The 72089-nt window shown below is 42.7% G+C and overlaps 1 protein-coding gene across 1 annotated transcript; it reads right to left on the bottom strand.

Moving 5' to 3' along the window:
* Nucleotides 1-35477: 35477 nt before the first annotated feature.
* On the bottom strand, nt 35478-67147 carry LOC146347016 (opsin-5-like). Its single transcript, XM_084851459.1, has 5 exons — nt 67060-67147; nt 65729-65891; nt 62406-62533; nt 58130-58464; nt 35478-36095 (listed from the first exon to the last, which is right to left on the bottom strand). Exons 1-5 carry the CDS (start codon nt 67145-67147, stop codon nt 35478-35480), a joined length of 1332 nt encoding a protein of 443 aa, XP_084707585.1.
* Nucleotides 67148-72089: the final 4942 nt, after the last annotated feature.

Raw genomic sequence — 72089 nt, 5'->3', positions numbered from 1 at the left:
TCTCCAGATGTTGTACTGTAACTCCCATCATCCCTCACCATTGGTTTTGCTGGCTTGGGCTGATGGGAGCTGCAGTCCAACAACATCTGGAGGGACACATGTTCCCCCTTCCCTGCCATAGCTCAAAATAATTGTGTGAATTCTCAACACAGAGGGGCTGTTCACACAACACGGCAACCCATACTCAGTGGTTGAGTGTGGGTTGTTGTACTGTGGATTGTTTGTTGAACCATGGGTTAGTGTGTTGTCTGAACCAAGGACATTTTCCTCAAGGCGGCTTGTTAACTATTCAATGTGGCTTGTTAACCATCCTGAACAATCCAACAACAAACCATGGGTTCTCAAGGTGGCCTGTTCAAGAAAACTAAGTCACACTGCATGGTTAACAATCCACCCTGTGAAAAATGTCCTGGATTCAGCAAACACGCTAGCCCACAGTTCAACAAACAACCTACAGTTCAACAACAATCCATACTCAACCACTGAGTGTGGGTTAGTGTGTTGTGTGAACCCAGTCAGAGACTACAACTCTGGGATGTGTCTCTAACTCATGTTACTAATGTAATAGAGACACTGATGCAATCCCAGTGAGGTACCAAATTCCAGCCCATTATTATAGTTTTGGTTTCTTATACTTATAAGGCTTGTGCATTCATCCAGACTTCCCTGGGATTGTATAGCTTCTTGTAATGTCATTTTACCAATATAAAGTATGAAAAAAAATGCACATACTGAAAGTAATCATGCAATGTTATGAGCACACACTGTCACTTTTCCAGCAAGGATACTGGTATACACACTCCTCAGTGGGAAAAGATGTTCCACCAGAGGCTAGATCCACCTGGTGTCACTTCTCCTGCCTTTCCTTTTGCCTGCCCAAAGGTATGTTTCTTCACTTTTAGAAAGGGGATCAGAGGATCAGGAAACAATGCCATGGGAGCTGGTGGGAAATCATCTCTTCTGTACAAGGGGGAGAAGAAAAGAGATGCTAGCAATTAAGGTATACGTTTCAGTGATGTCCAAGAGTTTCCATGTTCTGCAAAACACCAGGACAGTGATGTTATCATCTGGGACTGCCTTCAGAGAACCGGGGGGGGGGGGAGTCACAATATAATGGATGTACATCTCAGCTAGGAATGTCAGAGAATTTCGCCACGAATCTCGGGGAGGCCGAATGCCAGCGCATTCGGCCCCCTGAAATCGGTGGTGAAACGGTCTGCCCCCGCCGCCCCCCCCGGGACGGGACTTACCTTGGGTGAATCTCCCTGGTGGCGGTGGCAGCGGCGGCGGCGGTGCGGCGGCGGCAGCTGCGGCGGCCGGTCTTCTGACCGGCTGCCACTGCCGCCATTTCCAATTTTTTTTAAAAAAAAGATGTGATAGGCTATGTAAACATTTACGTAGCCTATCACGGCTAGATTTTTAAAAAATACCGTGATAGGCTACGTAAATGTTTACATAGCCTATCACGGCTGAGTTAAAAACAAACAAACAACCCGTGCGTATGCAAATGGTGGCGCCCATGGGCGCCGCCATTTGCGTTCCTTATTTTGGCACGTCTAGTCTACGTAAACATTTACGTAGACTACGGCAAAAATAAGGGGAACGCAAATAGCGTAGCGTCTATGCACAATTTTTTTTTTTTAACTCAGCCATGATAGGCTACGTAAACATTTACGTAACCTATCACGGCTGACTGCAGGGATGGAAACGGCGGCGGCTATGGCCGCCGCCATTTGCAGACCCAGCCGGCCAGAATTTCGGGGGGGGAAGGGACGGGGCGCCTCCCCCCCGGCCAGAATTTCAGGGGGGAGGGATGGGACGCCTCCCCCCCGGCCAGAATTTCGGGGGGAGGGATGGAGCTCCTCCCCCCCACCGCGAATCAAATTTCGTAAAAGGTAAGTGACTTTCGTACATCCCTAATCTCAGCCCAAACAGTTGCAAGGTGTTCAGAATGTGTATTGCCTGAATTTTGGTGGGTTACAAGCTGACAATCCTTTCTGCAAATCATTCCAAAATATTTCCCCTAATTTAAAAGGTAATATAGCCCCGAAATAAACCTATTAATCACCTGTCCTGAAGTTCTATCTTGATAGTGCTCAGACCTGGTCTTACTGTTAACTGTCTCTCTGCCAAGATTTTGAACTTATCCTGTTTGTCAGGATATCATGCATGACCTTAGAATGTTTAGATTCAGTCTAGGCTGTCTCCATCCCAATGTCAGTGAACAGTAAACTACCGCAACTAAGTAACCATGAGGGTGACTGTCCAGTAATTTTGATGGTTTTTAAAAATCTCATAGCATAAGCCGAAGAAGAGTTGTGTGTAACCTGAACGTTTGCATCCAGTGGTCATTTATTTTTTAAATGAAAACACCGGTTGAACCACTGAAAGGTTCCATCTGTCTTGTTATATGCATTGCTGAAATGTGGTTCTACAAAGACAATGGGCAGTATCCAATGGGACACAAGCACAAATGTAAATTACATTGTGCTAGTTTAAACTACCCTAGCATAATGCCCATAGTGTTAACTGGTGCTTCTCTTCAGGATAACCATTTGATCTTACATCTTGATATGAATATTCATCTTTACTTTTTTTCCTTCATTTCTGTTCCAGTTTTCTATATAAAATATACTTAGAGCACAATCCTATGCACGTTAGACAGAAAAAGTCCTATAACTCCTACACTGGGAGTTGTAGGACTTTTTTCTGTCTAAACATGGATAGGATTGCACCCTTAGAGTAGTATACAGTAAAATAAGTAATCATATAAGCAATACACAATCTTTATAAAAGCAAACTGCAGTACAATAAAACAGCCTTATCAAGGACTAAGGCAGAAAATAGCAGAAAATTACCCTTTAAATATCTGCTGAAATAAACATGCTTTCAAAACCATCTAGGCATGGGATGAGAGGGAGTCATCAGAACTCCCCAGGGAATGCATCCTCCCAGATTTTGAGAGAATACTTGTTATAGCTTCTGTGGAATTGCAAAGAAGGCTACTGAGAAATTTCTAACTCACCTCCCCCAAAGCAATAAAAATGTCTTGTTATGAAATGTCAAGTGAAAAGTGATCGGAAAAGGTTCATAAGGCATAATTAAGAATTTAGAGAATAGAGTAAGTAAGAAATGCTGGTTATATGAACAGGAAGACTCACAAAGAAACAACCAGGGTGGTGTCTCCGTGAGCTATTTACTCTAAACTGGCTGCATTTGGAGGTCATTCGTGACCATCCTGGAGCTTATCAGAGAAAAACCAGATTTCCTGAAACTGCTTAAAGTCCAATTCTTTTCCTTAACTCGGGTTCTCTGAGTGAGGAGCACGGGGCCGTTTGCGAGCGGAGATGGGTTAAAGAAGACGCAGACAACAAGCTTGGGTTGAAAATTGGGCCACATTTATTGAAATAGCTGCAAAGGGGTAACTAGGACGGGCATCTAACTGTGTCAGCGGCTAGCTGGCACTTCTTGGGCGAAAACATACCCAGTCTGAGGGGTGGCGGTGATCTCGCCATCCCTCCGGACTGCCCCTTCTGGGGGAGGTAAACCTTCCGGTGTCACCCCCAACCCGGTGCCACGAAACACCTGGGTGAGTGAGTAGGGTTGGTCTCCCAGGCAACCCTTATCCCCCCGCCGAGCCGCACAACCTGTTCAGGGGGCCCTCAGGCGTCACCTGTCACCATAAGGTGCCTCTGCATGCACACCATCCCTACTTTCCTGTTTTGCCCGTCCTAGCCGCCAACTGGAATGTGACCGATGATAAAGACCATATTCCCTTACAGGACACACTCGACCCGCAAAACAGTGTGACGTAGGCAAAAAAGACGCACAGTAATAGGCCAATCGAACTGTGAGCCAAAAAATTCCTACATGATTCCCAAAGGGCAACCGGTAATAAACCCACACTGCTTAGGGGAGGGTGGGAGGGAGCTGCGTTGAGCCAGAGAACTGAGTTTGAGAAGGGGGCTGAGTTTAAGGCAACTCAGCCTGCCCTTCCTTGCATGGTAGTGCCACTGGGGTGCGCCAATCAAAGGCCCCTGCGTCATGTCACCCCACCCGCCCGCAATGGCCCCCCCCTTTTAGCCAGACAAGCTGGCGCCGGGTGAGGGCATTTCACGTTGCCTGCGAGGCAGCATGGAAGTGGGGGAAAGTTGGTTCTTTAAAAAACAAAAATGTTTTTTAAAAAAACAAAAATGAGAAATAGATCCAAATATTTTTCCCTTATTAATTCTTGTTAGTTCAAAACCAGAATTGGACCCATCTAAGAACAATTTTTGTGTACCCTTTGTACTGGAACTTGTGGATTTGCCTATGAGCAACGCCTGGGGAGTGGTAACTCAAGTGAGGTCCTTCTTGGTTGTGGCACCCTCGTTATGGAACTTCCTGCCTTTGGAGATGTGTTAGGCATCTTCAGTTCAGTTTTGCCAACTAAGACACACCTCTTCACCCAGGCCTGCAAGTCCTTTTAATGTTCTTGAGGAGACCTTTGCGTCTTCTGTTTTGTTGAAACTGTCTACTGTATTTATTATCTAGCAACTGGCGAGATTTTTCAGGGTTTTAGTATTAGTATTAGTAATAGTATTGTTTTATTGTTTTGTATTTTTATTTTTATTTGTAAACCACTTTGTGATTTATTATGAAGAGCAGTATATAATTTCAATAAATAAAAAGATGATCATGCTCAGCAAAGTCAACATTCATAATAGCATTCCTAGGTTGTGGCACCACCACTGAAAAGCCCCTGTCCCTAGAATCTATCTGTCACATTTCCAGTGGTTACAGGCTGGAGATCAGGTCTTCCAACACCAGTCTTAAGTCTTGGGCAGGTTTATATGAGTAAAGGCAGTCCTTGAGGCAATCTGCTCCAGGGCTGTTAAGGACTTTACATGTCAACATCAGCACTTTTTACATGGAGCACAGAAACAAATAGGTAGCCAATGTCATGGGGCAGTATTCAGGGGGTGCAACCACTAGCATAAATTACATTGTACTAGCATAAACTATTCTAGCACAATGGCAATAGCATTATATGGGATGCCAATTTCCCTGGGAAAGGTAATGCAAATTACAAAATCATGATCAGAGTATACAAAGTATGCACATTCTCCACTGTTTCTTGGAGACTATGCATATTGTCTGGAGAATGTGCATATTGCCTGAAGAATGTGCAAAATGCACTCAAGATATGCACATTCCCCAAGGCCTGTTGGGGATTATGCACAATGGCCAGAGAAGATGCAAAATGCACTCAAGATATGCACGTTCCCCAAGATCTGTTGAGGAGTATGCACAATGGCTGGAGAATGTGAAAATGCAGTCAAGATATGCACATTTCCCAAATCCTGTTGGGGATTATGCATAATGGTCAGAGAATGTGCACATCCTATTTATGAACAGATTATATGCACATTCTCCATGAAGTGCTATGAATGTGCACAATGGCTGGTTGATATGCACCTTAATCATTCAACTCACATTAGCCCCAAGATACATATAACTATCAATAGTTAAACTGATTGTTTCAGAAGTCCAGTGACTTTTCAAAAACTGTTAGAACTTGAGATGAGTCCATGAACACTTACATTATTCAAGAATGTCTACAACATCATACATCAGAGAACAAAAGCTGGCAAATCAAATATCAAAATACACACAAAAAATACACAAAAGATGAAAACACCCATAAAGGAGGACCAAAAAAGATGTTCATGGGGTAGTAACATCTGTCTGTTACAGCAGAAATGAAAACAAGTTGCAGCAAAAACAAAAAAAGACTAACAGGTTTACTGTGACATAAGCTTTCATGGACTAGAGTCCACTCCCTCAAATATGTAATCCTCAATTGACGGGTGTGTGTGTGAGCGTGCATTATACATGGGGGGAAATTAAATGGTGCAGCCAAATGGCAATGAAATGCGGGAGGCAACAAAGCATAAAAACCATTCACAACTGTAGTAATTGATGGCGACACAGTCCTAGCTTTGCTATGCTAATTAACACATGAAGTTGGAGAGCAAAGCTTTGTCTCAGTTCAAACCTGAACGATGGAATGAAATGTTATTGATAAGTTTCAATTCAGCAGCTAGAGTGTCTCTCTGAAGTTCCTTTGCTGGCATATGGCAACTTTCAAGTGTTGTGTGATGGGAATTTGGCATGTTCTCTCCTCATGGTTTTTGAACGTTGCCATTTCTGTCACATTTCTGTCCGTTTATTCTTTTGCATAGAGACAGGCCTCATTGTCCTCTGTAGAAAGCAGACAGGCGTGTTTGCAGATGAAGCGCATATCAGATCAGGCTGTGACCAGGTGAATGAGCACCTGATAGTGTAGCTGATGCTATTAGATCCTGTACTCATGTTGCCTGAGTGGATATGGAGACAGAGAGGGCAGCTGGGCTTGTTGCAGGGTTTGGTCCCAGCATTAATGTGTCTCCATATCACCTGCATTTGGGATCCGGCACCTCACCTCCTCTCCTCCCTCTGTAGCAGAGTTGAGAGCAAGTCAAAAGCAGCATCAGCAGCCACAGTGCCTGCTTGACTGGGCCATTACCAGGAGCCTGCTACTCAGCTGAGACCTCAGGAGAAATCGCAGCTGCAACTGGAAGGAAGGAGAGGAATGGAGCAGCTCTTTAGCCCCCAAATCCAAAGGCATCAACTCTGCTGAGGGGAGGCTGTGGGACGAGCCCTATAGCTCGGTGGTGGAGCCCCTGCTTGGCATGCAGAAGGTCCCAGGTTCGATCCCCGGCATCTCCAGGTAGGGCAGGAAAAACTCCTGACTGGAACCCTGGAAAACCAGTGCCACTTAGTGTCAACAATACTGGGCTAAATGGACCCACTAAGTTAGCTGGAGGAGGATACCAATCCAGAGAAGGAGAAAGAAACAGCAAACAGGCATGGGGGAGAATCTTGGAGACTAACCTGTGGTTGAAGGGACATGGAACTAATCAGGCAGTACAAGCACAGAGGGTCCCTGCCTTAAAGGGACAGCAGCTCTTTTTCATACAAAGAGAACAGGCCAGTGAAAATAACTGGATTCCTGAATAAACCCTGCTTGATGTTCAGCTTTTCTTTAAAGATCAGATAGGGAGATAGACAGTTTTGACATACCCCTACCAGCAAAGGGTGCCACACTCCCCTACTCCTCACCAAATGGCTGATCAGTGCAATTGCCAAATGGAGCTATGTGGATGCGGCTCCATTGTGTTGGGACCTGTCTTTGTGCTGCATTCATTTCGGATTCTCCCCTTTTGTTGAGCCCTAAAGATGTGCAAAATAGAACATACACAAATGGTATAAATCAACACTACCCTCTATAAATCTAGCAAGACTATAAAATCAACACATGGCCAATCAGATTAGGTCCATCAGAACAATCATGACTACTGGAATTTAGGAACAAGGTAGTTTCCTTGCCGTTGGCACAATTCAAGTAACTACAGCCTCTTTAACTGTCACAGTTAATTGTGCCCATGTTTTTACAGAGATAAATGCATGCCATATCTTATCTGGCTTTCACTGCCAGCTGCCCTGGCTCCTCAAATACGAATATGAATATGTATATATAGCTTTTTGCAAACTTATCTCAGTTGACTATCTGGCTAACATTAGTAACAAGTTCAAAACAAAGCCACATGAGGCCACACTTTCACACTGAGTGCATCTCTCCAAGAAAAGAGAGGCAAGGATAATGAACATCTTCTTGCTGCAAATGAACGTAGGCACGCTCCAACCGAATTCAATTTGCATGATCTCTCCTGTCCTTTACTAAAGATAAACAAGAAATAGAGCAGCCTTGAGAATACAAGGCAGTTTTAAGCGTGACAATCATAAGACTTTTCCTGACTGAAAGGCTCTCAGAAGCGCATGTCAGGACCTGATCTAAAGTCTAGAAAAACCAGTGGAAAACCACTGACTTTTCTAAAGTCTAGAAAAACCAGTATTTCCCATTGCCCTTTCTCAAATGTGGGTGATACCCTATCTCATGTATCATCTCAGTTCTTAAGGTTCAAAGAAGCTGGGGAAGATGTACACATATGTGTGTTTATGTAATCCCATCAAACAACCAGCAATTGTGTCAGGTTCATCTTCCTAACCTCTATGATATACCAGCTCTCATTACAATATTTTGTAACCTCCTGCCAGTTGATGTAATATATATGATGCTGTTGGACTAAGGCTGTAATCCTATACCCACTTACCTGGGCATAAGCACCATTGAACTCAATTAGATTTCTCAGACATAGGATTGCACTGTAGATGTTATGTGACTGGATCCATCTTTCTGATATGATTGCTAGTATTGTCCATGACCCTATCCTCATGCCAAATCAACAGAGATCTTATTCAGATTGCTATGAATGCAGGGTATTAAGTCAAGGTGGCAATTTTAATATTTTTTTTAAGTTATGAAGTGTTTCTCCTATCTGATAAGTATTCTACTATTTTTGTTCAGGCATTTTAAAAGATGATTGAAACCATATTGTTTCTACATTTTCCTAAAAAAGGAAAGATATTTCCAGTGTTGTAACTCAGGCAACATTTTATTAGGCATGACTAATAATATACATCATAATTACTTGGGATTCCAATTGCCTAATACTACCCAGCTTTCAGAACAACCATAATGAAAATTGACACACTCTTTTGTTTGGTTCTACTAAGCACAGATTTAAGGGAGAATGGTGTATTTACATAGAAATAAATTAAAACCCCACATATTATTACTGTCCTGCTAAGATGGAGTAGGTCAGTCATCCTCAATCTGGTGGCCAGAGGAATTGTTGGATAGCAACTCCATAACTGCATTATACTGTGCCCATCTTTTGGCACAAATAAATCCTGGCAAACTAACAGAAAACACCAGAAACAGTGAGAACTTTTATTGGTAGCAAATCAGGTTTCATAGAAGAGTTTCCTAGCTCTCACAGAAAAAAATTTAATGGGTGTGACTTTCAAGAAATCATACAGCTGATGACAATTAGCTATAAGCTCAATATTTAATTCAAAGAACACTCAGAAGCTAGTAATTCTAACCATATCAGAGATCAATGCAACTTGGTTTCCCCATTGCAATTTATACGGGTCAGAATACAGGGCAAAGGGTTCAAATGATTCCAGGCATAAACCATCCCAGGCATCAAAGACAAGCTTTCTAGAAAAGAAAAGAAAAACCTTTAAAAATCCATACATGCAGAGATTTAGTCCAACCTTGAAATCTTTGTTGGTACCTCCACATTACATGGGCCAAGGCCTATCAAATCCAAGAGTCGAAACATAAGGTTCAAGAGTATGTCTAGTAAGTCCAAAGTGAACCCCCACATGCAGAGATTTTGATGACCATAACTTCCACTTTGGTATCTGTATGCTACATGGGTCAAGGCATAGAATAATCCAAGAGTCATGATCAGTCCAAGCCAGCAGGCCCTCTGGGCTATCAAAGATGAAGATTCATAATAAACATAAGATATAATAAACAAGGATTCTGGGTCTATGAAAAGTATAACAATACTTTCCATGGCAGATTCTTAATGTTCCACAAATCAAACAGACAATTCAGGTGAAACAGACTAAAGTCCAGGTGAGAAGTGTTTCTCTCAGCTCAAATGGAGCAAAGTCCCAAATTTAAAGGGTTACAGGCAGTACATGACGGACATTAAAAGATGGACATTAAAGATGATGTTCCCAGCAAAGGCTCCCAGCCTGAGCATCCACTTAAAAGCAAGGGTGGGCTGCGATAACACACTTCCCAACAATCTAACTGACGGTGGGGGTGGCCCATTAACACAACCTTCACCAAACAGGATGTTTCTATTCTGCCCTCTTGAAATGATGTCTCAGCCTGTGTGTGACACCTCTGGAAACCTCCACCCTTCTGCTAGTTTCTCATGGAGAGGCTGTTAGCTGTCTTAACTATAGGCATGACATTCAAGGTCGACCACTAGCAGCTGGATTTTGCCATTACATGAATAACTAGGCAGAGCCAAACTCTTGGGCCCTGGGCTGCTCACTACTGAGCTGGGCTCCAAACCCTTTTGGACCACGTCTGATCAGATTCTGACTGTAAATTATAGAGCCCACTGTTGTGCTGGAGCTGGGCCCCAGTATGCGTGGGAATGCTGGGCGTTGTCAGCCAGTACACCTTGGAGGCCACCAGGTTGGGGAAGACTGGGCTGGGTGATTAAATTGGAGAGAAAATATATACTGAGGCAAGTGTAACATGGCCAGGCATAACAAGTAGCCTTGGGGCACAGCCTCCTCCTTGCAGCTCTGATTATCCAAGATATTACTGTTCAATTCAATAACCATTAACTGGAGAAAGGAAGCATCACAACCTTCTCTTGCCTAATGGATATGCATACCAGATCCAGGGCTGGGGTGAATGGATACAATTGGAAAGAGGAGCTTGCCAGACCTTAATAGAAGAGCCCTGGCGGATCAGGCCAAAGTCAGACCAGGCATCCTGCTTCCCTCAGTGACCCATCGGATTTCTCTGGGAAGCCTACAAGCATGACATGACAGCAATATCTCTCTCCTGCCATCCCCGCCCCCCGCCCTGATCAACCAGTATTCAGAAGTACATTGCCTCTGAGGACATCACAACTGATAGACATTTGGCTGCTTCCAGTGGAGGCTGGTGGCTCCGATGTCAGTGGGGTCATAAATCTGCTCTGGGTTTCAGTCAGAACTAGTCAGAACCTTAAAGGAGCTATCTAAGGTGCTGAACCCATTTTGAGGGATAGGGCTCAGCACTTTGGATAGCTCCTTTAGAATTCTGACAGGTTCTGGCTGAAACCCAGAGCAGATTCACTGTCCCACTGATGCAGAAGCCGCCCACTTCCACTGGGCGCTTCCCTGATTCCTTTCTCCATCTCTATATCAACTTCTGAGGTCACAGGGGCTCAAAATATGTTCCTAGTACTAAATTCCATTTCCAGCCCAGTATGGAGTTTATTCCTGTTCAGCATTGTTTGTAAGACTCTGTCTTTGTGCCTTCTTCAACATATATAGCAAAACCACCTGCACTATGCCCATCCCAGTCAGAGCAGCCTTCCCCAACCGGATGCCTTCCAGATGTGTTGGACTGCAACTCCCATTGGCCACACTGACTGGGAATGATGAGAGTTGCAGTCCAAAACAGCTGGAAGGCACCAGGTTGGGGAAGGCTGATGCAGAGTTTATGTCTACTGTATCCCCCTGATTATGTCCATTTCACCAGGTTTCTGATATGCCCACCAGAGATATGTTCTCATTTGGCACTGAGCACTCCAGCTCCCTGCCCCCTTCATCTTGGCTTGGGGGCTTCAAGGATTAGTATATAAAACTCATTGTTGTACCTCTCTGCAAATGTCTCTAGCTTGAGCATTTTGCCCTATGGTTCTTTGGCCTCTTTGACCAGCTGTGCACTCTTTGCCACGTTTTGCCCTATCCCAATTTGGATAACCTGGAATAATTACACCAGGGCTGGGGAACCCTTTTTCATGCTGAAAGGCCACATTCTCAGGGGAATTTCTCAGGAACCACATATGAGGGGTGGGCAGGGCTAGGTCAGTAGTGGGCAGAGTGAAGCCAGAGCTGGCAGCGGGCCACCATTTTCTCTCAGCCACCCCCTCTCTCTTCCTCCCCTTCTTCCCTACAGAAACCCCCTTTCATGTGACATTAGGCTAGGAATAAAGGTCCCCCCCAGCCTCATTTCTATACAGAAGGAAATTGGGGGAGGGCTATACATACTGCAGTTCCCCTTGAAACCGCCCCCCCCCCCAGACATCAATTAGAAAAAAAGATCCCATTCATGTGAATGGGAGCTGTTTTTGTAAGTCTAATTGCTGCATACAGTCTAACTGCTATAAGTCTGATTAGTGCATGTGCAGGCCAGACCCAAAACTAAAGTATCATGACTGAAGGTACCTCACCTCTGAGTTACACCTTCTTCTCTTAGGGATGAGTTGCCCTGAAACAGATGCTCCACAGCTCCTGTCAGCTTTCCCCCCCCCCAACGTCAATTTAAAAGCTGCTGTGTGACCAAAGAGGCTGGTTTCACTGCCATTCAAATTGAGTCTGCCCCTTTTCTACAGGTTAGCTTTCAAGAATTTTGTGCATGCATGTATAAAGCAGCCTGAATGTCTACAGTCTGCATGTGCAGAATGGGGTTGATGCCAGAAAAACTAGTTTGGGGACCAAAGCAGAGTAATGACCATGTTAAAGGAGCAAAAATTTCATGCTATATAGGACCCTAATATACTGCGACTGAAAGCTGGGAGACAAAATGGGAGAAGTGGGAACCTCTACCCCTCACTTCCCCTTGGAGTCATTCCTGGTGCAAAATCACATTTCACTTTCTGAGACGCAAAGAAGAACATCTGGGGGAAGTGGTGCTCAGTCTGGAACGCAGCTGAGCATTGTACATGTACACTGGAGGAGCCTGGCAACGTCTTGTGCTCATCCTTTGCAGAGCTGCCTTTTTTTTGTCAGCACTTGAATATGGCTGATTTCATGTACCTTGAAACTGGAAACAAAGAACAAGGGTCATCAGGTGCTTGCAAAAGAGAGGGAATAAAATGCCTATGTGAATCATGAAGTGCCTTTCAAACCCCTCCCTGCTTTGAGTAGATCAGAGTGTGCATTCGGTAGCTGGTGGATAAATTGATTTAATTAGATTTCCATCCAAGCTACCTGCATCTCCAGAAAAAAAGCATTTCCTCATGCTGGGCATTTCAAAATGATAATGAATCAATCATTAATGGTGAGGCAGCATTCTCTAAAATATTTATATCTTCCATTACCTTCAGCATTTAAGAGGTATCTTTCCATGACCTGGAAAGGTAGCATGATCCAGACACAAAATGCAGTGTCATGTTTCCAAAACGAGACTTTGGAAAGAATCCATCCCACCAGTCTGCTGTCTGATCTTTTTTAAATGGATCATGGAATTGTGCAATGTCGGACTAACTCGTACAGCATCAGCGTACAACAACTTTTGTTGGGGACCACGTGGTGGATTGAAAGTGCCAAGAGCTTCAATGTAAGCAGGATCCAAAGTGCCACTCAAGGAGTTTTGGACATGCAGTGGGCCATCTGAGGCTTGCCTTTCCAAATACAGCCCCTACCACAGGGCCCAACAAGTTGTGCCCAAAAATTCAGGGAAGAGAAGTTTTTGATGCACTATAAGCACCAAAACAAAATGATTTGTGCCAACTTCATTTTCTTTTTGGCGCTTAGTTAAAACATTTCTTTTTGCCCAAGCATTTTAACATTTTAGAATTTTACAACTCAAAAAATTTAAATTTAATTGATTGTTATACGATTTATATGAGAGCCAGTGTAGTGTAGTGGTGAGAGTGACGGACTGGGAGCCGGGAGATCCGGGTTCTAGTCCCCACTTGGCCATGGAAGCTCACTGGGTGACTTTGGGCCAGTCACAGACTCTCAGCCCAACCCACCTCACAGGGTTGTTGTTGTGAGGATACAACGGTGAGGAGGAGGATAATGTAAGCCGCCTTGAGTTCCTTGCGAGAGGGAGAAAGGCGGGGTATAAATGCAATAAATAAATAAAATAAATAAAATGGTGTTTTTTGTTGTTGGTGGTTTCGTTTGTTTTTAATGTTGTGTGCACTGACTTGGGATCCTTTGTGGATGAAGGCAGGTTGATACCGTTTAGAAACAAATACATAAATAAAAGCAGGGAATGCCTGATCTGTCTTGTGCTGTGCATGTTTACTCAGAAGTAGGTTCCCCTGAGTTCAGTGGCATTTGCTCTCTAGTAAGTGTATTGCACCTTAAGGTTTTCTTTGGCTCCCAGCCAGTGTTGTTAACTGTGCTTTCCTATATTCGCAGACAGGAAAGAATAAACGTGAGCAAGTATGGGAGGGGACAGTGTTGGAAGGCTCTGATCTGCCTCTCCAATACTCATCAAATCCCCAGGTGTAACACCTCATGCAGTAGCTCTTCAAGGCTGCAGAAGCAGCAGGCGACTGTCAAGTGTCATTTCAGAAAAGGCACGTCGTAGCCCAAGCGTTTGGGTGGTGGCATGCGTGTCTTTTCTGTCAAAAGAGATGCTACACTTTTCCTGACACAGAGGTTAGTCTCTCTGGTGGAAAAAGTGTGAAGCATCTCTTGAGTTGCCAGACTATCAATGCTAGACCACAAGGTCTGTCACAATCATCGTTTTATTTATTCTGTCTTTATCTATGATTCTATTATGTCCTCAAGGCGACACAGCAGTCTAGTTCAAAACTCACTAGTGTGGCTTCAAGAAACAACATCCAGGTGACCTTGAAGCTGTAGAATGATAACCTTCTCTTAATTAACAAACAAAAGAATTAACAACATGTTGTTGTTGTTGTTGTCGTTGTTGTTTTAAAGAAAAGGGATTAGTGACTATAGATCTGAAGCTATCTGGCATTCCAAATATGAAGCTTCTACATGTCTACTCAGAAGTAAGATGGACAAGGCTCAGAAGTAAGCAGGACTGAATCACTCAGCAATTTCCTTTTGTGCCCTGTCCTGCAGAGCCTTCTCCTGCTTACTTCTGAGCAGATATATTATTATTGTCGTTGTTGTTGTTGTTGTTATTATTATTATTGCTGCTGCTGCTACTACTTCTACTACTATTACCACCATTGTTGCTGTTGTTGTTATTCTTATATATGCAGAGGCATGGCCTGTTTATTTATTATTTTATTTATTTACAACATTTATATACCACTCCACATCAAAAGATTTTGGAGCAGTGAACAATAAAGATAAAACACCATGTTAAAACATTAAAACATTTTGAAAGAAACAAATTCTGAATTTAATAAGCTGCAGCTGGTCACTCAATGAAGGCCTCTTGAAATAACAATGTGTTCAGGAGGTTCTGAAAGCAACACAACATTGGCGCTTGCCTGAACTCCAAAGGCAGAGAATTCCACAGGAAGGGGGCCACCACACTGAAGGCTCTTTTCCTGATGGACTCCAGCCAGGCCATGGGTTCATGTGGAAACACCAGGGACATGCCCTCTGATGACCTCAGTGACCAGGCAGGTTGGTAAAGGAGAAGGTGCTCTCTCAGGTATCCTGGTCCCAAGTCATTTAGGGCTTTGACACTGGTACTAATACCTTAAACCTGGCCTAGTAGTGAATAGGCAGCCAATGCAGTTCTCTCAGCAAAGGAGTAACATGCTGAAAAGGGGCAGCTCCCGACAATAGCTGAGCTGCTGCATTCTGCACTAGCTCTGGCTTCCAGACAAGCCCTAAGGGCAGCCCCACATAGAGCACATTGCAGTAATCCAGTCTTGAGGTTACTAATGCCTGTACCACTGTGGCCAAGCTATCCCTGTCCAGGAAAGGCCATAGCTGGCAAACCAGCTGAAGCTGGTAAAAGGCACTCCGAGCCGCTGTGGCCACTTTGGCCTCCAGAGACAATGATGGATCTAGGAGTACTCCCAGACTACGAATGTGATCTTTCAGAGGAAGTTCAACCCCATCCAGAACAAGCAAAGAGCCTATCCCCCAGACCTGGGAACCACTCACCCACAGGGCTTCTGTCTTGCCAGGATTCAGCTTCAGTTTATTGGCCCCCATCCAGCCCATTACTGAGTCTAGGCACTGATCCAGGACTTGCACAGCCTCTTCTGATTCATATGTCACAGGGAGATAAAGCTGCGTGTCATCAGCATACTGATGGCATTTAGCTCCGAATCCCCTAATGACCGAACCCAGCGGCTTCATATGGAAATTAAATAACACTGGGGACAAGATGGTACTCTGCGTAGCTCAATTGCCAAGGGGCCAAGGAAAAGTCACCCAATGTTACTTTCTGAAATCAGCCCCGTAGGTAGGACTGGAGCCACTGTAACACAGTGCCTCCGATACCCGCTGTCAGGAGGTCGCCCCTGCTGCCTTCTGAAATCCTCAGGTAGCCAGAATCAACACGCAGACAATAGGGCTGTTTTCCAAGGCTTTATTTCCTTTCAACCTAATGATGCTTACAGATGCTAATTGCTTGATCCTATGAGTGAGACTTAAGAGACCTGCCTACTTGGGGGTTCTAGCCTTAAGAATCAGTTGATCTCCATTTGGAGGGGAAGGCAGGAAACCTCTGAACTTATGGGCTAGGAGGAGAGAGTCCACCCCTTTCCTGTAGGGCATCGGGGCACCGCTGTTGCCATCATGCCAAGCAGGCTGAGTGCCTCCTCTCAGTGCCTGCCATTTCCCACTTGATGCTGCGCCGGCGCCTAGCATCCAGAAACTGCTGTTGCACCTCCCTCTCCCTGCCAGGGTCACTATCACTCTCAGGAATGTGTACCGGGAGGGGATCTCCCCCCGGCTGCACCTCTGAACAGCACGCGGGTTCCTCTCCCATGGTTTCTATCTCTTCCTCAGAATCAGAATTGCTTTGGGGCTCTCTGGGCTCTGATCCAACCCTGACACCCATCCCACAGAGTTGATCCAGGAGGATACCATGGTCAATGGTATCAAAAGCCAATAAGAAGTTGAGCAGAATTAACAGGGTTGCACTCCCCCTGTCCTTCTCTCAAAAAAGGGCAACCAAGGCTGATTCAGTCCTGTAACCAGATCAAAACCCAGACTGGAGCAGGTCTAGATCATCAGTATTCTGCAAGAGTGCCTGCAGTTGCTCCACCACAACCCTCTCAAGTACCTTCCCTAGGAAAAGGGTATTTGTGACTGGGCAGTAGTTGTCTAATATCATTGCGTCCAGCGTGGGCCTCTTCAGGAGTGGTCGCACTACTGCCTCCTTAAGGGATCAGGGGCTACCCCTTCCCAGAGTGAAGCATTCACCACACCCTGGACCCACCCAGTCATAACCCCCTCAGCTAGCGGGGCAGGGATCAAGATGGCACATGGTTAGTCACATTGCTGCAAGCACCTTGTCCACATCATGAAGCCACAGTAATTGGAACTGATTCCACAAAATCAAGCAGATGGTGGCATCAGAAACCTTGACTGGAACTGCATTAACAACAGTGTCAAGTTTGCTATGAAGACAAGCGATTTTGTCCTCAAAGCGTGATACAAAAAGGTCACAGCGAGTCCTCGACAGGGACCCATTTGCTGGGGAGGGCATTAACAGCCCCTAGACCACCTGGAAGAGTTCCACAGGATGGCTGCCCAAAGACACAATGGTGGCAGCAAAGAAGGCTGATTTAGCTGCCCACGCTGCCACACAATAGGCACGATTATGTGCTCTAGAACACGCTCAGTCATCTCTGCTTTGAGTCTTATGCCATTTGCACTCTAGCTAACATCCAACGTGTTTCATTAATCAGAGCTCCCTAATAGACCAAGGAGCGGAGTGGGCTCTACAGTGCTGGAGAGGGCACTCAGGTGCAATCAAGTCAATGGCCCTCTGCATCTCACTGTTCCACAGTGGGACTAGGGCCTCAGCTGGATCACCAGCTCTCTCCACTGGAAAATCCCCAAGAGCATTCAGAAATCCATTGGATTACATCAGTCTCCTGGGGCAGACCATCCGAATGGGTCCCCCACCCCTGCAGGAGGGAAGTAACACCGTAAGTTCAAACCTCACCAGGAAATGGTCTGACCATAACAATGGGGTTACATGCCCTCCCCATCTTCAGACCACTCACCTCACAACTTGGAGCAAACGCCAAATCAAGGGTATGCCCCCCTTCATGTGCTGGACTCATGACCATCTAAGACAGCCCCATGATTGTCATGGAGGCCATGAAGTCCTGAGCTGGAGCTCTAGAGACAGCCTCAGCATGGAAGTTGAAGTCACCCAGAACCACCTTCCTGGGTTCCTCCAACACCATACTTAAGACTGCCTCTGCCAGCTCAGTCAGTGTCAGGGTTGTTTCTGAGTGCAGGGAGTGGGATAGCAGTTCAGATTCTGAAGGAGAACCATCAGACATGGGGGAGGTGTTTTCCCAGGCTAGTCCAGATATGAGTAGGCCTGCTTCTCAGGTTACAAATGTACAGATGGCTGAGCTTGAGGGCCCCTCCTCACCCACCCCACCCCACCCCCTCCCAACCCCATGAGAGGCAGCGAGAGGCAGAGATTGACCTAATAGATGCCAGGTGCAGGCGCAGAGCAGAGAGAGAGAAGGCAGGGGCAGAACTTAGACGGTCTACCCGATCGGCCTTGCATGAGAAGCTGTGCTTAGAGGCCTCACGAGAAGAGACAGACCTCTCCCCCCCCCTTAAGTTAGGCTAGCGAGACTGCCTCCCTCTTCAAATGGCGGGCAACTCTCGTAAAATCCATTTGGATCCCCTGAAGGCATTCTTTGTAGATGGAGAGTTTTTCTGAGGATTTGCATCTGTATGACCCTGTGAAGTAATGGATGAAAAGCTGTAGACTGAAGCCTCTCATCTGTGTATGTTTGGGCATTGAAGTGAAGTGGGGGCTAAGGGAATTGTGACAGTCAGGGAGGATGCTGGGCAGCAGGGTGGGCTGTACACTAGCGGCATCCCCAATCTGTCTTTATGGCCCAACAGCAGATGCAGCCCCTCAACGCCTGCTCCAAGGTAGAGTAGTTTCCTGTAGTAGTTTGACAGAGATGGAGGTTCTATGAACCATAGCAACCCCCCACCCCTGGCCTTCCAACCTATGTTGGTGCTGCACCAAGTACCCAGGTGGGCAGAGCTGAATCAGGTCAACCCCACCCAGCTCACCCACCCAAGTCTCAGTAGTACATGTCAGGTCGGCCTTCTCATCCACAATTCAGTAATGAATGAGTGAGGACTTATTGCAGACTGACCTGGCATTAAATAGCAGCACCACAAGACAGAAAGGCTCAGTGGATGAGCTACCAGGCATATGAGAGCTAGAGGAGGTGGATAGAAGGGGAACAGTATATAAACACCTGTGGCCCATTCTACTTTGATGTCCCAACCCCCTCCTCCTGCCATATCTCCTTCTGCCCCAAGTCACTGGAATAGTGATGCCCCCTCCATGGGTCCCTGTTTACTTATAAGCAGACATGCTGCTCATGCTTACTTATAAGCAGACATGCTTCCTACTATAAATTGGTAATAATGGAATGGGGTGGGGGGATTCTTCAGCCCTGCCCACTTTTGCCTGTGGCTCGATCCACCATTGGAATGAGAGCATCTCCAAAATGAAATCTGGCCCTTGGTCCAAAAAATGTTCCCCATCCCTGATCTGCTGACTCTATACTTGTTAGACAGGATGGTCTCACAGACATTAAAAAGCAATCTTCTCTTAAATGGGAAGGACACATTTAATAAAAAAGGGATTTATTGTTTGTTTCCTATGTACTTACCTGCATTTGGCAAAGTTTATTCAAAATGTTCTTCTATAGATAAAATATCTTTTGCTCATTTCTGTTTTAATGAGATTTTGTTTTTGCTTTTGGGCAGAAGAAAACTTTGTACAGGTGTCTTTCTGTTAAATGACCACTGTAATTTGTAATGTTTGCAAATGTGATTTATTTTCATTATATCGTTTTTGTTCATTTTACTGTTTGCAGTGCTCCATGACTAATAGCAACAAAACTGAACTGCACAGTAACCTATTTCCTCTGGTAATAGTCCACTGGAAAGAACATAAGCCATGCTTGATCAAACCAAGGGTCCATCTCATTCAGCAGTCTGTTCACACAGTGGCCAACCAGCTGCCTACGGGAAACTCACAAGAAGGATATGAGTGCAACAGTACCCTCCCTCCCATGTTCCCCAGAAACTGGTGTACATAGGCATACTGCCTCTAATACTGGAGGTAGGATATAGCCATCAGGACTAGTAGCCATTGACAGCCTCTTCCTCCTTCTCCTCCAGGAACAGTCTTTTGAAGGAAGCCCCACTTAGAGCATGTTCCAGTAGTCCAAATAGGATGTAACTAAAGCATGTGTGACCATGGCCAGATCAGACATCTTTAGGTTACTTGTCCTTTGCTAAGCCTCCCATGGTAGCCATTTTATGGTGGCACCCAGGACAGTTTCTCAAATGGCCAAATGCGGCTACAGCTCAAAAAAGTTGCCTACCCCTATTTTAGATCAGGTTCTAAGGGTAAGAATAAATAACTCTGGATAAATGCAACTCTAAATTTTTAAGAATGTGGTTGTATTAAATACTGACATGTATGGGCTACTATTATGACATGTGCAATAACATTTCTACTTGCTCCTCATTACTTAGGAAATGGAGTTCTAGACTTTCATGAACTTCCCTTGTTATTCTAGTGATTGCCTAACTGAGCCATTAACAGAGAAAGAAATATCTTTGGTGGTTCTTCAAACAGTGTTCTCCTAGCAACCCTAGAATATGTCTACATTATGCTGACATCCTCCCCATATTCCTTTGAGGCATATTTCAGGTACCAAACATTTTCACTTTGACCATATTCTCTTACAGCAAGTACCCTTCTTCAGTTTACACAGACACACACATGAATGTAATTGTGGCATTCATCCTGATCTGTGGGATCTGCAGATACATTACATGGTATACCCATGATAACTGCAATAATTTTTTTAAGTCATTATCTACTCTTTTCAAGCAGTTGTCTGAACAAGGAGAGGCAAACTGTGTTAAACCTATCATACACTTGCTGTGACTTCACCTTATTGTATAAACTTGGAAAGCAAAAGTTAAATTTCACAGATATGTGTGTAAAATGTCGTTACATATGGGGGTGGAGGAGAAGATGACTGAATAAGACCAAGAAAAACCTTGTTTATTCCTAGTGCAAGCAATTCCAGTTTCAGTGTTGTTAAAAAGATGGCAGTACATATTGTAACTGCAAGATGTTGCCATAAGATCTCATATATTGTAAGAAAAAAAATCTCAAGGCAATAAACTGAACAAACTCAAATGTAATATGAACGCAGTATAAGAATGTCCAGATTGCAAGTTTCTGTTGATTTTTCCTGCACATATTAGGGTACTTTGTTAAAAAGTGCACATAAGGCTTTGAAATGTGCAGATCTGGTTGGGATATCAGGCAAATCATCTAAAATGTTTGTATCTACATTATTATAGTGTAGCAGCTAACAGTGTAAGCTCCAAGCCATGAAGTGTCCAGTCCAAATCTTCAGTTCATCATGAAATCATTCAGTAGCCTTAGACTGCAAGCCTAAACACACCTCCCTGGGAATAAGCCCCATTGAATACAGTGTGGATTACTTCTGAGTAAACATGCATAGCCTTGCATTGTTAAAAAGTCACTATTCTCTTAGCATCATCCTAGAAATTTCGAGATTATAACATAATGCATGAAATAACGTATCTGCTACACTGCACATGAACATCAATATATAAATCCTATTATTAATAATGCATCTATATCTACGGGGTAACATATGTGCAATGTACCATTCTCCAATTGCCTTTATGAAGGAGAGATACTTGTGGCACCCTAGTCTCTTCTCTATAACCCATAGGCCTAGCAAAAGAGCTCCCGGATCTGATACAAGGGGTATTTCATTTCATTTTGCCAAAATGTTCAAGGGCTCCTGTGGTCACACTGAATTCAGTGATTATGACTTATTCATAAGGGATGAGAAACAACTGTAAATCTGCCATTGTGGTTATTTGAAGCCTTTGCTGAAGTGGAGCCCTGGCACAAACATACATATTTCTCATGTTCTAAGTGTTTGTGTTACAAAGCAAACACGATCTTTACATGGGTTTTGAATAATAGGGGTTCTGGTTTTTATCTGTGAAATTGTAATATTTCGTGATGTTACAAAGTGCTCTAAATCAGTTCAGAAGAATGATAGAATATTATCTAATTGATAAGCATTCTCTAATTTCATGTTCAAATGGAAGGTCCACTTGTCAGTTCCTTAAAAGAAATGTTGGCACAATACCAGCATATCATAGACGAGGCAATGCAATTATACTTGAACCAAAACATACACATCATACAGAGGCAAGAAAAAAATTGTGAGCCCCTTAGGATTGTCACATATTTCCAACCTAAAATGTTATTAGATCTTAATCTAACCCCATAAACCTAGATAAAGAAAAATAGATAACCTGATTAAACAAATGACACACAAACATGATGCTTTGTCGACATTTATTCATCCACAACTGATTCGGCATTCAATATCCCTGTGTGAAAAAGTATGTGAACCTTTAGATTCAGTACCTGGTGGCACCCCCTTGAGCAGCAATGATGTCAGGGTAGTGTTTCCTGTAACTGTTGGTCAGTTTCTCACATCGGTTTTGAGGAACGTGGCCCATTCCTCCTTACAGAACTGCTTCAGCTGAGTACATTTGAGGGCTTCCTTGCATGAACCTCTCGCTTCAGGTCTTGCCACAACATTTACATGGGGTTTAGGTCCGGACTTTGACTAGGCCATTCCAAAACATGACATTTCTTCTTCCACACAGCCATTCTTTTGTGGATCTGCTTGTATGTTTAGAATCATTGTCTTGACCCACTTTCTGTCCAGCTTCAGCTCACAGACAGATGGCGTGACATTCTTCTCTAGAATCTTCTGATACACTGCAGAATTCATGGTTGTGTCAATGATGGCAAGCCATCCAGATCCTGAGGCAGCAAAGCAGGCCCAAACCATCATATTACCACCATCATGCTTGATGGTTAGGATGAGGTTCTTCTGTTCAAATGAACTGTTTGTTTTCCGCCAAACATAACATTTCTCATTGAGGTTCACTGTCCAGAGAATGTTGTTCCAGATGTCCTAGGCATCATCTATGTGAACTTTAGCAAACTTCAGATGGGCAGCAATGTTCTTTTTAGAGAGCAGTGGTTTCCTCCTGGCTATCCTCCCATGAATACCATTCTTGTTCAATCTTTTTCTGATCATTGAGTCATAAACACCCACATTAGCCAAGGCGAGAGTGGCCTGCAGATCCTTGGATGTTACTCAGGTTCTTTTTGACTTCCTGGATGATGCAAATTCTTGGAGAGATTTTGGTAGGATGACCGCTCCTGGGTAGAGTGACTGTGATCTTGAACCTTCTCCATTTGTAGACTATCTGTTTGACAGTGGATTGGTGGAGGCCCAAATCCTTAGAAATGGTTTTGCAACCCTTTCTTGACTGATGAGCAGCAAGAGCTACTTTTCTGAGATCCTCAGCGATGTCCTTTGATCATGGCATGATGTGTATGGTGAAGACCAAACTCACAAAGTTTCTGATCCTTTTATAAGGTGGGGCCTCCCAAATGCACCCTTGAAGATCTACCTAATTACTTAAGCACCTGATTCTAATTATTCCCTTTAACTGAGCTGATGCAACTCGGAGTTCACTTACTTTTGCACATACCCTATCTCTTAAGTACTCATTGCTTTACATTGTTTTATTTCACAAGACATGGAATTGGTGGATATAACCCTACTGGATGTTTAGAAAAGGCTGGTTTTGATTCACAAAGCTATCACAGTAAAACTATGGAATTTCCATGATTATCATTAGGGTTAGCAGACTTTTTCTTGCCACTATATGTGGTTTTATGAGACTAAAAGTAGGAATGCACAACATTCACATCTGTCATAAGTTCAGAGAATAGTTTGCCATGTCTTGTACATCTCATCAATATTTCTCTCACATGGTTCATAATTGTAAGCATCTGTAATTGCATTATTGTTTTTCTAACCAACAGCAGGCTAGCAGCTGAACATTTAGGGTGCAATCTTATGCATGTTTAGACCCCCCCAAAAAGTCCTACAACTCCCAGCATTCTTCAACCAGCATGGCTGGCTGGGGAAAGCTGGGAGCTGTAGGACTTTTTTCTGACTAAACATGCATAGGATTGTGCTCTTAGACGCTTAGATGTACTAGTGTAAATCCTGTGTCACCATGGGGGCTAGTAGTCTGAGAATGACTGGATAAAAATATGTTTGCCTGTTTCCCTTGTGACTGGAAAAACCTCACACATTTAAAATAAATATACTATGAATAAACCAGCAAAGGTGAAAACAAACAAACAAAAATGTTCTTTTAAAAAATATAATTTACCATTTCTTGAAGTTTGAGGTTGAAAACATGTGATGTCAGATCAGGCACTGTTTGGGGCAGAGCAAATAAACCATCACTGATCCATAGAGGAATAGAAGACTTAAACAAAAAACAACAAACCCAGATTCTTCCAGTCTACTGATTCTCTTGCTTCATGTCAACTTTTCCTCTTCTTTCTGGTGTGTTGTCTATCTGTTTTTGTCCCTTGTTTTTCTTTCTCTTCTCCCTCTGATGTCCTCTCAGCTACTTCTCCTCAGCTTCTCTTCCTCCTACTCTATCACCAACTGACTTTTCCGCAGCCCCTTTCACAACATTTTGTGCCTGTCCTTTCATTGGCCCAGCAGTCTAAGAGCTCACAGGTGTAAGCATTATTACACATGCAGACATACACTGCGTCACATCTTACATAGTGTGGAGCATATGCATCAGCCTGAATGTTCATTACCATCCCCTTTGCCTCATCCCTCTCCCTTTTCCATTCCCAAGCTGCCCAAAGCTCGAGCTTTGAACCTTTTCAAGGTTTCAAAATTTTCTGCTCATCTACACTGCTCAAGCTTCAGTTTAAAACAAAAATGAGCAAAATCAATGTGGTAGATCTCCCTTACATTACTGTATTCTTATATAGATACTGTTTCCTAGCTTGGAAATGATATATTACCTCCAATACCAGAGACAGTATACCAGTTGCTAGGGACATGAGCAGGAAGATGCTATTGCATTTGTTCTTTGCTCAAGGATTTCCCATAGATATCTGGTTAGCCCACTGTGGGAACAGAAAGCTGGATAGGTCTGGGCCAGCTTGCTCTTCTTATGTTCTTGTAATCACAGGTTCTAAGTTCACAGGGAGCCAGTTCAATGAGTCACAACAACTTCTTTACCCTGGGGCTGGAACATCCAGTTCAGCTGTTCTTCTCTCACACAAGCTCAGCCTGCCCAGGCAGTAATACCCCTTCAATGGCTAATCCCACAAGCATTGCATTCAGAGTCCTTAAGTGAAATATAAAACTATTTTATTATTTCAAGAACCTGTAGCACCAATTACTTTTCCTGCACCATCCACTGAAGATGATTCTAATGAACATTCTGTCTGATGAGTGGGAAATAGCAAAGTTTTACTCTCTGGTGGCTGTTGGTGGTTCTGAAACATGCTTGGCTTGTTCAGCTTCACAGCCATTATTTTAAATAGGTTTTCTTATGTTGCTAGTTGCAACTTTTTATTGTTTTAAGCCATCACAGGAGCCTATAAAATAAAAATTACTCAGAAATATACTTGCATATCTGGGTGCAAAATAGGGTTGTGAAGCTCTGTAAATATATAGCACCATCCTTTTCCATACCCAGCAATGGAGAAGCCCCACTGTTGCACAGGGGGAGACTTCTGTAGGGCTAGAGTCCTGTGCACACACTGATATGGATGCAAGCGCCACTTAGCATAGGATTTGTTGTAAATAGCCTGTGTCCACAATCCAAAGAAAAGTTAGTTATCTTTAAGTCATGATTAATGTGCTCCTTTGAGTTCCATGGAACCTAAGTGTGACCTACTTCATCAGGATTGGGTCCTATGTCTACATAATTTCCTGGCTATGACTTGTACACTTGGAACTCACATGATACGTGATTTCATCATTTGTCCTTTCCCAAGTTCATGCATATTTTGTTTCCCCACCTGCCTGCTCTGCATACATCAAATTGTACTGATGTACTGTATCTAAGCCTTCTCTAAAGATGTGTGATTCAGTGTGGCAGTCCTGCAATGCTAGGACTGAGCTGTAGCATTTGGAGATATCTGTTAAATATCAGAGTCTCCAGGATCTTATGCCCAACTGGCCTTTAGAGAATAGGGGAAGCTTTAAGAGAAAATGGTAGGGGATTTTCCTGGGAGTATTAACCCATAATGAACTTGTTAGGAGTATTATGAACTTAGGTAAACTTGAGTGATGTAGAAGACACATAGAAGTTAAATTAGGTTAGTTAACTATATAAGCTAGCTTGAAATACATCTAAATACAGCACGGAATGGATCCAAAGTTTTCTCCTCCAGATATGAGTGGAGGTCTTCTAGACCTGACTGGAGGAACGTTTGAGTTGCTGTCTTGCACCTGCAGCATTATCTTGCCCATAATGGAAGACCAAAGGTAATTAGGGTGGACTGGTCAAGAGAGGGACTAAACAGTCACCCAATAGACTGAGAGCATAAACACCTGATTTCTGACCATAAGAAAAGAAGAGGAGTGGTCCAGAGATTAGCCAAGACCCCATTTATCGGTTCCTGACCACCATCAATTCACCCATCCCTTTCTGGAGAGGATCAATCTCTCTGAAAGGACTGGAGAACTGGTAAGATAAGTATAGTATTGTAAGTCTGTCCAGTGCTAGATAGGAAAAGTTAGATAGGAAAGAGGAAACGTTACTTTTGTATATTCTATTACTGTGTGAATAAAGCTTTGAAACAGCATACCGAATAAACTTCGTCAAGGGGTGAATTCCTATCTCTCTGAGCAAGTAAGATCCATTGGTGTCTGTAGGAAAATAGGCCTCTTTGGGGTGAGCTAATTTTCTAGGGTGGATACCAATCTGTACAGGTAGCAGCACTATCACAACAGCTTTCCAATGGGCGCGCCAAGTCACACTGCAAATTTGCAGAGCTTCATGCTGTACAGTTGCAAAAAAACATAAACCAAAAGGAAAAAAAGGAATAAACTGGCAAATGAGCTCATGTGGCAAATGACCTCATCATCTTTTGTGCAGCTCCTACCAAACCATTGACATTAACTAAATGGTCGAGGTAGCAATGCAAAAGACAGAGGGAATGACTGTACTGAGAAAACACCACAGTCTTGATGGCCAAGGCCAAAAGTTAAGGTGAACGTCAGTTCCTACGTTTAGCTTCAAGTCATCAAGAGTTAAGTGAACAACACAAGAGTTCAAGTGTCTACACATATATGAACCTGTCCCATGCCTTTTGCTTCAGAACAAGAACACTGATCATGAAAAACATAGTACTGAATGTATAAGCATGGCTGACTGTTTCTGTAACGGGTGCTTTAGCTGCCCCATCCTTTGCTACATGAAAACTTGGTGCTATATCAGAAATGTCTCTGATATAGAATGTAGTTAGGATTCTATTATTCTACCAATATATAGGATACATTATTTTACCACAGCATTCTATACATGGAGGGAGGGGCTAAAAAGTCCCTTTGTGGATCTTTATAAGTCTATTGACATTCCTGGATCAATTCAGTATATGCAAAAGGACACAAACAAATTCATTAGTGGAAATGGGATTCTATTATTAAATGCTGTTGCTATACCATAGTTGTTTCTGTATTTGCTGTCTGAGAAACAGCTTATTCCTTCGTTCTCTGATAATTATGCTATACCTATGTTTCTAGTGCAGAATGTTCTAGTAAACTACTTAGACTATTACACATTTACTAAAGTTCATCCAATCAGAGCATTTATTTTACCCTGTGGTACTAGAACTAAATGTACTCCAATGCAAACAAATAATTATAAGCAATAATCTTTCTGATTTCTGAAATGTGAATTTATATGCATGTGAATGTGCATGCACATGCATGTGTGTGTGTATGTGTGTGTGTGGAGAGAGAGAGAGAGAGAGAGATGGGGAGGTTATATTTTAAGTCACCTATGGCTTCCAGACAACCTTCAAAAACAGAGCAATTCATGGCCCAGTGCATTGGTGAGGTAATGGGGTTCATATCCACTTAGCCCATTTTTTTCAGTAGAATTAGCAACCTGCTGCTAAATATATATTTATTTTAAAGCATTTCTAGCCTCTCTCTTTTTTTCAACAAATTCCCTGAGCGGCTTACAAATTGACCATCTAGACTTGAGTTATAAAGGCTTTTCCATGTGATTTGCTCTCCATTTTGCAGCCATGTTTATTTTTCTCTCTCTGGTCTTCGGATTCTCAAAGTCACCGCTGTCGCTTGAGCAGGACCTGTGGCACATGGTAGAGAGCTCTCTCTTGCAACACAGAGATTTGTGTAGATCAGGGATAGGGGACATGTAGCACTTCAGATGTTGTTGGATTGTAACTCCCTTGAACCTTCACCACTGGCTATGCTGGACCTCTGCATGTCTATTCCATCTCCCCCACTGTAGATGATGCACCATGTAATCCATTCAAGGGTGCCTCTTCATGATTCTTGCCTTTTTACCAAAACTATGATTATGTAGCTGGATCTCATAATTAAAGGGCAACAGTTTTACATGAATTGGCCTTTATGTTAACTTAGTCCAGATTTATTTATTTATTGTAATTTAGGTTTGGGAATGGTTTAGAAATGATAGATGAAGCATTGTTGGTCTCATTTAATATTTCTACCAGAGAACAGGACAATATCTTAGGCATTATAGACATATAATATTGCTGTTTTGTGCCTTGCCAGAAGCCAATTAGATAACAATGAGTGGCACAGAACCATTGTGGTACAGTCAATACTTCAGCAGAGGTTGATGCAGAGTTCTGATTAAACTACTTCAGCAACATTGCCAGACTGAACTGAGAAATTCTGGAGAGCCATCAGATGCCATGCTTCAAAACAGCAATTTTGCTGCCTGATACTTGGTGAGAATCACAGATTTGTTATCTCTCTCACCACTGGACAGACAACAATGTTATGTCATCTGGAGTTCATTATTTGAACTGTAAGAGACAGGGTAGCATGGAATGACTGCTATTTTTACAACCAAATTATGTCCAGGAAAGACTTTAGTATTTCTTATTTGAGCTTATAAAAGTGAGAAGGCAGATTCAGATGTCATCCTTTCCACAGCAGAGAGATATGCAAATTTCTTGCATGTCTGTGTACCTAGATAAATGCAACATGCAAAATGGTAACACACTGATGACATTTATAGCCAAATCAGTATATTTTAGAAGTCAATTTAGTACAGCATTAAATAGTGAGTGAGATCTCTGTTATCCCATATCATGCTTTCTTGTTATAGAAATGCATCCCAAATCAAGGACTTTTAACTCCCATTTGAGTAATGCTTAACTCTCACATTGAGATCAGTGGCACTTGTCACTCAACTCTAGGCATGTTTAGTCCAAAGTACACCCCACTGTTTGCACTGGGGCTCACTCTCAGGGAGATGTACATAGGATGCAGCCTTAGGATGTGATCCTATCAAGACACACTGAATGAGGGACAACAGGATTTGGCAGAAGCCCCGCTATACTGGTGAAATGTCAGATGCACCACTCCCATGAAAAACAAGCTGGTGGAACACCTCAGATGCACTGGTGGAACACACCACCAGCAGAACTGTCCGGTCTGCAAAGATACGCGAGCAGAACAGCTGGAACAAGACAGTCATGGGCAACATAGGGCAGAAACACAAGTGAACCACAGCCTATACCCTTTCAATCCATGGCCACACCCTCATCGATGGTGCATCTTTACATGAGCTTCAGACTTGGCACAAGAAATTTCCTTCCCATTGAATTCAATAGAAGGGGGGAAATTTAAAATATTACTGCACTCACATGAATGAGCACCCTACCCACATTGCCATGACAGAGCATAGGATATGATGTAACTTAGTACTCCATCACAGGACACCACTAACAGTATATGAATGCCACACAGGGAGACCACAATTCAGACAATAGGGAGATGGGCAAGTCATGGCTGGGCAACCTGTGGTGAGCATTGTGCTCATGCTCACGGTGGAAGGCCAGTTTCTTTTCAGTCTTCTGCCAGCAGCAGAGCTGGGCCATGAAGTGTGTATGGATCCATCAAAACATCCTCAGTCAGACCTCCTCTTCCTCGCCTCTGCATTGCTGGCTGTGGAGTGTCCTATCAAGGTCCACAATCCCAATGAGGGATCCTGTAGCTCCTGGGCCCTCCCAGCAGATGACTCTCCCATTCCTGCCATTGCCAGATACATCATGGGACAGCCTAGGGCAATGATATCATCAGGATGAGCCTGTGATGGCACATTCACTCACACCCCTGCAGACAGCTCTGGAAGCCTCTGATGGCTATTAGCATCTTGGAGATTTTGCCCATGGCACCCTGGGAATCCCTGAGCAGTAGGTATCTCTGGGCTGCCATTTTTGCTAGTTGAGGGATCACCACCAATGTCCTTGGCATATCACCGGGGTGGCCCCTGTCCTAAATAGCCCTGGCATACCTGGTGTCAGAGTGGCCAGACTCCCATCCCTCTTATGCCCATGCTCCCAAACTCTTGTGCCTGGTTGACATGCCACAGGAACCCCACCTTGCCCACTCACTGTGGCCCAGTAACCTGACACTCATGGCTGCTCCCTCTGCTGCCACCCCCCAGCTGCTCCATGCTTACATTCAGTCCCTAGATATTTTTCTGATAATGCCTTCCTGGATGGCAATGTGAGTGAGAGCTCAGGAGTATCCTGTCCTACACCTTCTCAGCCAATATCAGTGTGTCTGTGGTGGTGATGGTGGAGATATTTCCCATAGGTGTATTTGAATTTTTGTTGTTTATTCGTTCAGTCGCTTCCGAGTCTTCGTGACTTCATGGACCAGCCCACGCCAGAGCTCCCTGTCAGCCGTCGCCACCCTAGCTCCCATTTGAATTTTACTACACATTAAATGAAAGTTATAATAAAGAGCGGGACCTGACACTGTCATTCTACTGATGGAACTGCTTCCAACAGTGAAACGGGGGATGATTCCTCCATCACCCTCAAGTTTACTCCAGAAGGCTGGAAAACCCTCTGCAGCAGGGTTTTAGCCAGCATGGACAGCTACAGGAGGGTGGGGAGGGGAAGGGAAGAAAGTCCTGTTGCACTAGTGAACATCTGCTTGCATGACATTGGATTTAAGCCAAAATCCTGTTCTGTTAATGATGTTGGATATGGTAGTAAAATGCAAAGCATTTTAAGTAACTGGTATGATACTAATAAACGATGCCATTTGAAAGCACCACACACCACAATCAGAAATAAAGCCAGAGAAAGAGTGACCAAATCCCCAAAGATACAGTTTCAGAGTCTCTAATTGTTAAAACTTTATGGATTTATTACTCTTCTTTGAATCTCTCTTCATAACAGCCATGAAAACAATCAGCAGCAGTTAGTTTTAAAGCATTAGCAGAGGAAAGTCACAGTGGCTTAAGTTATTCTAAACTAGGGGGAGCAATCCACAACATTATAAAAACAAAGAGTTTTGTATCAAATCAGAACTTTACTAGAAAATAATTTAATTTTGTAATATAAGACATTATTTAGAATGCAACTGAAAATATTAGTGCTGCCAAAGCAAGGAGACTAGTGAATATCTGCTTCCAGGGTTTTGCAATGGCTGCTGCAAAGAAGCTTTTCCATAGCTGATGGTTTGGATGTCTCAGCTGATCTAATCCAGTTGCGCAAGCCCATCTGTCCATTCCAATACTTTCAACCAAAGCTCCCTGTGTCCATCATATCACATGTCTGAGGGCTTGAAATATCTGCTTTAAAAATTCTTCTCTTTGTTCCATCTGAAGTGAAGTATGATACCATAATATAGGTCACATTACAAATATAAAGACCCACAGGAATGCTAAGACCTAACAAAATGAACAGTATTGAGGCACAATGACACAAGATGGAGGAGATCCATAACCATATCTCCTGTTTCCATTTTTCCCTTCAAAACAACTGCAGGGGGGCTCTGAATATGATCAGAACAGCAGTGCTAGAAGGAGGTTTAACCCCTCTCCTCCATGCCATATTCCCAGACTAAAAACTGCCCTCCCTGAAGGTGCTGTTTTCCCCACAGGAGGAAAAAAATGTTTTCTTACAGAGCTAACAGCAGCTTCGGGGGAGGGGGCACTTAAGACTTTAGATTTATTTTAAACCTCCCTTCCCCCAGCAATGCTACTCCAATCAAATTCAGAGGTCCCCATGGCTGCTTTAAAGGAAAAATGAACATGTTGGGAGATTCTATCACAGATTTCAGGCTGTTTGGCCCTTAGAATGAAAAAAAAGGAACCCATTGACCAGATTCACATATGACAGCCCACCATGGCTTAATTTACCCACAGGGGCTGTCACATTGTGCCCAGCTCCCACCCAACTTACCATGGCTTGTCGTGTTGTGTAAACCCAGGTGACAGGAGTTGTTTGAGGGCTAGACAACCCTCAAATAACCCATGGCTTGCTTTGGGGCTGTCTAACCCTCAAACAATGCCTGCCACCCTCCAACAATGCTTTTTGCACAACGTGACAAGTCACAGCAAGCTGGGCGCCCACAAGCACCATAAAAAAATGGTACCTGGCGCAATGCGACAGTCCTGTGGGTAAATTAACCTATGATGAGCTGTCATGACATGCAAACAGGCTCATTGGCTACTTCATCAGTGTTTTTGTGATGCAAAATATACCTCTTACACACTTCACATGCAAAACATTAGAACATTTTTTCGTTTTGACCAATGCTTTATAGCTGCAAGGTTGTAAAATCTATAGGTGGTATCCAATGTTAGTCCTACATAAAGTAGACCTTTTTAAATTAATGATTACTACTTAAGTCCCATTCATTTCAATGGGTTAATTCTATGTAGGGCTAACATTGGACACTCCCCTGTGGTTGGGAATCCAAACGTGGAGTTGCACAAATGGAACCATTCGTGCAAGGGGTCTCTGATTTTCAGGAATTCCTCCTCTGCTGTATCTTCCCAGAATACATGCCAGTCTGTTCCAGAGGGCCCCTCAACCCTCAGGAACAGATGGGGGGGCACAGGGGTCTGCATCAGAAAAAGGGAGGTAGGAAAGTCCCACTCCATCAACAGAGTTCTGTTCTGTTCATGAAACAGAAGTTAGGATCCAAGTCACAGTCATATTTATTAGTTCAACGCTACACTAGAGAATGAAACCCTTGACACTGTAGAGTTCTCCAGACACATAATCATATTCAGATATGTATCAGCATATAGGCATTTACCAATAATATTTCTGGAAAAATTATAATAACCTATACTTAATCTGTTACAGTCCAACTCCAGGCACAGTTACTTGAAAGTAAATCCCAGTGAGTTCCATGGGACTTATTCCCAAATAAGTATGAATGGGATTTCAGCCTTAATTCCATTTTCTAATTGCATATTTTAAATCTACATTTGAAGAAATTATTAATAGTATTTCTGTCAGCCCTTAATACTGGTGCCAATGTTTTTTTCCCTACTACCTAGTACTTTAACTGGTCAACACTTCCTTTCTAATTATTCAGTGCACTTTCAGTAATTAGTAACATTTCTTCCAGCTGACAGTTCCAATAAGAGTGCAATCCTATGCATGTTTAGACAGACAACATGGCTGGCTGGGGAATACTGGGGGTTGTAAGACTTTTTCTGTCTAAACATGCATAGGATTGCACCATAAGGCTTTCTTTACATTAGTATTGTATTGTATAAAAAGTCATTAGACAAATGACCTTTACTACTAAATTATGCTAAATCAGATACTTGATGTCTACCATTTTCTGACATACTGGAGCAATATCTTCACCTACTATTGAATAATTAATATAAGATACAGATTTGCTCTGTACTGTGTAATCTTCTTGAATGGCTACTAGATAGAATCAGTGTTGATGTTGAAGAGTCTTCTAGACCAGCATTTTGGATCTGTGGGCACATTTGGGAATTTGAGAATCTGCTGTGGGCACCATGACAAAATGCCTAATCAGTAGATTGCCACTTTGGCGTCTACCTGTTGTGTCTATGGATCTTAAGCTGCTTCTTATTCAGCAAAAGCTTTTGTTTCATGCCTATTGGATCCTGCAACATCTTCCTAATAAGGGATTGTCTAAGTTGGCTAATTGCTGGTGGTGCAATACAGCTACTGGTTCTTTTAAACATGTTTTGGCAATTTCCAGTAGCTGCTTCTTTTTGTGGGGAAGTTATTACCCAGATAAAATTTGTGCTTGAACGGTCTAATATTTACTGATGTACACACTTTTAAATTATTTACCTGCTTCGTGGAAATTAACAAATGGTCAGCATAAATGCATTCTCTGTGCCCTTTTGACAGCTAAAAGACAGATATTGCAACATTGAAAGGATAAACACTCACCTCCAATAATGTAATGGATTGAGGACCTTACAACACTTTTAATATTTGAACGAGTGACATATAGATGTGACTTTCAAATGGATATTTATTTGGATATTTGGTTCACTTTTGTTGAAGCCTATGCATGCTAGAAAGCTGTATGCATTTCATACAAGTTCATGTATGTCTATTAAAAGGGGGGGTGAGTTTTGCAGGTGCCCACAGGCACCACATTGGGGACTTCTTTACAGGTGCCACGTAAGGTGTCTGGAGGTGCTGCATTGGGGACTCCTGTTCTAGGCCATGTCAACAAAGCCCCTGCATAAACTGGAAATCCAGAGCTAGAGCTTCTCCAACAGATGGCTGTCCAGCTTCCACTTGAAGATCTCCAGCAAGGGAGAGATCACCAACCCCATCCTCAAGTAATTGGACCCATTGTTAAACTACTCTTACTGTTACAAGTTTCTCCTGATGTTCAGCTGCAATCTACCCTTTGGTAATGTAAGCTCATTAGATCTAATCCTGCCCTCTGAGGCAGCAGAGAACAAGTATTTGCCCTCTTTTATGTGGCAGCCTTTTAGTATTTGATGAGTATTATTTATTTATTTTGATTTGTACCCTACCTTTCTACCAAGAAAAATGGCACATATCAATTCCCCACCCCCCAAGTCTCCTCTTTTCAAAGCTAAATATACCCAGCTGATATATTTTGCACCCCATCCCAAGTGGCTCTACTTCTGAGTTTTGTTGTGGGGAAAGTCAGCAGCTCATTATAGAGAGATAATAACTCCCTGCAATGCTTCTCATACCGTAAGCTCAGAAATGCCAGAAACATCTGTCTCTTCACAAGCTTGCACTTGAAAGGACAGACTGGGACACTCACCCAGCAGTGGAACTGCCTGCAAGTGCTCCAAGAGCAACAAAGGATTGTATCAGAATAAGGAGCATTTCGCACTCCCTGTTCCAGAAAGAAATGTGCAAGGGAGTGGAGATGTGAACATAGCCTAATCTGAAGGTGGAAAGTGCTATCCATAGCTTCCCAGGGGCTGGGGCCCCCTCGGGGTGGGGATTTAACAGCACATACCTCAAGATGCCGGTATCAGTTCAGTGGGTATTATATTATCTGAAAGTCCTTCTAAATGTCTAAATTAAATCAAGCTTTTTGCTGAATATGCAAAATATAAAATACGTATACCAAGAATTCAAAGGTATTTTATACAAAAAAGGCCTCACCAGTGGTTTGCTTTTGTGAAGCACAATAGATAAGTTCTGAAACTCAAAACTCAGAAACAAATGAAATGTAGTAGTACACAATTTGTTCTGAATACCCGTAGGTATGTTATATGCATGGTGTATGTCAAACATCCTTTTTGATATATTCACGATGCATTTCATCATCCCATGGAAAATAAGGATATAAAAATAACTGTATAAAAATAGGGTAGTGGCTAGAAAATGTTTACATTCATTAAGTCTGGTGCAATTCAATTATTGCCCAGAACATTTGATTATGCATATCCTAAAGATTGGCAAATCTAGCATCTGTGGGTATGTTTTCTAATGTAACTTCCAAGCCTTCCATTTCAGTGCTTTTTTGTCCTCGGACAACAACCTTTACATATTTTTCAGAAGCATGTTTCGATTTTGACTGAATGTTATTTTCCATGGGTATGCTTTCTTGAGGAGAGTATTCCATATTATTTAACCCCTCCTGGCAGCACTTTGGATAGTTCTTAAAGCATTCGAAGGGATCATTGCACTTTTCACAAGGAAAATAAAAACATCCTTCCACTGTCTGCACAGAGTTACTGCTGGACTCATTTCTTCCTTTAAATGATTTCAAGTGGACCTCTAGAACTGACCTATAAGTGCAGTTCTGTACACATTTCAAACAAAAGCAAGTTTTGAAGCATAATTTTTGGAGAACTGCGAAATCTTTGGCAATGGTGCTTCGAAAGTTGGGCTTTAGAACAAAGTACATAATGGGGTTATACAGCATTGAAGACTTAGCAAATACAGCTGGTACTGCAAAGGCTAAGGGAGGGATCCTTTCAATTGATCCAAAGGCTGCCCACATGGCAATGACGGCATATGGACTCCAGGCAGCAAAAAATCCAATGCATACAGCAATGCTTAGCTGGAAATGTAAAAACAGAAGTTTGTGTTATTCAAAGAAATCAGAATAGCAGCAGCTGGTCAAATTAATAGATGGCCTAGTCTACTGCCTTACCTCCAATATCAGCTTAGGTCTGATACATCAAAAGTAGGTCAGACATTTGGTTTTTCAACCACTTTCTTAACTATCCCACTTTTATTACCTCAAAAACACATTAAGGTTTGCAGCTCTAACAATTTTGGTACCATCCATGATATAATAATTGCATTGGTTTTACTGCTTTTAATCGACTATACATCCTTTTAATTTTGTGAACGACTTCATAGTTGAAAAGCGGCATAAAAATATGGCATACAAATTCAGGCTAAATATACTTACTTAGGAGTAAGTACCATTGAAGTGAATGGGGCTGATTCTGAGTAGAGATGCACAAGATTGCGCTGCCATTCATGATTTCTAATAGTCAGAGGTTTACATACAGCTTAAGTACATTCTTCCTGCCTTGACTAGCAACTAATGAGGGCTCCATTCCCTAGAGCAAGGGTGTTGAACCTCAGGCCTAGGGGCTAAATTTGGCCCTCCTGGGTTCCCCCAGATGGCCATGTCCCCTTCCCCCGGCTCCACCCTCTTTCCCCTAAACATCAGTTGACTGGTACTCTCCTGCCCTTTGTGCATTTTTTTCTTAAAAGACTGAAATGCCTCCCCTAGGGCTCAGCTACTGGCAGTAAGAGCTTTAAGCTACAATATGCTGATATTTTTGACCCCAGCCACCACTGGAATTTGGCCCCCAAGAGCTTCTCCAAAATTGAATTTGGCCCTCGGGCTGAAAGAGCTCCCCCGCTAATGCCCTAGCGATCTGCTTAATATGTCTTGGTTCTCTGCCACAAGTTTATTTGCCACCAGAACCACCAAAGAACAACAGCTACTACTGTTACTTAAGAACATAAGAATAGCCCTGCTGGATCAGACCAAGGGTCCATCTAGTCCAACATTCTGTTCATACAGTGGCCAACCAGCTGTCGACAGGAAACCACAAGTGAGACATGAGTGCAACAGCACCCTCCCACCCACATTCCCCAGCAACTGGTGCACATAGGCTTCTTGAATCTGATACTGGAGGTAGCACATAGCCCTTAAGCTTAGTAGCCATTGATAGACTTCTCCTCCATGATTTTGTCTAACCCCCTTTTAAAGCCATCCAAGTCGGTGGCCATCACTACATCTCATGGTAGCAAATTCCATAGTTTAACTATGCACTGTGTGAAGAAGTACTTCCTTTTATTTGTCCTGAAACTCCCACCAATCAGCTTCATGGGATGACCTTGGGGTCTAATATTGTGTGATAGGGAGAAAAAAGTCTCCCTATCCACGTACTCCACACCATGCATAATTCTGTAGACCTCTATCACGTCTCACCCTCCTTTTTTCCAAGCTAAACAATCCCAGCTATTGTAACCTTCCCTCATAGGGGAGATGCTCCAGCCCCTTGATCATTTTAGTTGCCCTTTTTGGCATTTTTTCCAGCTCTACAGTATCTTTTTTTAGGTGTGGTGACCAGAACTGTACACTGTATTCCAAGTGTGGTCACGCCACAGATTTGTATAAGGGCAGTATGATATTGGCAGTTTTATTCTCAATTCCTTTTCTCATTATGCCTAATGTGGAGTTTGCCTTTTTTTTTACAGCAGCCACACACACAGTTGACGTTTTCATTGAGCTATCCACCACAACCCCAAGATCTCTTTCTTGGTTGGTCACTGCCAGCTCAGATCTGAAGTTATACTTGAAGTTGGGAATTTTGCCCCAACATACATCACTTTACACTTGTTTACATTGAACCACATTTGCCATTTGGATGCCCATTCTCCCTGCTTATTTAACTTATATGCAGAGTACATCATGAGAAATGCCGGGTTGGATGAATCAGAGGTCGGAATTCAGATTGCCGGGAGAATTATCAACAACCTCCGATATGCAGACGATACCACCCTAATGGCAGAAAGCGAAGAGGATCTCAAGAGCCTCTTGTTGAGGGTGAAAGAGGAGAGTGCAAAAGCTGGTTTGAAACTCAACATTAAAAAAACGAAGATCATGGCATCTGGCCCTATCACTTCCTGGCATATAGAAGGGGAAGAAATGGAAGCAGTGACAGATTTTACTTTCTTGGGCTCCAAGATCACCGCAGATGGTGACTGTAGCCATGAAATTAAAAGACGCTTGCTCCTTGGGAGGAAAGCTATGGCAAACCTAGACAGCATAGTAAGAAGCAGAGACATCACCTTGCCGACAAAGGTCCGCCTAATCAAAGCTATGGTTTTCCCAATAGTAATGTATGGCTGTGAGAGCTGGACTATAAGGAAGGCTGAGTGCCGAAGAATTGATGCTTTCGAACTGTGGTGCTGGAGAAGACTCTTACGAGTCCCCTGGAATGCAAGGAGGTCAAATCAGTCCATCCTAAAGGAAATCAACCCTGAGTGCTCATTGGAAGGACAGATAATGAAGCTGAAGCTCCAATATTTTGGCCACCTAATGCGAAGAGAAAACTCCCTGGAAAAGACCCTGATGCTGGGAAAGACTGAAGGCAAAAGGAGAAGGGGACGGCAGAGGATGAGATGGCTAGATAGCATCACGGATGCAATGAATATGAACTTGAGCACGCTCCGGGAAAGAGCGCAGGACAGGAAGGCCTGGCGTGCTATGGTCCATGGGGTCATGAAGAGTCGGACACGACTGAACGACTGAACAACAACAACAACAATGCCCATTCTCCCAGTTTTGGAGAGATCCTTTTAGAGCTCTTCACAATCCCTTTTTGTTTTAACCACCCTAAATAATTTGGTGTCATCAGCAAACATGGCCACTTCACTGCTCACTCCTAATTCCAGATCATTTATGAACAAGTTGAAAAGCACTGGTCCCAGTACAGATTTCTGTGTGACCCTACTATTTACTTCCCTCCATTGGGAGAATTTACCATTTATTCCTATTCTCTGCTTCCTGCTCTTTAACCAGTTACTAAGTTTAACCGGTTACTAACCAGGTCCCATAAGAGGACCTCTCCTCTTATTCCATGGCTGCTAAGTTTGCTCAGGGGTCTTTGGTGAGGGACTTCATCAAAAGCCCCTTGGAAGTCCAAGTAAACAATGTCTATCCGATCACCCCTGTCTACATGTTTATTAACACTCTCAAAGAACTTTAAAAGGTTAGTGAGACAGGACTTACCTCTGCAGAAGCTGTGTTGATTCTTTTTCAGCAGAGCTTGTCCTTCTATATGCTTAATAATTTTTTCTCTAATAATGCTTTCAACCAATTTACCCAGAACAGACATTGAGCTGACCAGCCTGTAATTTCCTGGATGCTCCCTGGATCCCTTTTTAAAAATTGATCACTGCATTCTATCACAGACAAGGAGATCCAGTTGCATCCTGTAAGGTGGGATGGGCAACTTGTGGCTTTCCAGATGTTTTGGCCTACAACTCTCATCAGTCTTAGATAGCATAGCCAATGGTGAGGAATGATGGGAGTTGTGGCTCTCCAGATGTTTTGGCCTACAAGTTGCCCACCCTGACATAGAGATACCAGTAGCATGAATTGAAGAAGTCACCATCACAAGAATCATGCCAGTTCATACAACGTTATATTTACTCCAAGAAAAAGGAAGGATGCAGCACCAATTCCGAAATCCAAAAGTATATGAACCTTAAAAGGTGCTTTTTCAAAGTAAATCATCCAATTTAATGATATACCAAAGAAGATGTTATGCTCTACCAGGCACAGAATCACATATCTAGCGCTGAATCCTTAATATTTTCCATTTTAATATTTAAAGGCACATTTCTAAACCTTTTGGTTTTGGAGAAACAGCTAGGAAAAAACATATTCTTTCTTGAAGAAAGAAGACCAGTCAGGAAAGGCTGGATGTGGCCAGCAGGTGGGGCTTCAAAAGTATCATAGCTCTCCATCCCTCCCCAGAAGTCAGTACTTCTTCTGAACTCAGCCCTGATTTGCATTTTCTTCAATCCATCATTATTTTCTTCATAGCACAGTTACAGAGAGAGACTGAGAGACTGACAGTAGAAAGGATTAATTTATATTTGCTGTTTTTCCTACATAGAGATAATTTCCATGTAAGAAAGGTGTGCACTTCCATATTTGATGTGTGGCATGAGTATTTATTTGTCACACATACATGAAATGGGAAGAAAGTTCACTGCAGCAAAATAAATGCTCACATCATACTTCATCTGTGATAGTGCACATGCTTTTTCCTATTTGGAAATTCACTGCTGTGTAAGAAGTACACCAGTGTAGAGATTTGCTTCTGTGTAAGAAACAAAATGTTACATATAAAGTAATTGTAATTCACTCTATTTTAAAACAGGAACCCCCCAACAATATCTTAATTAATGAATGTCTAAACAGCATTTTCATTTTACAAGAAGTCGTATCTTGTAAAAATAGCAAACAGGTGTTCAATGTTCTCAGAACATTTATTGTTATGGCCAATGCTCTGTCACAGCATGCACTATGAAACCTTTCCACACAATTTATTGCACAAAACACATTTTCTGTATGTGGTCCACATATCTTCCATTAGGATGCCATTTTTCTTGAAGTAATATTACATTTCACCAACACATTTTTGTAGCTGACAGCTGCATAAAATGTGGCTGCACAGGTATCATGTAAGTTCAACACTAAACTGAAGTGAAAGCCAAACTAGGAGGCTAATTGTGCAAATGTTTATGCGAATCCATATGCATACACAATGGTGTGTCTGTGGTGGCACATGTTCCTGCTTGGCTCTGTGTGCAGATGCATAATCAGTCTGTTTCTATATTTCTCTTACCATCTGACTACATTGGCTTTCATGTAGACTGCAGTGCAACAGGTCCTGTACTCCCTAGGTTACTCTCTGTGGTTTCATGGATTGTCCCTCATCTCCAATTATCTGACCTCACACCAGTTCACTACTGGCAACTGTCCCACCCTTGTGCCATATTTTTTTTTGTCCTATGGCTTGGCTAGTGGGTTTCAATAGCTAGGAAATAGCTAGTTCTTCCTGAACAGGGTCTCAAGCTTGAACAGCTTCAGTATCCTGGACAGAACTGCAGGTGATGACTCAGGGACTGTGGCCTCAGATTCAGGACCCTGGAGAGCAATCCATCAGCAAAGATAAAGACAAGTTATCCCTGCACTGGCCTAGCGTGACATATAGGGCTTACTAGCCAGGCCAGGAGAGTCCCCCTGGGAACTCCACCTCCTCAAGTGCTGCATCTAGTGGGCCAGTACCCTTTCCGGTAGTTGCTGGTTTCTTCGGGGTGGTAAGTGTCTGAGCATCTGGTTGGGGAATGCTCCAAAGGACTCTCTACTCACTTGAGGAGTCAGAGGGCAATGGTGATTGAGTGAGCAAGATGCAGGACCTGAAGTGGAAGCCCCCACTTGCAAGGTCTGGGAATTGGTTCTGACTTCTCCTCAGAGTCACTGCCACTGGAAACCTGAGACTTCAAGGGCACATGGACCCGGGCCATAACAGTAAGTGGCATACCTTCTCCCCACAGCCAATAATGTAGTCTAGTTCTGTGTGTGAACAGAAGCTGTAGTTTTGAGACAGACAAAGAAGCAAAGAAAGAGTGCTAACTTCTGTAAAGTACCTTTTGGTTGCTTGGAGATCTGATGTGGCACAGTGGAATTTGTTTGTAGGAAGGCTATGATATCTACTCCACCTATGTTTAATTTGTACATTTGTAAACAAACTCAAATATTACATTAAGGCCTTAAGCCTCCAATGGTTTCTCCTTCCAAAAGATACCAAATCCAGATAGGTACTGTCCCTGGTGCTTTTCACTGCTCAGGGGAGTGGGGAGTACATAAAACAGCATGTCTCCTGAAGCAAGGGAGTAGCTGATAATGTTTAACATAGGAATGCAGGAAGCTGTCTTATACTGAGTTAGACCATTGGTCTAACTAGCCCAGTATTGTTGACACTCGCAGCAGCTCTCCAGAATTTCAGCCAGGAGTTTTTCCAGCCCTACCTGGAGATGCCGGGGATCAAACCAGGGACCTTCTGCATGCAAAGCAGGTGCTCTATCGCACTGAGCCATGGCCCTTCCCTGTTTTAGTACTTCATATTGCAAGTTTTGTCCCACTCATAGTTCCTGATAAATGGAAGCTACAGTGCCTTTCTTAAATCATTCTTGAAACCATCCCAGTATATTATCAGTTAATGAACTGTCTTTGTTCAGATATTAGAAAAAACAGCTGTTAAGCATTGCCCCAGTAAGGTATCACATCTTAGGTTTAAGCTATGAATGCAATATATTATTTAGGAAACTGTAAAGTAAGTATAATAAAGCGCAATACATCAGAGTGCTCAGAGATCCTCCTAGGGCCCTGTAACAACCTAGGTTTAGCTGAGCTGGGTTCCAGACTAACCCAATGGAACAGGCTACAAGATATTAGGGATGTCAGAGAATTCTGCCACGGACTCCAGTCCATCACGGATTCCCTTCGAATCCGTGGCGGAACAGCCTTGCCCCCCCCCCGCCACCCTGCGGAATCCCCCCGGGATGGAGCTTACCTGGTGGTGGATACGGTGGCAGCAGCGGCTCTGGCTGGACACCCAGCCAGCCGCAGCCAGGCTGCTGCAGCCACAAATGGCCACAAATGGTGTAGCGGCCGCCATTTGCATCCCTGCTCTTTGCCATGATAGGCTACGTAAATCCTTACATAGCCTATCACGGCTGACTGCAAGCACGCAAATGGTGGCCGCTACAATGGCCGCCATTTGTGGCTGCAGCAGCCCAGCCTCGGCAGGAACGCCAGCTGCGGCCGGCCCCGGCTGGCCAGAGAGGATTCCGGGGGGAGGGACGAAGCGCCTCCCCCCCACTGCAGATTGCCCAGCGCGGAGCCAGGTAAGGCTTTTGTACATCAAGATATATAGATTTAGGGCACAATCCTATGGCCGCTAGTCAGCAGCTAGACAGCCATAGGATAGGTCGATTCCTGGGAACCAACCTTGGAGCCCATGCTCCGAGGTCAGTTCCCGGAGAACCGACCCGCATTCCCTCAAGGCGCTGCCTCGTAGAGAGTGTGGATCGGCCCTGCGCTCCATGCTCATATGAGCAGTGCAGAGCGGTGAAAACAGGGCATTCCCGGGGGCAGGGTGGTCGGAAATGCCAGTAAGACACATCCTACGTGTCGTCCAGCTGCCGCTTCCTGCACCCCGAGGTCCAACAGCTAGACAGCCGAAATTTGCTGTCTAGCCGTGAAAGCAGGACAAAGGGAGCAAGGAGGAGATCTGCTCCTCACCACTCCTCCTGCCCTGCACTGGATAGGTCATTGCCCCAGGCTCAGAGGCGACCATCAATCCACATAGGATTGCTCCCTTAATTAATTTTGCTACACATATTCACCCACTTTCAAGGAGTGAGAAGCTTTAGGAGTTCCAGTACTTACCTAAAATTCAGTTTCCTTTGGAAGAGATAAATGAATAACTATGGCATTTCTATGATATAATGTTCATTTACACATATAGATAGGCTGAGCATAAAGTGAGGGTTCACAGCATTAACTCTCCAATGGATTCCTGCTCTTCATCGGGGGATCTAGGGGAACCCATAGTGCCATCGAATTTCCTGCAGAGAGCAAAGTCACCTCTCAGTCTCTTTTTCAGACTTCATTCCAGCACAGACCAACTTCCTGTTACACACACACACACACACACACACACACACTTCTTTCCCTTCCTCTCCTTGGGGAGGGGGAGATGAAAGATGAGTAATCTCTGTCCATCACCTATGCTTTCTTGGGCAATCCTAGCTCCCATTGAAACACATCACTGGAACATTACCAGCTATCAGCTTCCTTTAAGAATAATTGCCTCAAGACACCCACGTTGATAGCTTTAATTACATAAGTCTTAGCATCAAGAATTACAGAACTGGAAGGGATCCTGAATCTCTTTGCAGTCATAGGCACTGGGCTGTAAGGGATCCCTGGAAGGTCATTCAAACCAACCTTTAACAATTTCAGACTTCCAGAGTTTGACACTTTAATCTGATAAAGGAACCTACATTTAGGGACTCCTTTTCTATTTACTGTTAAATATATATTAATTTGGAATCAAGCCAATGCTAGCAAGACTCTTACAGTCAAGAAGGCAGTACTTCATTTGAAGCTATAATTCACTTAGGGTACAATCCTATGCATGTTTAGACAGAAAGAAAAACTTCCAACTCCCAGCATTCCTCAGCCAGCCATGCTAAGGAATGCTGGGAATTGTAGGACATTTTTCTGCTTAGCCATGCATAGGATTGCACTCTTACCAGATTAACAGTAAGTAGATTATAGTTTCAAAAGTGGCACTGGCCACCTGACTGTAGAAGCCTTGCTAGTATTGGCTTGATCCTAAATTAGATTTTAAATTATCTCAGCCTTCTTGAAAATTTCATTGGGCCAGCACCCCAAAATCTAAACTCCTCTTTCCCTAGAGTGCCCTTAAAAACAAAGCTTTTCTCCTTTGAAAAAATGTCATATATGTCCCATCAGGACAATTTCTGTCCATCTGCCATCGGAAGATGTGTGTTTTCTAGCTTAGCTACCTTACATTTCAGAAGGACATCAGCATTGTAACACCAATAAAGAGATAGTTATCAAGAAAAACAGAAGGATAACACCACTTCTAATTTTTCAAAGCTGCCTGTTCACTTTGATATTATTCTAACTCTTGTTTTCAATAAAAACATTGTCTCTATGTCCAAATGTTCCAGACTAGTGTAATACTGCAAGTTCAAATCACCTATGCCCATAATCATTCTGAAAAACTGTTGATCTTAGGAGTCAGTAAAGGGAGGGCTTGAAGAATCAATGCCTAGAGTGTGGAGGTCCCAGGCTCTACCCCAAAATACCATCCTCAAACACCCCTTCAGAGCATCTTCTCCAGGGAGGGGGAAAGGGAGAAGCTAGAGACCATTTATAGAAGGCAGTTGGCAGCTTAGGAAATTTGCAAGTTTGAATGAATGCAAAAGACCCTGTTACTTTAATAGATCACTATTTGGCAATATAAATTGCAGGTATAGGGGGCTCTACCTGGATTGGGACCACAGTGCAGGATAAGGTTAAAATCCTGCCCTCCATGCGAGGATCCCCCTTACTCTAGAGTAAAAAAGAAGTACCTGATTGCTATGTCTTTGAAGTAAAATCTCCTTTAGGTGTAGGTCTAGGCCTACAAGATTCCGGGTTCAGACATCAGAAAGCTTGACCATACACAGCTTTTGTTTTTAAAAAAATCAAACTACACACATATTGTCTACCCACTCAATGGGTTTTCAAGTGATGCCATATGGCTGCCAACAAGCCAAGTAGTTTCAGAGTCTCTCTATGGAAACAGAGAGATGGCACCCACAATGTCTGACCTGCAATGATTTCTAAGACCTCTGGGGAAGGGTAATTGAGTTAGTAAATAAATGTTTATCAGTAGAAGAAAAAGCAGTAGGAGTGGCAGCAGAGTAACTATATCGTTATCTTTATGCATGTTACAGTCAATAAACTGGAATCTGCAAGCATGCAGCAAAGACGGGAAATAATTGTAGCAAAGGACGTTAACAGCACAATCCTATGCATGTCTATTCAGAAGTAAGCCCCATTGTGTTTAATAGGACTTACTACCAGGTAAGTATGCATAGGATTGCTACCTAATTAATAATAAAGATGAATACCTCAACTGCGAGGTTTTCCTATACTTGTTTAACCCTACTAAATTGAAAGAGAAGTTTGGGATTGACACTTGAGATCAAGGCTACACTGGAGCCCGAGAGGAAGCTGCCAGAAAAAAGGCTGTGCCCACATGCTACTATTCCTCATCCCTACTTTATTCTATTTCTGCAAAATATGACATCTCAAAAAAAAAAAAAAAAGTATCTGTCATTGGTAAATAATTACCTCTTCTAGCCTGTAGCTGGAAATGCCCGATAGAAGAGGTCCCATCTATCTTCCAATGCATAAAATACAGTAAAGTTTTAGAGATTTTCTATCTCTTTTATTGGAAGCACAGAGTTTCACATGAAGCTTGAAGTCATAAATATAGTAACACCTTCAAGCATTATGTGCATCAAAATAAAACTACAAAATAATATTCAGAACATATGTATGAGAGAGTGCTAAATAGCAAAGCCAGCAACTTGTATCCAACATTAAAAAGCAAAAACACGAACAAAGCCTCTTTGTTTTAAACAAATAGGGACCAAGACGCATTCACCCTTATGCTATATTTTGAGGTCATAGATTAAATAATGATTTCATATTTAGCATGCTTCAAAGCTGAGCAGGATCATTTACTTGAAATACAGGTATATACCACAAGTGACTTTACATTCCAATTCCAAAGAAGGGCAATGCCAAAGAGTGTTCAAACTACCGTACAATTGCACTCATTTCACATGCCAGCAAGGTTATGCTCAAAATCCTACAAGCTAGGCTTCAGCAGTATGTGAACTGAGAACTACCGGAAGTACAAATAGGGATGTATGAAAGCCACTTACTGTTTCGCGGATCTGCTTTGCGGTGGGGGGGGGGAGACGCTCCGTCCCTCCCCCCGGAATCCTCAACAGGAGGGGAGGCGCTCTGTCCCTCCCCCCGGAATCCTGCCTGGCTGGCTCCACTCTGCAGGGATTCAGCAGAGCCGCCGGCCGGCTCTGCCCGCAGCCGGACATCCGGCTGCTGGGCAGCAGGGATGCAAATGGCGGCAGCTGTAGCCGCCGCCGTTTGCTTCCCTGTACTTAACCATGATAGGCTACGTAAATATTTATGTAGCCTATCACGGCAAAGTAAAAAAAACACGTACGCAAATGGCGGCCGCTATGTGCGTTCATTATTTTTAGCCGTTCTAGCCTATGTAAATATTTACATAGGCTAGAACGGCTAAAAATAGCGAATGCACATGGCGGCTGCCGTAGCTGCCACCATTTGCATACGCTGTGCCCAGCCAGGAGACAAGCTATACCCGCCCCCGCCACAACTGCCGCCACCCCCGCCCCCGCTGCCCCTTCCGCCGCCGCTGCCCCTTCCGCCGCACCCGCCACACCCACCGCTGCTGCCGCCCCAGGTAAGTGCCGTCCTTGAATCCGTGAATCCGTGGCGGAATTCTCTGCCATCCCTAAGTACAAGCGGGGTTTCGAAGAGGCAGAGAAACTAGAGAGCAAATCGCCAACATTCGCTGGATTATGGAGAAAGCAAGAGAATTCCAGAAAAACATCTATTTCTGCTTCATTGACTACACTAAAGCCTTTGATTGTGTGGATCACAACAAACTCTGGCAAATCCTTACAGAGATGGGAGTACCAGACCACCTTACCTGTCTCCTGAGAAACCTGTACAAGGGTCAAGAAGGAACAGTAAGAACCAGAGATGGAACAACCGATTGGTTGAAAATTGGGAAAGGAGCACGACAAGGCTGCATATTGTCGCCCTGCTTATTTAACTTATATGCAGAGTACATCATGAGAAACGCTGGACTGGATGAATCACAGGTCGGAATTAAGATTTGCTGGGAGAATTATCAACAACCTCAGATATGCAGATGATACCACCCTAATGGCAGAAAGCGAAGAAGATCTAAAAAGCCTCTTGTTGAGGGTGAAAGAGAAGAGTGCAAAACCTGGTTTGAAACTCAATATTAAAAAAACGAAGATCATGGCATCTGGCCCCATCACTTCCTGGCATATAGAAGGGGAAGAAATGGAAGCAGTGACAGATTTTATTTTCTTGGGCTCCAAGATCACCGCAGACGGTGACTGTAGCCATGAAATTAAAAGACGCTTGCTCCTTGGGAGGAAAGCTATGGCAACCCTAGACAGCATAGTAAGAAGCAGAGACATCACCTTGCTGACAAAGGTCCGTATAATCAAAGCTATGGTTTTCCCAGTAGCAACGTATGGCTGTGAGAGCTGGACTATACGGAAGGCTGAGCACCGAAGAATTGATGCTTTCGAACTGTGGTGCTGGAGAAGACTCTTACGAGTCCCCTGGACTGCAAGGAGGTCAAATCAGTCCATCCTAAAGGAAATCAACCCTGACTGCTCATTGGAAGGACAGATACTGAAGCTGAAGCTCAAATATTTTGGCCACCTAATGCGAAGAGAAAACTCTCTGGAAAAGACCGTGATGCTGGGAAAGACTGAAGACAAAAGGAGAAGGGGACGGCAGAGGATGAGATGGCTAGATAGCATCACCGATGCAATGAATATGAACTTGAGCATGCTCCGGGAGAGAGCAGAGGACAGGAAGGCCTGGCGTGCTATGGTCCATGGGGTCACGAAGAGTCGGACACGACTGAAGGACTGAACAACAACAACAACCACAAGTGACAAAACCTCCAGCTCTTTTATTCATCATATTCAAAAAATGCAAAATGCTGTGATGTAAGTTTGTATATTTGAACCATAAGAACATAAGAAGTGCCCTGCTGGATCAGACCAAGGGTCCATCTAGTCCAGCATTCTGTTCACACCGTAGCCAACCAGCTGTCCACCAGGAAACCACAAGCAGGGCATGAGCGCAACAGCACCCTCCCACCCATGTTCCCCAGCAACTGGTGTACATAGGCTCACTGCCTCTGGTACTGGAGGTAGCACAGAACCATCAATACTAGTAGCCATTGATTGTCTTTTCCTCCAGGAATTTGTCCAACCTGCTTTTAAAGCCATCCAAATCGGTGGTCATCACTACATCCTGTGGTAGCAAATTCCATAGTTTAACTATGTGCTCTGTGAAGAAGTCCTTCCTTTTATCTGTCCTGAATCTCCCACCAATCAGCTTCATAGGATGATCCCTGATTCTTGTATTTTGAGAGAGGGAGAAAAATGTCTCCCTAACCACATTCTCCACACCATGCATAATTTTCTGGACCTCTATCATGTCTCCCCTTACCCTCCTTTTTTCCAAGCTAAACAATCCCAACTGTTGTAACCTTCTCTCATAGGGAAGATGCTCCAGCCCCTTGATCACTTTAGTTGCCCTTATCTGCACTTTTCTCAGCTACACGATATCTTTTTTTAGGTGTGGTAACCAGAACTGTATATAGTATTTCAAGTGTGGTCACACCATAGATTTGTATAGGGGCAGTATGATATTGTCAGTTTTATTCTCAATTCCTTTTCTCAATTCCTCAGTGTCCATGGACTAACATCGATAAAAATGTCCATGGACAATTTTAACGTCATCTCATGAGCAGCGGACATTTTTATTGATGTTAGTCCGTGAATAGTGATGACTGTCTGCATGGATATGTGTGTGTGTTTCTTTCCATGCTGTGAGCATGGAGGGGACTGTGAAAAAATTTACGCTTGCCTGGGCAAGTGTGTGGAGCAATTGGGTTGGAGAAGCTATGATTCTTCGAAGATTCACTTCTTTGAAGATTCGAAGATAACGCCTTAATTTTTTTAAAAAAGAAGCCAAAGCAGGGAATAGAAGGAGGTAAAACTTAGTGTCATTTGAAGGGACAGAACAACCCCCTGCTCAATGAAGGAAGCCTGATTCCCAGGCAGTCTCCCATGCAAGTACTGACCAGGGCTGACCCTGCTGAGCTTCCGAGATCAGACAAGCGCTTTGCACATCCAGCCCTCTGCTGGTTGGTGATAAAACTTCCAGTGCTGAGGAAGCTATGCTAGCCTATCAGTAGCAGCTGCCCCTCTTCGTCATTCCGGCTGTCAAGGGCTGGCATGGGGAAAAGAGCCTTGGCAGATACCCCCCAGCCTCTCACCCTGGCCTCCAATGACAGCAGCCTTCCTTGAACGTAGGAAAACAGCACGGCACCAGAGTGTGAACCGTGCTTGCGCATTCACGGAGAATGGAATGGGGAAAGACGGTGAGTGTGGATAATCATGTTTTAATGCGAGTGCATTTAACCTGAGAGTGCACTGACTTCATTGCAATGGCGGGCACAATGTAGATCAATGTAGGCCCTTACATTGGGCAATGTAGGCCCTTAGAATCAACAGATGAGTGTAATTAAAATGCAGTTTCACAACAAATAACATAAAATGTTTTTGTTATATTACGGATGTCACCATGTTTGCAAAATATGTAAACAGTCTGTGTTGTTTCCCTCATATTTCAATTTTAAGTAATGGGAAAGTTCTCATATGTCATTCCCATCACCCAAATTGCAGTGGGAGCAGGGCTCAATAAGTCATCTTGCCCGAGTGCCATGGCAAGAGCATCTTCCCCTGTGGCAACCTCCCTCCCTCCAGATAATGTGAGGGAGGTGTCTGTCTCCCTTCATGACAGGAGAAAGAGGGTGGGAAGGGGTGCAGAAATTTGTAATGTATCAATGGCTGCTAGTCTGGACTCTGACACTGTGATGCTATACATGCTACTGGAGAATAAACACCACTGAACTCACTGGGACTTGCTTTTGAGTAAACATGCATGATTCAAGATGTTAGCAGGCAGACAGATGGGTGAGCGAGAACAATAGCCTGTGGAAACATTAAAATGACGGACACGTTTAAATGCTTCTGGCAATGCATGCTCTGTTTCCTTCCCCTGTAAAACTAGCCAGAATCTTAATAGCCCAGTTTGCACATCACAACAACCCTTAGGTTACAACTCTGGATTGTTGAGGGAGAGAAGCCGGAGTTCTTGGTTCTGCTGTCACACCAGAGTCCCTAGCTTGTTTAGCTGTTCCTGCCACCAGGAGGAGCCAAGCAGGAGCGATTAAGTCATATGCACTAGCATGCTGGCTTGCTCATAGTAACCCAAGCTTTAAAAATCACTGGGTTGCCATGACATGCAAACTGAGCCAGTGAATGATTTATGCAGCCAAGACTCCAACATTCACAAGCTGAATATGAGCCAACAATGTGATGTGGCTGCAAAAAAGGCAAATGCTCTTTTGGGCTGCATTCATAGAAGCATAGCTTCCAAATCCCGGGAACTACTAGTTCCCCTCTACTCAGCACTGGTTAGGCCTCATCTGGAGTACTGTGTCCAGTTCTGGGCACCACACTTTAAGAAGGATGCAGACAAACTGGAGAGGGTTCAGAGGAGGGCAACAGAGATGATCAGGGGACTGGAAACAAAGCCCTATGAAGAGAGACTGAAAGAACTGGGCATGTTTAGCCTTGAAAAGAGAAGACTGAGGGGAGATATGATAGCACTCTTCAAGTACTTGAAAGGTTGTCACAAAGAAGAAGGCCAGGATCTCTTCTTGATCATCCCAGAGTGCAGGACACGGAATAATGGGCTCAAGTGACAGGAAGCCAGATTCCGGCTGAACATCAGGAAAAACCTCCTGACTGTAAGAGCAATACGACAATGGAACCAATTACCTGGGGAGGTGGTGGGCTCTCCCACACTGGAGGCCTTCAAGATGAGGCTGGACAGCCATTTGTCAGGGATGCTCTGACTTGTATTCCTGCATTGAGCAGGGGGTTGGACTCGATGGCCTTGTAGGCCCCTTCCAACCCTACTATTCTATGATTCTATGATTACATTCCTGGCTTAATAAAACATAGTTTATTCAGCTGGGAACGACTGCCAGGCCCACTAGCTTCCTGTTCCCCTCCTCCCTTCATGTACTGGGCTCTGGCACTTCGATATTGGTATCTTTAAACCAGAGTTTCCTGTTACGTTTGAAAGAAATCTGTAGTTTAATGTTGGTTTAATAACCAGGATCTGAAACTAGGATCAACTATGGTTTAAGCTTCTAGTAACAGACAGTAAATCACAGTTCCCCATTTTGGATGTAACAGGAAATTGTCATTTAAAGCTATCAGGATCAAAGGTAGAAGAAGAAATAGCCATCATCCTACCATTTGCACAACACAAGAAGAGCAGAGGTAGAGCTATTTTGCAAGCCTTTTTGAGCTTCTGGTTGCCCTGCTTGAGCTCCTAAGGAATAACCCTAAAAATCAGACACATGCCACCTGCCAGCAAAAATAGATAGCACCTACAGGAGCTGACAGTTTTGGAAGCTGCATCCTTTTTAGAGCAACTTCTTCACACAGGCTTCAGTTCACATGAGCGCTTTAAAATAATGTGTTATTTTCTGGGTGGATAGTAAACTAAGGATAGCATACGGTTTATAGGGACCAAGCATAGGAAGGAGTATTTTTTAACATTTGCTTGAAAAACTAACAAATTAGTTTACTATGCACACTAAAAGGAAAAGGAAGCCATCTATTCAACTACTGAGCAGTATTCAGGCCAGCCTACATGCCAGTGGGACCCACCACTAGTGCAACAGGGAACTAAAGGTTCTAAAAGCAACCCAAAATGAGCGGAAATCCTCATTTCCACAATGGGGCAGCTCAGTGGAGAAGGAAGCTCCACTGACCTGTCCTGATCTGGAAACAAGCATTTCTGCTTGTTTCCAGGGTTACTTTTTGATCCACTAGTTTTCTGTTGCATATGTGGTGGGTCTTGCTGGTGCAACACAGCTAGTGGGAGCTAGTCATAGTCATATTTCAGAGGATGTTCAGAGGATGAAGCCATGGACTGAGGAGGTGACAAAGTGGAAGAGGGAATTCTCCTCAGCACTGACCCCACTTCCCCAAAAGCCCTGGTACAAGAAGAGCCCATCTTGTCACCACCTCCCTGATCTGAGGAGGTCATGCTGACATCGGAGACCGAGGTCTCCAGCCTGGAAACTGTAGCAGAGTCAGTCTCCCCAGTGCTGTTGGAGCTGACTGTTACTAGCAGAGGAAAGGCCCCATTAACTACCAGAGGCTTTTAATAGGTGGCTTTTAAAATCACCTTTCAGGATACTCCATCTTCCCAAGGCAGTTTACAATAGTCTAGAAAGAACATAATAAGATCACACAAAAACAATATTAAAATATTAAAACATAAGATCACACACAAAAACCAGCACATAAATCATTACATCAAATAAAACAATAAGATAAAAAATAACAATATCAAATAAAAGCTATATTAAAACAGTGGCAGCAAATACAATAGTTACAGGATCACAAATCATCCAAAAGTTGACTGGCGGGTCTATAGAGACCACCTAAATGCCAAAAAGTGGGGAACCAGACATATTTCCCTGGGAAGGGCATTCCAGAGATGCAGGGCCACCACAGAAAAGCCCATCCCTGGTACTAACCAGCTTAACAGTTTTGGCTAACCAGAGGGAAGGGCCTCAGATGCCTATCTCAAGGCTCAGGCAGGTACATATGCATTCAGGCAGTCCTTAAGATAGCCTTTAAGATGTCCCAAGTAGAACTTTAAAGATTAACACCAGCACCTTAAACTTCTCCAGGTAGAGGCAGAGCTAGCTGCTCAGACTAAGCTGCAATCCAACTTAAGTCTCAGGGTTGTCTTCTACTCCTAACATTCAAGTCTACTTATATGAGTCTCCAGCCTGAGCTCTACTTCGAGATATTCAAGCTGTTATCTTGAACCTGAACTCTTGCCTAGAACCCCCATCTGGCTGTGACCACCACGTGGAACAGCTCACATACATATTTGGGAGTAAACCTTGTTTAATGCAGTGGGACATAATTTTGAGTAAACGTGTGTAAGACTGCTCTATCTTTTAAAGCAGTATTTATTTATTTAGTGCCGACATACATCTGGCAATCCATTTAAGGTATAATCCTAAACATCCCTATTCAGAACTAAAGCCCAACAAAAGTGTAACAGGATGAGACTTTGCAACTGACAATAAAGGCTGACAAGTGCATTCAGACAGAATTTGTGGACCCCTGAGTAGGAGTTAACAAACATACGTGGTCGTGAGAAAGTAATAAGGAACGCTGAAGCCTGGGAGCCCCTTAGCATATACTATATAGGTATAAACTCTTTCCACATTATAACTGACCAAATGAAGTAAGGTGGTTTAGGTTAACTTGTTTAACTGACCTTCTCTATTTGCAGTGTAATGTATCCTTGGAAGGATATACAGATACATCACACTGAAAACAGAGAAGGTCAGCTAAACAAGTTAAACTAAACCACCTTAAAATTAGAATGAGTCGTGTTCTAATTCCAGGAGACTCTTTTCTATGTCATTCCATCCAAATTAAATTTTCACTTCAGTTGATACAGTTCTGCTTATAAAAGGCAATTTCCCTCAAATAAATTAAAAATCACTAAAAGACCAGCTTAGAGCTTTTAAAACTGAATGAGCTGAACATTTTATGCATATCTAATGATTCTTTCCCCTTCATGGATCACTGCCTTGTTGTGGCGAAGGGGCTTGCATAACTCAGTGAAGCCATAAGCTATGCCGTGCAGGGCCACCCAAGACCGACAGGTCATGGCGGAGAGTTCTGACAAAATGTGGTCCACTGGAGAAGGAAATGGCAACCCACTCCAGTATTCTTGCCAAGAAAACCCCATGGAGCGTATCACAAGGCTAAAAGATACGACGCCGGAAGATGAGCCCCTCAGGTCGGAAGGTGTCCAATATACTACTGGGGAAGAGCAGAGGGAATTTCCAAGTAGCGCCAGAAAGAGTGAAGCAGCTGGGCCAAAGCCAAAAGGACACTCAGCTGTGGATGTGTCTGGTGGTGAAAAGAAAGTCCGATGCTGTAAAGAACAATATTGTTTAGGAACCTGGAATGTCAGATCAATGAATCAAGGTAAGCTGGAGGTGGTCAAACATGAGATGGCAAGATTGAACGTCGACATCTTGGGAATCAGCGAACTAAAATGGACAAGCATGGGTGAATTTAATTCAGGTGACCATCATATCTACTATTGTGGGCAAGAATCCCTTAGAAGAAATGGAGTAGCACTCAAAGTCAACAAAAGGGTGGGAAAAGCAGTACTGGGGTACAATCTCAAAAACGATAGAATGATCTCAGTATGAATCCAAGGCAAACAGTTCAACAACACAGTAATTCAAGTCTATGCCCCAACCACTGAGGTCAAAGAATCTGAGGTTGATCGGTTCTATGAAGACCTACAACACCTTCTAGAACTAACACCAAAAAAAGATGTCCTCTTCATCATAAGGGATTGGAATGCTAAAGTAGAAAGTCAAGAAATCACTGGGATAACAGGCAAGCATGGCCTTGGTATACAAAATGAAGCAGGACAAAGGCCAATAGAGTTTTGCCAAGAGAACACGCTGATCATAGCAAACACTCTTTTCCAATAGCACAAGAGGCGACTCTACACATAGACATCACCAGATGGCCAATATCAAAATCAGATTGATTATGTACTTTGCAACCAAAGATGGAGAAGCTCTATACAGTCAGTCAAAACAAGACCTGGAGCTGACTGTGGCTCAGATCATGAGCTTCATATTGCAAAATTTCGGCTTAAAGTGAAGAACGTAGGGAAAACCATTAAACCATTCAGGTATGACCTAAATCATATCCTTTATGAATATACAGTGGAGGTGAGGAATAGATTTCAGGGATTAGACCTGATAGACAGAGTGCCTGAGGAACTACAGACGGAGGTCCGTAGCATTGTTCAGGAGGCAGCAACAAAATCCCTCCCCAAGAAAAAGAAATGCAAGAAAGCCAAGTGGCTGTCTGATGAGGCTTTACAAGTAGCTGAGGAAAGAAGGGAAGCGAAAAGCAAGGGAGAAAGGGGAAGATATATCCAACTGAATGCAGAGTTCCAGAGAATAGCAAGGAGAGACAAGAAGGCCTTCTTAAATGAACAATGCAAAGAAATCGAGGAAAACAATAGAATGGGAAAGACTAGAGATCTCTTCAAGAAAATCGGAGATATCAAGGGAACATTTTGTGCAAAGACGGGCATGATAAAGGACAAAGAAGGCAGGGACCTAACAGAAGCAGATGAGATTAAGAAGAGGTGAAAAGAATACACAGAAGAACTATACAGGAAAGAACTTAATGTCCCTGATAGCCATGATAGTGCGGTCACTGAACTTGAGCCGGACATTGTAGAGAGTGAAGTCAAGTGGGCCTTAGGAAGCATTACTAACAACAAAGCTAGCGGAGATGACAGTATTCCAGCTGAGCTATTTAAAATCCTAAAAGATGATGCTGTTAAAGTGCTGCACTCAATATGCCAACAAATTTGGAACACTCAACAGTGGCCGCAAGACTGGAAAGGGTCAGTTTACATTCCAATTCCAATTCCAAAGAAGGGAAATGCCAAAGAGTGTTCAAACTACCGCACAATTGCGCTCATTTCACATGCCAGCAAGGTCATGCTCAAAATCCTACAAGCTAGGCTTCAGCAGTATGTGAACTGAGAACTACCGGAAGTACAAGCTGGGTTTCGAAGAGGCAGAGGAACTAGAGAGCAAATCGCCAACATTCGCTGCATCATGGAGAAAGCAAGAGAATTCCAGAAAAACGTCTATTTCTGCTTCATTGACTACACTAAAGCCTTTGATTGTGTGGATCACAACAAACTGTGGTAAATCCTAACAGAGATGGGGGTACCAGACCACCTTACCTGTCTCCTGAGAAACCTGCACGAGGGTCAAAAAGCAACAGTAAGAACCGGACATGGAACAACCAATTGGTTCAAAATTGGGAAAGGAGTATGACAAGGCTGCATATTGTTGCCCTGCTTATTTAACTTATATGCAGAGTACATCATGAGAAACGCCAGGTTGGATGAATCACAGGTCGGAATTAAGATTGCCGGGAGAATTATCAACAACCTCAGATACGCAGACAATACCACCCTAATGGTAGAAAGCAAAGAGGATCTAAAGAGCCTCTTGTTGAGGGTGAAAGTGGAGAGTGCAAAAGCTGGTGTGAAACTCAACATTAAAAAAACTAAGATCATGGCATCTAGCCCCATCACTTCCTGGCATATAGAAGGGGAAGAAATGGAAGCAGTGACAGATTTTATTTTCTTGGGCTCCAGATCACTGCAGACGGTGACTGTAGCCATGAAATTAAAAGATGCTCGCTCCTTGGGAGGAAAGCTATGGCCAACCTAGACAGCATAGTAAGAAGCAGAGACATCACCTTGCCGACAAAGGTCCATATAATCAAAGCTATGGTTTTCCCAATAGTAACGTATGGCTGTGAGAGCTGGACTATACGGAAGGCTGAGCACCGAAGAATTGATGCTTTCGAACTGTGGTGCTGGAGAAGACTCTTACGAGTCCCCTGGACTGCAAGGAGGTCAAATCAGTCAGTCCTAAAGGAAATCAACCTTGACTGCTCATTGGAAGGACAGATACTGAAGCTGAAGCTCAAATATTTTGGCCACCTAATGCGAAGAGAAAACTCTCTGGAAAAGACCCTGATGCTGGGAAAGATTGAAGGCAAAAGGAGAAGGGGACAGCAGAGAATGAGATGGCTAGATAGCATCACTGATGCAATGAATACGAACTTGAGCACCCTCCGGGAGAGAGCGGAGGACAGGAAGGCCTGGCGTGCTATGGTCCATGGGGTCACGAAGAGTTGGACACGACTTAACGACTGAACAACAACAACGATTCTTTAAAAAATATATGGCCATGCCTCTTATCTACAAAAATTACTATTAAACTGTATTAAAAACATCACTGCAGAACTGACGTTAAACGATTGGGCAGGGAGCGAATCCGTGTACTGTGACTGGATGTGCACGATCAGAGAGGGAGGAGAAGCCACAGTGGCTTCTTTTCCCTGCCCCATGCGTGCTGGTTGCATGCTGCCACATTTTCCCAACTACCCACGCTGGGCATGGGTTGCTATGTGGCCCAAACCCAGTGAGGTGGCAGCAGGGGTGGCTTCTAAACCACCCTGCAACTCATGACTTGTCCTTGGGTTCTGTGGTGGTTTGGAAGCCACCCATGCCGCTCACCCTTGACAGGTTTGGACAACACGGCAACCTGCGCCTGGCAAGAGTAATTAGGGAAATGAGGCAGCATGCGGCTGGCATGCACAGAGCAGGGGAAAGAAGCCACCGTGGCTTCTTTTTCCACCCCAATAATGCGAGCCTGGCCTATATCTCAAGAAATACATGGGCCTTATCATTTAAATTTTTTTCTTTATCCCAGGGCTGTGAGTAAAGTTTTTAGAAGTTTAATTTAAAAAACAACAACATTTAATTTTTAAAACGTTTAAATGTGAGTTTAAAAAAAGAGGGAGAAAAGAACACAAAATTTCAGTTACCTTGGCGGTAATAGCCTGCACACTGCTCATCCTGGTGGGTCCCAAGACATGTTGTTCCACTGCTTTTCTGGATTCTTTCACAGTAATCAAAATAAGAGTATAGGAGGTAACAATTATTCCACAGGGGATAATGTAACAGAAGACAAAGAGGACAACAGTGTAAGACATTGCTGTCTTGTTTCTATTTGATGAGTGCCAATCAATGCAACACGCTGTACCATAAGGTTCGGCTCCATATTCACCCCAGTGAGCAAGTGGGGAAAAGGCAAAAATGGCTGCATAGACCCAAGTGAAGGCGATCAAGATCCAACTGTGTTCTTGCCTAAATCTATTCCCTGAAATAGAAAATGTCCACATTTAAAAACATTAGTGAATTCCTGCTTGTACTGACACTATTGATTTTAAATATACACAAAAAAAAAACCCATTAGCCTCTTTCTTTATTGCCTGTAGGGCAAACTTTGTAACAAGCATATGGGAACAATTTACAGTGTCTTCATGAAGGGCTATACATCAAACTTTGATTTGTACCTTCAGTGATTTGCTGAGGTGCAAATCAGCTTCCAGAGCATCCTGCAGTCCTTGAACAATACTTTTTATATCTGGTTCTTCAGCCCTGACAGACACTTTGCCTGCCTTCCTCCCTGAACCAGCATCCAGTCCCTGCTGCTCTTCAACCTCCTACATTTGCCCTGGTATATCCCCCTCCTCCTCCTCCATCTGCATCCTATCTCATCTTGTTCCTATTACCAGACTGACCAACTACAAATCTTGGCTTGTCCCAGACTTCATTTTTCTCTTGATCTCAGCCCTGAACCTGCAACCGCAAACAGCTGTAAGCAATGGATAGTGGCTGCCTCTCAGTCTGGTTCTCCAGGAACCAGATATCCTATGGCCATCTAGCCACTGACTAGCGGCCATAGGATTGCTCCCTTAATGGCAAAGCTAGGAATCGCTTTTTCCTTGCTAATCTGGAATTTACTCGAATTGCAAATGAAACAGAAAAATGACTGGGGGAAGTACTTCACAACAACAACAAAAATCATGAAGTTTCCCTTAAAGTTCAATGACATCAGGATTCCAACATACTGAAACTTAAGGAAGGCTTTCAAACACGGACAAACCCTTTTCAATTTAAAACTGAAGAGCTTATTCACATTCTCACTCAATGTGTCTTCCCCAAAGAAGAGCAGGTTTCCTTGGATGATGTGGCAGAAGTTGGTAAAGAATTGTTAGATAATTTCCTGCAGCAGCGAGTGCACACCAATAATGTAAACATCTGGGCCCCAATGAAAAAAATGTGAACTGAAAGCATGTAAATCAGTAGCAAAGAAAGTAAACATTGCTCTGAAAGAAAAGAACAGTAGCTATAAAGACTGACATGTTTCTGATTTCAAGATTATTAATTGCATCAAGAAGCAGACCAGACATAAAATCAAGCTTAAGGTAGTATGAACTTTACTTTTTTCCAAGCAGTTACAAGCATAGAGATGGGGAAGAACATGCCTCCTATGAGGCAGCTGGGGAGGGGACTGCTGTTTCTGGGAACCGACCTCAGAGCACTGGCTCTGAGCTCAGTTCCCAGAAACCAAAAAATCCTATAGCCGTCTAGACACTGTCTAGCAGCCACAGGATTGCTCTCCCCCATGATATCCTATTCTTCCACTGGAGTTTGGCATTTATTTTGGTCATGGAATGAAAAGTTATGTTGAGCTAGCTCCTATGTACAAAGCCCTAGGACCAGTGAAAGTTTCTGTACTCCCTGGATTACATGGAGTCTGTATCTGGCACAGATGTAACAGGTTCATTTGCTAATATGGGGAAACTAAATGGTGGAAGGCATTTTATTTGGTGAACAGTGAGTTACTAGAAGCTTTGGCCAAACTGGGCACCACTCCCTCTCTTCCTGGAGATCTCCAGGATGCTTTAGAAGCCTTTGTTTGCCAACTATACATCCCATAAACAACAATGACTGATACAGGAGCTGTAAGATGGTGGTTATTCACCAAAATACAATGTCGCAATGATAGCCTTCCTCCAACCAAAGGAGCACTACACCCAGCCCTACTAAGAGTTCACCTTCAGGCTCCCCAATGGAATCATGATATCATTCAGCATCCTAATATTCCTCCACCCACAGAACTAGGATGCAGAACAGTTAGAAATGCATATGAAACAGTTGTGTGTACAATGCCCTGTGCTTCAGAGCTTATACTCAAACTTTGTCGCTGCTCCTGCACACAAAGGAAGTGTTCTCCCCCATGCACCTGTCAGGCTAATGGTCACAAGTGTACAGAAATTTGCAATTGCAAAAGAGATGCTGATCGGTGTGACAATTTGGGAGAGGTTGAAGATGAAGAAGTAGATGATTTGAATGGTATTTCCTATGAGAGTGATGATGGTTGTGGTGATAAAGATGGTAAATAAATTTATTGTTTGTCCTCATGTAATAAACTAAACTATTTTAGATCTTAACTTGTCTTTTTTCCCAGCAAAAAAGCCTTGGTTCTGAGATGACTTCAAGTATATTGTTGAGATGGCCTTTCTCAAACATCTGTGCAAACTCTAGCTTGTTACTTTTTTTCATTTTTAAATCCTTAAGGTGCTGGACTACATTATGTAATTTGGGTAATTCAGCCACCATTTTGTTTTTATACTTTGATGTCTGCACTGTTTTGGTAATATATGCCTCAACAATCAATTTACAATGCAAACAACAAAATTAGGCCGCAATAACTATTTTCCAGTAACAATTTATGGTTTTTTAAAAAAATTCTGACTGCCATTTTGCTTTCTCCCTGTAACTCGTAACTGAAAAAGTTATGAGCCTGTCGCCATTCAAAACTTGATTTCCCATGCTCTAATGAGAAGATTGGTACCACACTCATACCTGTATCATCAAGGAACCCACAGCCCCCAATTTTTGTACATTTGAATGCAGACTAATAGGATTGCTGTTGTTCTGCGCTTATGTGGTGGTGGAGTTCAGCCAAGCAAAGCAGAGGAGAGACTTAAGACAGAAAGACATTACAGCAGGGTAGATACAAACTGATGCTTAAAAACACCCAAAGAAACCCTATTTTTAAAATATTTAAATTGGATTTTTTCTGCCCAGTAATCATCACACCTTGCTTTGACCTGTCTGTGATGGATGTTTCATTTTTGTTTGCTACTTTGTGTTTTGTGAGGGCAAAGTTCCACTCTGTGGAACTCCCTCCCTAGGGAACTCCGTCATGCCCCCTCTTTAATGAGCTTCCGTCATGCATTAAAAACGTTGTTGTTCAGGCAGGCATTTGGGGTGGGTTAGGGTATTTTAGAAAATGTTTTTATTGTAGAATTTTATTGTTTTAAACTGTTTTTATTGTATGTTGTACATCGCCCAGAGTGGCTGGGTGACCAGCCAGATGGGTGATTAATAAATTTAATAATAATAATAAAAATAAATAAATAAATAAATAAATGAGATGGTGCAAGACAGAGTGAAGCAGAAAGGAGGAAGACTGGAAAGAAAAAGAGAATACAACATTGTTCAGTGTGCATCTTCTTGTATTCCCATACTTAGGCTGCAATCCTATATGCACTTACCTGGGAGTGCCCACTGAACTTAAGGGAACTTATTTGTGAAGATGGATTTGTAGGATTGTGCTGTTAACCTCAAACTGTCATGGATGCTGATCATAAGGAACACCCTATATGAGAATAGTTTTGCGGGGTTTTTTAATCCATCTATAGGTAAGAAAGGGAAGCATACAAAATATACACAGTGATACAAAGAGATGCAAAGCCTGCTTGTAAGACTGAAGAATAATAAATAATACCCTATTTAGTTGTAAATTAAATGGCTTAGTGGTCAGGTATGCACCATTGTTCAGGAAATATATGAAAATGTTTCAATGAGAAACTTGATTTAAATCAGTGATTTAAATTGCTTTGTTTTAAATCAATCCACCTTTCTTTCAAGTGTTCAAAACCCTTCACATACAGTATCTAGTTGTAATTCTTATAACTCTTGAAGGCAAGTCAGAATTACTATACCAGTACTCACTAGAAAGGAAAAATCCGCTCCACTCTGTTCCAGTCATGTAGTACTCTTCCACACACACTGTTTCTTGAGCATCACCGGCCACACTAGAACTGCTACGGCTGCAACTTCCCCAAGAAGCAGATGGTACCAGTACTACGCTAAGCAAGTCTAAACAATACTCTTTGGGATAAGCCTCTTAATTTTGTGCTCTGCTTTTTGTTTTTATCAGCTGGAGTAGGGAAGTATATTTACCATAAGCTGGGAAACAAATTTTTAGGCAGTACACAGTACTCAGTAATGTTAGTGTAGACAGACCGCAGATTCCAAAGAATACCCCACAAAACGCATAAAACAAGCAAACGTGTTGACCAAATAACCACCTGTGGGGGAAAAATAAAGAAACAGCTATTAACATCCAAACGCTATTTTCTGCACTTTTCAGTCATGTATTGAAAAGCAACTTACAGCAGTCCCTACTGAAATAGCAATACGGATTCTTGCCCACGGTCAGTCTCTGAGTCAGAAGTATTTCCTTATTTGTCTGACAAGATTTAAAGCAAATAAATGCTCATATCATAAGAAAAGTTATGTTACTTCAAAATCAAATGAGACAAATGCAAACATGACAGCCCTAAATGAATATATCTGGAAGAATTTTGGCTAAGATACTTGACAAATTCTTAATGTAACAGGCACATGCTGAAAATAGTACAGCCATTAAAAAAATGACACACAATTCTGTTAAAGATTTTAGTATCTTGAATGGATTCTCTGGCAAGCAATATCTGTTTGGTACCACTCCACTTGAAAATTACCACTTGAAGATACCTGGAGAAAAAGTACATTTGGCAATACAGAGCAAGGAGTCTGACAGTGCAATCCTATACATGTCTACTCAGGAGTAAGCTCCATTGAGTTCAATGGGGTTCACTCCTAGATAAGTAGGTATATGATTGCACCCTTAGTATTATCTTGAATTAAGCTAGAAAGGAGGTCTAAAGAACATTTATTCTTGTGCCCTAAATGATAGTGACAACCTCAAGAATGGAGCTGGGATAGCAAAAACAATTTCATTTTGATTTCAGCTCTGTGACTGATATGAAGCCAGAACACATTGGTGCTGGAGATCCCTGTGTCTTCCTGGCACCCTGCTTTACTGGGCTCCTTCCCATTTTGGCAGCAGAGAGCAGAAGGACCATTGCCATTTAAAAAAATGCCTACTTTGCACAAGCCCTTCAAACCCTGGGTCCCCAGGATAAGCCCTTAACTCCTATTTACAAATATTGATCATGCAAACACAGAAGGGGAAAACATAAAATTACATCTGAAGCCAGCAAACATTTACCACAGCTTAAGTCTAATTGACAATCTAGTCCCTTATCAAAGCTGAATAAGCTCTCAACTATATCTGTCCCATAGAGCACACTGGAGGCTAAAATGGCAGTACAAAAACTAGATGGGGTGAAGGAGATAGCTCTTACAGCACAGTAATAATTTCCCTAGAATAAGGGTAGACATTGGCATTTAAGTACTCCAGAACAGATTTCATACTCTTAGGCAAAAATCTACTCTACTTTTCTCTATGTATTACATTTATAATACATAAATATTATATTTATGTATTATAAATATAATACATATTTATATTTATTAATATAAATTAATAAAGGAATAAATAATATAAATTAATAAAGGAAAGGAAGACCTTTCTTCCATCACAGAACTAAATGGAGCATACTGAGGTTCCCAAGAAATCTCCCACCCAGGGTTAGCTTCAGCAAAGTTGCTGTATAATGTGCCTTTATGGACATATAGCAGTGACATACCATTCCAGCACACTACAAACTGGTGTAAGTGTGGCCTGCAATATTTAATTTTAATTATATTTTATTACATAGGCCAATATTTTTATTACATAGTATTGCAAATTCTAGCTTCATACTAGGTCTTAGACTTATATGTCTTCCATCCTGTAAATGTCTATGGTTTCTTCAGTATACTGTATAAGGACTACTACAGCAAGTGACACAGTGACTGCAGTCCTGAGGACCATTCAGAAGAACAGCCACACATGCATTTTGGGCTCTCCCCCGAGTTTTCACTGGCTAGAGCTTACAAGGGGCACATTTACACACGCCAACACCTACGGTAGGGATGCAGAATAGTTTAGGGTTTAGGGATCTGAGATTGGAACCCAAGATCTGCCTCCGGAAGGAACCCAAGGAGGTTCTGTAGGATGGATGCAGAACTTCCATGGGCCAGATTAGCTTTGAAGTAAGCACTTGACTGCATGCAAACACCCTTACAAGTAGCTGTTTCTATTGCTCCTGATAGATTTTTCTTGTTTTCATTAATGTCCAGCATGCCACTATAGTATTGAGCAATATTGATCCATTGCAACCTTATTGCCTTATTTTGCTGATCATTAGGGGTGAAGGAATATTTCCCCCCCCCCAAAACCCTAATGATCACCATTAAAAGTACCTGTTCACTGCCATTTCTCTTCAATTTGCTGCTGCTTTGGCATCATTTTTTCCCTTAGGGCACAGAAAATCAAGGATCAATGAATCAAGGGTTCACAGGAATTCAAATCAGCCAATCAAAGATAATATACTGAATGTAATAATATCATGGCACAATGTAGCCAATCAGATTTGGCTTTATGTTGACATCACTGACTACATGAACACTTTTGTTACTTTTACAGCAATTCCTGAAAATCCACAGAATGCGGGCAGATACCTTTTGATACTGTTGAAATAGTTTGTGAAAACCACACACTCTTTTTGGCTTAGCCCAAGTTATATTCAGTAAATAACCCATTCAGGTTGTGCATGGTTGTGGAAAAGACACACAAAAAGAAGTCTAACTGTGTTGTGACGAACTCTGAGGATCTGGATAGGAAGGAACAGATAAGTACAAACACAGTTTGTAAGAAAAGAACTGAGCAGTGGAGGTTGGTGGCACCTATTTCAATGGGGCTATCAATCTGCTCTGGGTTTCAGACAGAACCAGTCAGAAATTTTGGGGATGGGGTTCAGCACTTTTGATAGCTCCTTTAGAATTCTGACTGAAACCCAGAGTGGATTCACAGCCCCACTGAAATAGGAGCCACCAGCCTCCACTGGAACTGACTCATTTCCAACTTCCACCTTGGGGTGAAACAGGCTGAGCAGTTCCACTAAGATTCCCATTCAATTACTTCTATGATAACTGAATTTCATTCAGAAAAAAGCATGTGTAACTCAACAACAATGGGATGTGCAACTTTAAAAAGAAGCAGTGTCTTTGTCATTCCTCCCACAGAAGAGTAGGATCAGTAGCTAGAGTAATTATATTGAATAAACACTCCCTTTCCTAATAAGACATTCTTCTGACTACAGCAGTGTTGTGCAGATTAGAATGCTAATTACTGCCAGCAGCTTGGAAGGCTGCTGTTACTTAACATACTTTTCTCAGTCCCTCTAATTAATTGTCACTGCCTTACAATCAAGTTATGGAAGAAGAGTAGTTCAGTTAGTGCTTCCTACTAGCAAAGAGATCCAGTGTGTGCAGCGGGTGTATATTGAACAAACCTGTGTGAAAGGCTGGATGTAACAGCTAGAGGGTACAAGGTCAGAGTCATACCAAGGTCACTGATGGCCAGGTTGATCATGAAGTATTCTGCTGGTTTCAATATGTTCTTTTTCTTGTAGGAAACATAGAGGAGGATACTGTTTCCACAAAAGGAGCATATGCCTATAAGACAAAAAACATAAGGATATAACTATTCTCAGTCTCATTACCATTTTGATTTTGCATATAAGTAGCATGTTGCCATTGGCTCACATGACCTTCATGGGAAAACCAATTTGGGGCTAAATAAAATACTAATCCTACTTTTCTATTATTATTCTTATTACAAAGATGTTTGACTTTAAGTCCTTGCAGCATGATTTCCAATTTGCTCTCTGTCCTCCAGTGCCAGGTTATTTTTATTGCCAATGTCTCCAAATTGGCTGCACACTTTGTAAATCATTAATGGCTATGCATTTTATAATAAAAAGTATACTAAGGGAATTTAGAGATGATAAAGCAAGACAGCGGAGAACTAAGGGTGTTTTAGTATGCACCCAATTTAGTTCAAGTTAAGCTGACCCAGACTGCAGCCCACTCCACAAAATGCCCACTCCATTCAAGACTCTGTACCTGTGAGCTAGCTTTTCATGATGACCAAGCTGACTGCATTGCTAAACTGAGTAATGCTGAATTTGTTCAAGGCACCAAGTGATCTCATAGCAAAGATTAAAAAATCCCACATCTATACCCAACCTCTGAGCCATAATGGCCTTATTCTGCATACAGATCAACCATTTAGCTAAGGGACAACCCACACAATGTTGTTCCTGCATCCCCACCCCACCCCCCGCCATGCTGCAAGAGTAACTGCAGCTTTAGTTTGAATGTCTTATTAGGAAAAGGAGTGTTTATTCAGTTTATACTTGTGGTATAGAGGAATTGTGCAATTATATGAGGGCTCTATAATGCAATTCAGAAAAAAGACCACACTTCCCTTGTTAGGAAAAAAATGTGATAATGCTTGCAAAGCAAGGGAGAGGCCTTGGAGGAGGATGACATTGCATAAAGGGACAGCTCATGAGCGCACAATAAAAGCCTTACATAGAAAGGCTCTAAAAGATGTTGCTGATTTGCCCAATGGCCATCCCAGGCTTTCATGGCTGAACAGAATAGTAAGAGATCATCATATCTAATTTGGCCCATAGGCTTTGTTTCATTTGAGAATAAGGACTAGCCAGTTAAAGCACATTACATATGTGCTGCCATCATAGTTATAAAAGCTTCTCTTCTCTGGAATGTGAAATATAATCAACAGCATATGTAGAGAATCTCCAACAATTATACTTACCAAATATGATATAGAAGATGCCAACAACAATATCAGCTGCTTCTGTTATCTTGGAATGAAATGTTACATTCACAAAGTAAGAGCCCATCTGGAAGAAGACTAAGTGTTAGTGGTATTTAGGACCTTCAGTGTTCTTTTACAGTGTTTGCAAACACAGTATTTACCATTAGTACAACATTTCAAGTATGGAAGCTTTTTTTTCACTCTTACAGTAATTTAAAAACCAGTTTTTATGTGGCTTTATTTAGAGTAGTCCATGTGTTGGATATAATATCTGCATCAAGACCCAAACTGCATTATCTGTTAGCTAGACCCTATGCAAATATTGTGCCTCAGACCTCACACACAGAGACACCAGTGAGCAGGCCTGGCAAGCATGAGTTTGCTCAACCACAGTGCACAGACTACTTCAGAGCTTCCTGCAAACCAACCTAAGATGCCTGGAAAAAGCCATTGTTCAGGACTGGATTTTATGTGCAAAGCTTACCTCCTTTGTGGCAGTGCAAATATAGCTGTAAATTTTTCAACCATCAGCTATATAAATGGCAAATTTTGGCTAAGTTTTCAAATGTTATCAAGAACATTTCCTTCACACCTCATCACTCTAATATACACTAAATGCTAAAAAAGAGAGCTTATTTTTCAAGTCACAAGGAAAGTAAAAATAGCACAAAATGTTTTCTGCACAACTTTTGTGTTGCATATATTATGCCTGAAATTTCCAAATGAATTTGAAAACCCTTATGACTCTGGGGTATTTCTAGGCTGATTCTACTTAGCTTCGTGCTATGCATATTACCAACATCTGATATCCAAAATACATTTGCTGCTCATGTGTATTTTTAGAGGACTGTGTGTGTGCATGCACACTTAACTCTATCCCCTGCATACCTTTTCTGCTCAGCATCCCAACTGTATGTCTACCCACAGGGGAAAAGACACAGATTTTCTTCTCCACCACAGGACAAGAAGCATGCCAGGCCGGCTGGGGTCAATTTTAACAGAAAAATGGTCAAAGGAGAAAAAAATTAAACTTCTTTCCTCCCTCCACCAGTTCTCTATTTAAGATTATTCAATTTGTTATAGGGATTAATATCCCACCCTTCAATCAAATTCCAAGGCAGCCTCTATACTGCTTTTTTTTAAGTTGGAGGGAATACTATTTTGGCCCCTTGTTTGTGCCTCATCCAAACTAATCCTTAGATAAGGAACGAACACCATCCCTCCCAAAAATATGTACAGGCCAACAAATCAAATCAGGTATCAAATGACAATGGAGAGTGAATGTGAAACTTCTGGTAGCTGTATATACATGTTGAATTTTGAATTACTTCCAGCATTGTATAATGTCTGGGTCATTGAATGGACAGATTTTATGTTTAATGTACAGTATAAAGTGACCAGAAGCAGTGGCAATCAGGAGAAAATCATCCACAGTATAATTTTTTCCAGTCTTGCACAAAGCCCTGAGTAGTATGTCCTTAAATATTTTGCAGGTATACTTTGAGGAAACCTGTTCTCCTTTTTACTGTATGAAGTTTTGTGCCCATGTACAGCCTCAGGCTATTTGGTGAGGGCTGGTGCAGTGCAGTATTGTGGCCAAGAGTTTCCGCTGCACCCTAGGAAGATCCCAGTTCAAATCTCATCTCAGCCATGAACTCACTAGGGGCGGTATCCAAGGGGGTGTTTATGCCCCTACTGACTCTTTTGTGCCCTGATTCCATTCTGCAAGTGGCCCCCACCACTCGTCAATGGTGATTTAGCGCTTCCAGGACCAACCCAAAACAAAGAGAAATTATCATTTCTGTAGCAGGGCAGGGCAGCAGAGCTCACATAAGGGAGCTCCACCGACCTGTCCCAATCCAGAAACGAGCATTCCCTCTCATTTCAGGGCTTCCTGTAGGAAGCGCTAAATCTCCATTGCATAAGCAGTGGGTCCCAGCCCTGCAATGTAAGCGGTGGGACCCACCACTTGTGGAAGGGCATCAGTGGGGCAGAAAGGAATCAGTGGGAGCCTAAGTGCCCCATTGGATACTGCCCTAGGTTGCCTGAGACAAGTCACTTTTCTCTCATCTTCAGTTTGCCAACCAAGAGCAATTTATAGAGATGGCAATAGTACTAGCCTACCTTAGAGGTCTGTTGTAAGGATTTCTGAGATAATGAATCTGAAGCATTTGAGTGCAATATATGAAAGCAAACCCGTTTTAAAGCTTGTTTTTAATAGGGCTATGGAAACGAAAGCCACAAGCCCTCCACACCCAGCCCAGCAACACACGCTGCAACCTTCCTTTTCTCATTTGAGAACTGTATTAATGGAGACCCAAGGAAGGGAATGTTCTTGCTACATTTGTGACAAATCCTATAACCAATGGAGAAGGCATATGACTTTTTCCCAATCCAAATTTAATTACCCAAGTTGCAAAGAAGGGCCTTACTTATTTCTTTGCAATAAATTAATGAGAACCTCTTCAAGTATTGCACACTGCTTAGCAGCAGCAGCAGAAACAAATTACTTACTCTTTCATGAATTTCTCCATATCTTTTTGTTCTAAATTTAATAATCATTTTGCCTGTAAATCCCTTGATGTTTTGTAGGGTGGTGGCATATTGTGTTAGGGGTTGCTCACTTCATACTGTAAATTATTGTTATAAAATATGTCAAGCACAGTTAATTTAATTTATAGGCTTAACATTTCATTAGGTGTTGGGAGATTACATTCATGAGGCAGCAGATAATAATAGTAATATAGTTATGTTGTCAGTTTAAGGTAAAGTCTAATTGTTGATGTGGGAACTGTACATGCAATTTTATAGTATGAACTTGCAAAAGGCACTCCTGATAATGACCAATGTAATTAGAAATATTAGAAATTAGAAAACAGTTTGGCTTACTTATAAGTAGACATGTACAAAATTACACTGTAAGAAATGTAGATCTCTTTTACTTGAAGTAATTGCTTGAAAAGATATATCCACAATTACAAGATGGTGTACCCTGCATTGCTAATAATTTGTTTGGGGGGGGATCACAAAAAATGAGATAGTTTTGTGCTTCCTTGTTTATTGATTAAATTTACATCCAGCCTTCTTTCCTCTTGCAAGAAACCCAAGGCAGCTTACATAGTCCTCCTCTCCATTTCACCCTCGCAACAACCCTGTGAGGCAGGTTAGGTTGAGAGTCAGTGACTGGCCCAAAGTCACCTAGTGAGCTTCACAGCTGAATGGGGACTAGAACCTGGATCTTTTGAGTCCCAGTCCAACACTCTAACCACTACACCACTCTGGCTGTCTTATCATACAGGAATACAAATAGTCTCACATTTGTCACCTACTGGATCTTAGAAGGAACTTGGTCTTATTGGTAAGGATGCCATTTAGTTTTGAAACATGAATCCCTTCTGGTTAGGTTTTTGCAAATCATAGTATTAATCCTTAGGGCAAGGGACAGTGGCACCTAGTGACTAGACACACAACTACCCCTCCAAAGGAGAGAGATCCTATGTGCCAAGCCATTATATTTTGCTCAGTGAATAAGCCTCAAGATCATGTATTACCTCTTGCTGTTTACTGGCAAATCCACTCACCAGCAACAGTGAATGGCCCTCTCCTCTTTTGTAAGTGCCTCTGTTCCACATGCCCAGTAGAAAAGATCCCATCTCACAAATTCTTCATGAACCGCAGAGATCTCAAAAAGGAGGGAGTTTGTTCTATTTCTCCCTCCCCGTTTTTCCCTCTTAATATTTAAGTAATGGAAGTGTATATGCTCTTATCAGGACTTAAAATATTTATAAGAATTCCAATAAATAATTTCCATGCAAAGCTTTGAATATATCATTTCAGCCACTTAAGCTGGAATCCTATTCCTACATACTGGGAAGTAAGCTCTAATGAACAGAGTGGCTCTTATGTCCAAGTAGATATGTGCAGAACTGCATAAGTGTGCTTTGCTGGTTTTTCTACATTTCAGTTCAACTACTTTCAGATTCTGAAAAAATATGAGCTATAAGTCATCAGAATATGTTCCAGAAAGTTTACCGATTCCACTTACATTACTGGCTAACACTCATTGAAAGAATGTCAAACCATTATATTTTGCTTCGTGAATGAGCCCTTAGTTTGTGTGTTAATTCTTCCTGGTTTACAGTGCAAGAACAAACCAGTTTTCTGGTGTAGATGTAGCAACAAACTATGGTTAGCTGCAAATGAACAGGGAAGGGAGAGAAACAGTGTGCAAGGGCAGAAGGGAAGGGGAAAGGACGAGAAAAAAGCATCCAAGCCCAATGGGCATGGCACCAAACTGTGGTTTGGTATTACATTTGAACTAAGACTAAAGAAGTGCGCTCTCCCAATATCTTCTAGAACATGACATGAGCAGCCCTTCCAAACATCGTGATCTACATTACTATTAGACAGCTTACTGTTAAATTGCATTTACATATTATATAAAGATATAAAAACCAAACATAAACCCTGTTCCCAAGATTCCATCATGTTATCATCACACTCACCATGCTCAAGAAAGACTCCAAATGGAGCTATGTAGATGAAAAGTCTTAATTTTTAATTAACTGTTGAGGTCACCGAAGAAGATCAACATGCAGCAACGTTTTTGTAGTGAAGGCAAAACCTACCATCCACCCCTGACATTGTGTGAGGGACAGCCCTCATCAACAAGAAATCTGTTGGTGGTACAGAGATGCACTGTGAACATGCACACAAGAATCATTGCAAGACCATAAGCTCTGTCTCTACAGACACCCTGAGCTTTTCTATATAAGGCATTTATTGTGCATTCATAATCCACTATTCACGGTTGTTTATGGGTTCTTTAAATGACATTGTGACCCCCCAATTTCACTTCTGTTTGTAAACAGCGCTTTTGGACAATTTTTTTAGAGCAGGGAAAATGTGGTATTATTTGTGAAAGTGAAGTTTTTCTACTTCTGTAATTGTGCTATGCTACTACACCACAGTGCCACCTAGAGGTTATGTAGCAGAAAAGCAGGAAAGGAAATGCTCTTCATGTAGTG

This window comes from Heloderma suspectum, chromosome 4, assembly GCF_057233095.1.
Source record: "Heloderma suspectum isolate Gila_16-S chromosome 4, 16-S_ref, whole genome shotgun sequence".
NCBI lineage: Eukaryota > Metazoa > Chordata > Lepidosauria > Squamata > Helodermatidae > Heloderma > Heloderma suspectum.
Note: the sequence above shows the minus strand (reverse complement) of the source record. Positions and strands in the feature narration are given on the sequence as shown.

What these genes read in the sequence shown, in the direction of transcription:
- LOC146347016 (XM_084851459.1), bottom strand. Translation starts at nt 67,147, where the DNA reads ATGGGCTCTTACTTTGTGAATGTAACATTTCATTCCAAGATAACAGAA. An exon ending in CATCTTCTATATCATATTTG is followed by an intron (nt 65,892 to 67,059) that starts GTAAGTATAATT and finishes TTTGTCTTATAG; the next exon opens with GCATATGCTCCTTTTGTGGA. An exon ending in ACATCCAGCCTTTCACACAG is followed by an intron (nt 62,534 to 65,728) that starts GTTTGTTCAATA and finishes TTTCCCCCACAG; the next exon opens with GTGGTTATTTGGTCAACACG.